General features: G+C 36.8%; 3 protein-coding genes across 3 annotated transcripts in view; all 3 read right to left on the reverse strand.

The window, feature by feature from the left end:
• Window positions 1-23539: 23539 nt before the first annotated feature.
• LOC140227037 (uncharacterized) lies at window positions 23540-35998 on the reverse strand. Its single transcript, XM_072307469.1, has 11 exons — window positions 35977-35998; window positions 32985-33203; window positions 32380-32466; window positions 31635-31910; window positions 30407-30628; window positions 29093-29155; window positions 28587-28646; window positions 27902-27955; window positions 27353-27412; window positions 25749-25863; window positions 23540-24506 (listed from the first exon to the last, which is right to left on the reverse strand). Exons 1-11 carry the CDS (start codon window positions 35996-35998, stop codon window positions 23540-23542), a joined length of 2145 nt encoding a protein of 714 aa, XP_072163570.1.
• A 6669-nt stretch (window positions 35999-42667) lies between these two features.
• Window positions 42668-56031, reverse strand: LOC140227752 (uncharacterized). The gene is made up of 12 exons (XM_072308154.1): window positions 55956-56031; window positions 54909-55004; window positions 52596-52814; window positions 51808-51894; window positions 50309-50584; window positions 49240-49461; window positions 46261-46323; window positions 45807-45863; window positions 44846-44905; window positions 44489-44603; window positions 42800-43688; window positions 42668-42748 (listed from the first exon to the last, which is right to left on the reverse strand). Exons 1-12 carry the CDS (start codon window positions 56029-56031, stop codon window positions 42668-42670), a joined length of 2241 nt encoding a protein of 746 aa, XP_072164255.1.
• A 6088-nt stretch (window positions 56032-62119) lies between these two features.
• LOC140227040 (uncharacterized) overlaps window positions 62120-72089 on the reverse strand; it is a 21025-nt gene continuing 11055 nt past the window's right edge. Inside the window, exons 7-11 of the mRNA XM_072307471.1 lie at window positions 71090-71152; window positions 69598-69651; window positions 66732-66785; window positions 64338-64452; window positions 62120-63191 (exon numbers count right to left, since the gene is read on the reverse strand). Coding sequence (XP_072163572.1) covers window positions 62120-63191; window positions 64338-64452; window positions 66732-66785; window positions 69598-69651; window positions 71090-71152 — 1358 coding nt within the window. The remainder of the gene's footprint in view (window positions 63192-64337; window positions 64453-66731; window positions 66786-69597; window positions 69652-71089; window positions 71153-72089) is intronic.

Below are 72089 nucleotides of genomic sequence, written 5' to 3' on the forward strand. Positions count from 1 at the left end.
TTCAATGCGAGCGAGCGAAGCGAGCGAGCTTGAAAATTGTGACATTTTACAGTCCAAAAACTGCCGTTTGGTTAATAGGTCTGAACCATTAATCTAAAGCAATGTTCATTAGATTAAAGGCGGTACTTGCATAAATTATGGCAAAATATGGGAATCGACACCCGTTCCTTTTGTTTTGGGTTTTTTCTGGAGGCAAACGAATTATACTAACTGAGCAAATATGAGCCAATATGGAGAGGGTAAAGGCGTTGCAATTCCTACGACTGAAACTCGTACAAGGCTGTTAACGAACTCGTTTGTTATCTAGATCTTTGGGTAACTCATGCGGAGCTCGACGTGAGTCGTATCGCGCTCGGCATGGTGCACTCGTTCACGCCTACGTCCATGGCCCTACAGACTGTGTTGCATCAAGGAGGTGGGAAGAGCACCTCCCTGGTTGAATGCAGCTGGTTGCCATCTGGTAGTGTGGCTACGATAGTAGTTCAACATCCGAAGCATGCATTACGGTCGATATTGCTTTACATGCATTCAGTGGCGTATCTAGGGAAAACGGCGCCCGGGGCAAGCGAGAAAATTGCGCCCTTAATTTCTGAAAAAGTGTTCAACCCCAACCCCATCCCGGTAGGGACTTTAAACAAAGTCCACATGATATGCTTTTTCAAGCACTTAAAAGGGGTCATTTTGAGGGTGATTTAAATGTAATGAATTTTGATAAATTTTGGCCAGCGAGCGCAGCGAGCGAGCCGAAAATTTTTGTATTTCAGCTTACAAAAATGGAATTCTTGTCATTTTTTGCGAATCTTACAATTCTAATCAAGATATAGTGACGGCCTTATAGATAACGATTTTTTCCGCATTATCATCACGTTTTGTTCTTATCTCTTTTTTCTTTTCTTTGATACATTTTGGCGAGCGAGCGCAGCGAGCGAGCCGAAAATTTTCGTATTTCAGCTTACAAAACATGGAATTCTTGTCATTTTTTGCTTATTACATCTTACAATTTTAATCAAAAAAAAAAATGCTCTAAATTAGTACGAGTGAGTGAGCCGAAATTTCTATATTTCCGCGTCATCATTACGTTTTGTTCTTATCTTGTTTGATTCGTTTTTTTTGCGCCCCCCCCCCCCCATGTTCGAAGCCGTTGGCGCCTTCTTTTAGACCAATTGGCGATCGCTTCAGAACGAAACAAATTGCAGCCGCTGCTCCGTGAAACATTTTGCCTGCTAAATATAAAATGACATGTGTGAACACAATAGACATTGTCATTTTGTCCGCGTCATCATCACGTTTTGTTCTTACCTTCTTTTTTTTATATAAATTTGGGCGAGCGAGCGCAGCGGTTTCAGTTTACAGAAGATGGAATTCTTGTGTGAAGGCAATGAAAATTGTCATTTTGTCCGCGTCATCATGTTTTGTTTTTATCTTCTTTGATTTGGTTTTCTGCCCCCCTCCCCCCCTCCCCCCACCATTCCCCCCCCCCCCTTCCGGGCGAGTTTCTTCTCCTTCTGTTATTTTTAAATTTTTTTCTTCTTCTTCGTTTTTTTTTTTTTTTTGGGCCCCCAAGGAGTGGCGCCCGGGGCACGTGCCCCACTTGCCCCCCTTGCCCCCCCCCCCTAGATACGCCACTGCATGCATTGGTGTGCGAGAGGAAGTACACGAGCGCTGCTAGCACTGTTCAGCAGTATATGCTCTCGTCACGAGGCGGGCGTGCGAACGTCATGGCTCATGCATTACAGTATGTAGCCTATAACCTAGGTGGGGATGCAGCTGGTCTGATGCGACGAGACTACGAACAGTGGATGTGCGCGAATACACCGCCTATGATCCAGTTGTTTGTCGTTGTTTTCTTATTTTTTTTTTATCGGTGGCAGTCTTCTTATACGAAAAAAAAAAACAAAAAAAAACTGCCACCGATCGTGGCGCCTAGCGGACGCGGTAGATGCGTCCACTGTTCGTAGTCTCGCCGCATCAGATGTATCGTTTGGCAAAGACAATTATCTCGCTGCATCATACGTTTAGCTTAACAGCAAATTACAAAAACAATAATTGCATTCTCCGCCTAGATTATAGGCTATGCAATAATCCATTATGCTGAAATCAATATCACCACATTTCTTTTTGTTTGTTTGTTTGTTTTTTTTTTTGTTCCTACATCTTTTTCTTGGGAGAATTTCAGGGGGGGATATTTGTACAGGCCATCCCCCCCCTCCTTCAAAAGTGGGGGGGGGGATATATCCCCCCCATCCCCCCGGGATTTACGCCCATGACCTATACGATTCAAACAAAGGAAAGAGCAATAAGGAATAATAAAAAAGGTATCGTTTATGTTTTTGTCGACAATAGCTATGCTGTTCTTTTAATTTGTTATCTATTTCTTACTGAATGCTTACAATTTATTCGTATATGGTATATTTATATATATATATATATATATATATATTTTTTTTTTTTTTTTTTTTTTTTTTTTTTTTTTTTTACTCACTGTTGAATAAATGGACATGCTGACCAGATTCATGATCTGCCTGTCTGGGACATATCCATGTTTGAGAATTCCTTCCTTCAGACTCTTTCTCGCCGTGCGGTTCTGATCGAAAACATTTTGTATAAATATACATTACACACAGCAGAAGCGTCAGATTCCCGGGTTGGCCACAACAAATAAATATCCAGTTCCATTAGAATGAACGTCAGATTCAAACAAAGACAAAGCCTGAAATGTCCGTTCATCGGCTTGTTAGCATACGGGAATAGATTTATAATACGGGAATAGTTTTATAATATAGGTTTCCTATGAATGCAAAGCAAAATGGTATAGCCTTGGAAGAAATACCAATTATACTCTGGTCATGATTATCAGGCCAAGCCTTGTTACATAAAATATAATCATGATATACCTAATTCTGATAACACTGCCCATCACATTTGATTTAATGCACTTTTTTGATACACTACCAATAACTCAGGGCAGATTCAAATTAATATTATTTTGTTCTTTTATACTTTAACATTATAGATTCCTTGTTTACAAAAGATTTACGCGCAAAAAAAAAAAAAAGTGTTGTCAGCATACGCCCCTCGTCAATGCGTATGATTATCAATGTATGTTTGTTAATTACCAGAGATATTGCCGTCAAAGATCATATAGTGGCATGTTGATAATAATAATGAAAAAAAAAAAACGTTTGTTAGAAAAAGAAAAACACAAAAACACATACAATTTGGGAACATTTAAAGTCTTCATTGCTTACACTGTGATTTTAGTACATTGATATAGCAAATATCAACGTGTAATTACATTAACAGGCTTACCTCGGCATTTGAGTCTAACAGCCTCATTCGAGGAACAGTCATCGGGTGTCAGTGAACAATCCTTCAAACGTTGAAACCTGCCTGGAACTATGCATCGATAAATTTAATACATGAAATAATGAAACTCATTTACAAACCTTTAAAGACATCAAGAAACTCATACAAAGCGAGGTTACAAAAAAGAATCTGAAAGCAATGTCTGAAAAGCACATATAATAATAGTAGATATAGAAACAAGCAAATCTTAACAGTATGAATATTTGTGACAGACATTCACTCACAAATTTAACTATGCTTGTAAATGCAGACTTTTCCGTCTGACAGTCTGTAATTGCATATCACTTAGTTGCTTTTTGAACTCTATTACGATTTCAAAAAAAAACAACATTGCTATCTTTTTTATTTAAAGATAAGCAAGTCTGTAATCACCGTCAAGACATGATAACCGTCTAGTCTTGCTCCGTGTTACTGTTCTTGGCAATGTTTCAGCCGAATACTCCTCAGCCGCTGGGAAGCCGAGCTCTCGACACACCAGTCCGGCAGCTTCGTCGTTAAATCCATCAAAGCAAACATATCTGTCTGTTTCGAAGACGACCAAGCCTTCAAGGGGAGAGGGTCCGTCAACCAGGGTCATATTAGGTGTTTCTTTTAAGAGCAAATGATAAATACATGAAAAATTTTGAAGTGATAACATCGTAGCTTCAATTCTACATCGAAGTCTATACATGGAAATATAGCAAGATTAAAACCGAGCATGACTTTGGGAGGGCTGTAGAGCCCACTAATGTCAAAATCGACCACTAACATCAAAACAACCACTAATGTCATAACACGTCGACGACAAATGTCAAAATCGGACTACCCACTAATGTCATAACACGTCGACAACAAATGTGAAAATTTCCAAATTTTACTGCAAACGTCATGTCATAACGCGTCACAGGGGCATATCCAGGAATTCCGTAAAGGGGCGGCGCCTTTACAAAATCAAAGGCTGGCGAGACTCTCCCCCCCCCCCATTTTCTTCCTTTTTTTTTTCTGTTGCGTTAACAAAATATAGAGAGGGGGCCTCAGAGGGGGATGCGCCCCCTCTCGATCCGCGATTGCGTCAACCGCAAATGTCAAAGTGGGATTAACCACAAATGTCATAACACGTCGACTACAAAATTTCAAAATTTCTAAACTTACTGCAAATGTCATAACGCGTCGAAGGGGCGGATCCAGGAGTTTCGTAAAGGGGAGGCGCCTTTGCAAAATTAGAACTGCCGCACCCCCACCCCATTTTTTTCCATTTTTGTCTATTGTTTTAACTGAAGAAAAAAAGAGAGGGGGCACCAGAGGGAGATGCGCCCGTCTCGATCCGCGATTGCGTCAACCATAAAATGTCAAAACTCATTGCTTGCATTATGGGGTGGATACAGGAATTCCGTAAAGGGGAGGCGCCTTTACAAAATTAAAGTTGCCGCTACCCTACCCCATTTTTTCTTATTATTTCTGTTGTTTTAACAACAACAACGACAACAACAATAGATAGGGGGCACTAGAGGGGTGTGCGCCCCCCCCCCCCGATCTGAGATTGCGTCAACCACAAGTTAATGTCAAAACCCATCGTTTGCATTAAGGGGCGGATCCAGGAATTCCGTAAAAGGGAGGCGCCTTTACAAAATTAAAGGCCTTCACACCCTCATTTTTTTTTCCTTTTTATTTCTGCTGTTTTAAAAAAAAAAAAAAAAGGGGGGGGGCACCAGAGAGGTATGAGTCCCCTCTCCATCCATGATTGCGTCAACCACAAATGTCAAAACTCAGTGCTTGCAGTACAGGGTCGAATCCGGGAATTCAGTAAAGGGGAGGCGTCTTTACAAATTGATTATTAGGGCTGCCGCACCCCCATTTTTTGTTGTTATTTATATTGTTTTAATCTAAAAAAAAAAGAGAGGGGGCACCAGAGGGGGATGCGCCCCTTTTTCGATCAGCGATTGCGTCAACCTCAAATGTCAAAACCCATTGCTTGCATTATAGGGGCGGGTCCAGGAATTCCGTAAAGGGGAGGCGCCTTTACAAAATTAAAGCTGCCGCAACCCTACCCCATTTTTTTCTTTTTATTTCTGTTGTTTTAACAACAACAACAAAATAGATAGGGGCACTAGAGGGGTGTGTGCCCCCCCCCCCCCGATCTGAGATTGCGTCAACCACAAGTTAATGTCAAAACCCATTGTTTGCATTACAGGGGCGGATCCAGGAATTCCGTAAAAGGGAGGCGCCTTTACAAAATTAAAGGCCTCCACACCCTCATTTTTTTTTCTTTTTATTTCTGTTGTTTTAACCAAAAAAAAAAAAAAAAGGAGGGGGGGCACCAGAGAGGTATTAGCCCCCTCTTCATCCATGATTGCGTCAACCACAAATGTCAAAACTCATTGCTTGCATTACAGGGCCGAATCCGGGAATTCCGTAAAGGGGAGGCGTCTTTACAAATTGATTATTAGGGCTGCCGCACCCCCATTTTTCGTTGTTATCTATACTGTTTTAATTCAAAAAAAGAGAGGGGCACCAGAGGGGGATGCGCCCCCTTCTCGATCAGCGATTGCGTCAACCTCAAATGTCAAAACTCATTGCTTCCATTATAGGGGCGGGTCCAGAAATTCCGTAAAGGCAAAACGCCTTTATAAAATCAAAGGCTTGCGCAAACCCCCTCCCCTTTTTCATTTAATTTCTTTTGTTTTAACAAAAATAGAGACGGGGAGAGGGTACCGCGCCCCCCTCTAGATCAACCACAAGTTAATGGCAAAACCCATTATTTGCATTACTGGGGGCGGAACCAGGAATTCCTTAAAGGGGAGGCCCCTTCACAAAATTAAAGACTGCCGCACCCCCCCCCCATTTTTTCTCTGTATTTTTTTTCGCTTAAACAAAAGAAATAAAAAGAAATGATTAAGGGGGAGGGGGATTGCGCCAGCCTTTCATTTTTAAAAGATGTCTCCCCTTTACGCTTTATGGAATTCCTGGACCCGCCCCTGTATTACAAGCAATGAGTTTAGTATTTTGTGGTTGACGCAATCGCGGATCGGGGGGGGGGGCACCCCCCTCCGGTGCCCCCTTTCTATTTTTGTTGTTGTTGTTGTTAAAACAACAGAAATGTTGTGAAAATAAAATAGGGGGTGCGGCAGGTTTTAATTTTGTAAAGGCGTCTCTCCTTTACGGAATTCCTGGATTCGCCCCTTTAATGCAAGCAATGAGTTTTGACATTATGGCCCGAATTCACGAAGGTGGTACAAAAGAAACCATGGTTTAAACCATGGACAAAAACCATGGAGCGCCAAGTGTAGCACGGAATATTTCGTTACGAAATTGGTCATTTCGTCAACAAAATGACCGTTTCGTTAACAAAATTATCATTTCGTGGACGAAATGTTCATTTAGTTACAAAATGGCGTCATTTCGTTACAATATAATAATTTCATCGACGAAATGACCAATTTCGTAACGAAATATTCCATGCGACACTTGGCGCTCCATGGTTTTTGTCCATGGTTTAAACCATGGTTTCATTTGTACCACCTTCGTGAATTCGGGCCATGTGGTTGAGGCAATCGCGGATCGAGACGGGCGCATCCCCCTCTGGTGCACCTTTTCTTTTTTTTTTTCTTCAAAACAGCATGAATGACAACAAAAAGATTGGGGTTGGGAGGATGCGCCAGGCTTTAATTATATAAAGGTGCCCCCCCCCCCCTTTACGTAATTCCTGGATCCGTCCCTGTATTGCAAGCAATGAGTTTTGACATTTGTGGTTGACGCAATCGCGGATCGAGAAGGGGGCGCATCCCCCTCTGGTGCCCCCCTCTCTCTCTCCCTCTCTCTCTCTCTCTCTCTCTCTCTCTTTAGTTCAAACAATAAAACTAAAAAGGGAAAAGGGGGGCAGCTTTAATTTTGTAAAGGGGCCTCTCCTTTACGGAATTCCTGGATCCGCCCCCGTAATGCAAGCAGTGAGTTTTGACATTTGCGGTTGAGGCAATTATGGATCGTGAGGGAGCGCATCCCTCTCCTGTGCCCCCCCCCCTTATTTTAAATAAATTAAAAGAAAAATATCCTTAAAACACATAAATAATAACATAAAGATGGGTGGATGCGCCAGGCTTTAATTATGTAAAGGTGCCCCCCCCCCCCTTTACGTAATTCCTGGATCTGCCCCTGTATTACATGCAATGAGTTTTGACATTTGTGGTTGACGCAATCGCGGATCCAGAAGGGGGCGCATCCCCCTCTCGTGCCCCCCCCCCTTTCTCTCTCTCTCTCTCTCTTTGGTTATAGACAATAAAACTAAAAAGGGAAAAATGGGGGTGGGGGTGCGGCAGCTTTAATTTTGTAATGGCGCCTCCCCTTTACGGAATTCCTGGATCCGCCCCCGTAATGCAAACAATGAGTTTTGACATTTGTGGTTGAGGCAGTCATGGATCGTGAGGGGGCGCATCCCCCTTTGGTGCCCCCTTTCTTTAGAAAAAAACAAAAAACAACAACATAAAAAGAAAAAAAATCGTCAAAACAACATAAATAATAACAAAAAGATGGGGGATTGGCCGGGCTTTAATCATGTAAAGGTGCCCCCCCCCCTTACGTAATTCCTGAATCCGCCCCTGTATTACGAGCAATGAGTTTTGACATTTGTGGTTGATGCAATCGCGGATCGAGAAGGGGGCGCATTCCCCTCTGGTGCCTCCCCTCTCTCTCTCTCTCTCTCTCTCTGTAGTAAAAACAATAAAATCAAAAAGGGAAAAAATGGGGGTTGGGGTGCGGCAGCTTTAATATTGTAAAGGCGCCTCTCCTTTACGGAATTCCTTGATCCACCCCTGTAATTCAAGCAATGAGTTTTGACATTTGTGGTTGACGCAATCGTGAATCGAGACGGGCGCATCCCCCTCTGGTGCCCCCTCTCTCTTTTTTTTTTTCTTCTTCAAAACAACATAGATAATAACAAAAAGATGGGGGTGCGCCAAGCTTCAATTATGTAAAGATCCCCCCCCCCTTTACGTAATTCCTGGATCCGCCCCTGTATTACAAGCAATGAAAATGGGGGGTGCGGCAGCTTTAATTTTGTAAAGGCGCCTCCCCATCACGGAATTCCTGTATCCGCCCCTGTAATGCAAGCAATGAGTTTTGACATTTGTGGTTAACGCAATCATGGATGGAGAGGGCATGCATCCCTCTATGGTGCTCCCTTCTATTTTCTTAACAACATAAATAAAAAGAAAAAATGGGGAGGGGTGTGGAAGCCCTTGACTTTTCCTCCATTGTCCGGAATTCCTGGATTCTCCTCTGTAATGCAAACAATGGGTTTTGACATTAACTTGTGGTTGGCGCAGTGGCGGATCTAGAGGGGGCGCGGCGGCCCCTCCCCGTCTCTGTTTTTGTTAAAACAAAAGAAAGAAAAAAAGAAAAAGAAAGGGGAGGATTTCGCTGGCCTTTGAGTTTGTAAAGGCGCCTCCCCTTTACGGAATTCCTGGATCCTCCCTTGTGACGCGTTAGGAGTTTGCAGTGAATTTGGAAATTTTGACATTTGTCGTCGACGTGTTATGACATATTTTGCAGTAAAAATGGAAATTTTGACATTTGTCGACGTGTTATGACATAAGTGGTTAATCCGATTTTGACATATTTTGTCGTTGACGTGTTATGACATTAGTGGTCATTATGACATTTGTCGTCGACGTGTTATGACATTTGTCGACGTGTTATGACATTAGTGGTTGTTTTGACATTAGTGGTCGATTTTGACATTAGTGGGCTCTACAAGGGCTGTAGTTTCGAAGTAGGAAGTGTTTTATTTTCTGCCCATAAGTACTCCTACGGTACATTAAATATTAAAGACACCTGTTTTCACGTTGGACATTAACATTTTTCACTTCTTAAAATCTTGATAACAGGCCATAAAGGCTACAATAAGATCATGAAAATAATTAATGATGTTAGTTTGTAATAATTTTGTAGAAGAGCCCGTTCTAATTAGTGTACCGTGTTTATATTCCCACATATTTCTTCCTCTATTTTGCGTTGCTTTCGCTCCATAATATTCTGAAAGGAAGGCATTTTCTAATTCTTATATTATGATTGAATTAATTGGGGAAATTATCAAATCCAGGCAGTAGCAAGTTATCACAGTCTATTGAGATAATCAGATTAAAGAAGTCAGCGATTTATTTTGTAGAGGCGTGATGAAGACATCTAATTTGCTTTGTAACCGCGCATTTTCCTTTTACTTTTACTTTTCGACCGATGTGTCCATGGTGCATTTTCTTTGGTATAGCTGTATTAGCTGATTATTATCACGTTGTTTGAGACTTGATGAAAGTCGCTGTATTAATCATGCGGTGTTTTTTTTTTTTTTTTTTTTTTTTTTGAGATGCGGAATTAAACGTATTTTTAGAATCGAACGCTACATCGTTTGCCCACTCACTCTTCCAAAGGTAAAAATGTGAATTGCAAAGGTGGACTTGTGGGCTTTGTATAACAATGGAGAACACTCCTGACGTAAGAGGGAATTATGGTAAAGGGGAAAAAAGTGTCGTTCCACTCTCGCTTGTACATAGATAGATTGCAATCAGTTCTTCAGTTTTCAGTTCTTCGGTTATCAGGAGGTCGTAGGTTCGAATCCTGCTCGAGTATGTACGCCCATGATTTTTTATCATGGCTACTACTAAAACACTGATCAATTCAGTGCTTATTTACGTCGATGTAGGGCAATTTGTCAATCAGTTGCAATGCAATCAGTTCGTTTTATTTTCCATTTTTAATCTGGAACATGTCGACCGTTTTCGTTTTCCTCTGTAGTCAACGTTTTTATGCAATTATTTCACAGGACAGAAATAAAACAATCTGAACAATGTGAAATACAAGTAGGCATATTTCGATATCTGCATTTGTATTCATAATCATACCGATATCTGTGATAACTTACCCTCGTTACACTTCCCCCTGATGCTGAATTTCACTGGCAAGGTATATAACGTATAGTAAGCTTCGTCTGATGAGCAAGTGATAACATGGGAGAAGACGGTAAGTCACGCGGAATTACAATAATAGATGACATGTTAGCTATTTCATCCTGCACATTTAACCCTAAACCTAGGTTATTGATTGACTTCACTTCAAGTGAAATTCTCGACCCGCAAGATGTTTGTACAATCCAGCTGTCCCCTCTGAGGACGCAATATCTGTCACACGACACATCGCGCTCTAGTGGTTCCCCCGAACAATTTAGAGATAGATCTGCAGTGGATAAAGAGGGGGAGATAAAGTGCATCGTAATTCAGTGATAAATCATGAATTGAAGAACAACATGCTAGAAGCTAACATTACTCCTGACACTTTTCACTTTTTCGTAGGTGGAATGTTCACAAAATCGTTTTATCTCTTTTAACTCGAGTTGATTATTTTCTTCTTCTTCTTCTTCTTTTTCTTGGTCAGGAAAAGTTTCCAGTTGGGTTCTGAAGGTGCATTGAAAGATTTAGCTTTCCATTCATAAAACTTTTTCATTGTGTGTGGCATTCACGACACTCATTATGGAAATGGGTTTAAAACATTCGAACTAAATGATACGAACGCACACTAAATAATTTATGAGCAGTATTTGAGTCTCGAGCTATCTGTTGTGGCTTATTACTCTTTGCAATCACAGATACATAATTACTTTATAAGAGGCATGATCTATGATATATTACACGGTATCACAGGCAAAATATTTACATTGACAATAACGATTAAATCTAATGACAACGAAATTGATAGCAACTATAGTTGCATTGGGTATGAAGCTACATAAAAAAAAAATAAATAATGGATCGTGTACTGCGGAAAGGATAGAACCCTGCACATATCATCTCTCCTCCACACACACACACACACACACACACGCAGACACACGCACACACACGTGCAAAATTTTATCTTAAGCAAACAAACACGACAAAAAATGAACATACCTATCAACACATGAAACAAGAACAAATAATTTCTACCCAAAAAAAATGCAACAATTGAAAACAGGAGTTTAACTCCCAGGGTCAGGGAGAGAAATATTTGTGCTCACCAACCCCCTCCTTCCATAAATCAATGCAACCCGACAAACTATATAGAAAGCAAAATATCATACATACATGTATTTCTTGACAAAGTGAGCGACGGATAACAGCACAAGAAAATGACAGAAAACCATGCTAGGTAGACCATCCTTCTGTCCTTTGCGATATTCAAAGTCATTATTTCGACTTATCAACTGCAAACTTTCCCTCGAATCTGATGATTGGTCCCGTCTATGTGTCGGTTACCCCTGCCCTTGACTCTTCTGAAATACCTTTGTTTAATAACGATTTACGCCAAGGTCTGCATGGGGGGAGTGATCGAACCTTCTTCTATTACAGCAAGCAATTACAACAATAATTATAATCGGCACGAATAAGGACCGAAGTGCGCATATTAAAATTGTGCAGGTACTCGTGTGTGCGTGACAAACTGCAGTTCGTCAAAACAATTTCGCTCCGACAGTCATGTAGCCTATTTCCAGACAATGGAGGAAGGCATACTGGCCACTTGAATGAATTTCATGCATTAGGTCATTATAGGTACGATTTGCACATGCCCCCCCCCCATCTCTCTCTCTCTCTCTCCCCCCTCAACAGAATGACGACTCCTTCATCCTTACATTCACATCCGTGTTTGTTGTAGGCTTGAGAAAAAGGACTTCGAGGCATAATTAACATGGAAAAACAAAGAGTCTCATTGTTATGGGCTCTATTAGTCAGCTCATTATCTCCTTCCATAACTTTCAGTTTCGAAGTATTGAGAATCAAGCCACTTCAGCCCACTGCATGGTGGAATTTGTGTGATATAATGATGTTAAGTGATGTTAATGAAATTGATGTAATCACAGAAATGTAGCAAAGGGAAAAATATGTCACCCTTTGTACATTCGATATTACTAAACTGAAAAACAGTTTGTGAATGATTTGAATGTAAAATTGCATGCAGATATTAAATCTTAAATTGTTTTTTATCTCCAAATAAATAATGATTATATACATATTTCATGAATTTGAATATATACATATGTATTACATACATATATTATATATATATATATATATATATTATATTATATTATATTATATTATATTATATTATATATATTACGTAATATACTATATATTTAAAGTTGCCAGAAGTAACCAGAAACAAAATTTTGAAGAGTAAGTGCCAGTTAATGAAGCTAATACATTGCTAATGCCGAGCTCTGTACATCACACACACTCATACACACACACACACACACACGCACACAAGAAGAAAACCCCACACACTTAGTCATTATAAATAATACATTTAGGATACGTATACTAGTATAATATATATACATAAATATATATAAATATATTTATATATATATATAAATATATATATATATATATATATATATATATATGTGACCGTGCACCTCAAAACGAACATAAAGTCGCACACACTGATTTTGCGTGAGGACTGAAAATAAGTGAAATGGGTCAACCTAGCCGAACTTGAATTGTTCATATTTTCTGAAAGAGCGGGTCTTCTTTTACATTATGCTAAAACTTTGTATCATAAAACGGGCAGAAAAGTGTGTTTTTTAGCAGTTTATCTCGAACATTTTTGGTAGAACAGTGTGATTAGGTGTGTCTTTTGAATCCCTTTTTCATTTCTGAAAAACCTTGTCCACACTCTTCACTTTCAACTCTAATAACTTTTGAAAGGATAGTGCTACTACTTTGAAAGTTGGCATTGATTTTGCACAGAATGTGTTTATGAGGCATTTTTAATTTCATTGTAATCTGATAATCCCTTCATTGTTTTTACTCCGGTGGTTTACTTCCTGTTTTTTGTCCCATTCATCGCACAGCCAGCACGGTTTGGCAAAGATTAAGCGCTTGAATAGACACTGTACTTCAGAGCCTCTTTTCTCAGTTCACACTTTTCCTGAGTTTGTGTTTTCTTTCCAATATTTAGATAGGTTAGGAGAGTCCATTTGATTTGAGTTATACATCATTTTAAAGCTTAAAGTCTGCTCTTTCAGAATATGGTCTTAACTAAAAATTCATGTCTGGCGACATTTTGTTTGTTTTGAGGTGCCGGGTCACATACACACACACACACACACATATATATATATATATATACATATATATATATATATATATATATATATATATATATAATATATATCAAGGACGTTTTATACATGGGGTTCCAACTGGCTGTAATTATTCAAACACTTGTCAGATTTCTATTGATGTACAAAAGAATTCAACAGGTGCACTTGTGCCTTTGATGATCGATGTTCCAAGCCGCCGTCTTGCTGAGCAATTTGAAGATTCATTTCAAACGTTATCAAAATGTTGGCCATATTTTGCTTATTTATTTATTAACTGAAATGAAATTTCACTTGATAATAAAGCATGTAAAACAAAAGTCAATTCCGTTCAGAAATTTGCGCAAAAGTGTAAATCAGAGCTTTATTATGTGAAAATGTTTAAAACTGTACCATCCTGGAAAGCTGGTTTTATCACTTTTCCACTTAATTTCCCCAAAGGAAACTAATATGTACTAATCTTCAAGTTTAATTCTTTATTGATAGATAAATATATCAGATTAGTGCCCGCATATGCCCAGTCGAGTAATTTTCATCTTCATTTCAGCATTTTTTCCGCAATTTCTGTTCGCGCATCCTCGTGTCTGTACCACCTACCTTTTATAAGAAGGGATTGCGAAAAGTAATTACCATCACAAAGACGTGTCTTCTTTTGAAAGTGGCTGCTGATTATGCAATGAGACACGAGTCAATTACCTTCGTGTATATGTGACCCTGCACCTCAAAACAAACAAAAAGTCGCCAGACATGAATTTTTAGTTAAGACCATATCCTGAAAGAGCAGACTTTAAGCTTTAAAATGATGTATAACTCAAATCAAATGGACTCTCCTAACCTATCTAAATATTGGAAAGAAAGTACAAACTCAGGAAAAGTGTGAACTGAGAAAAGAGGCTCTGAAGTACAGAGTCTATTCAAGCGCTTAATCTTTACCACACCGTGCTGGCTGTGCGATGAATGGGACGAAAAACAGGAAGTAAACCACCAGAGTAACAACAATGAAGGGATTATTAGATTAAACCGAAATTAAGCATGCCTCATTAACACATTCTGTCCATAATTAATGCCAACTTTCAAAGCAGTAGCACTATCCTTTCAAAAGTTATTAGAGTTGAAAGTGAAGAGTGTGGACAAGGTTTTTCAGAAATGAAAAAGGGATTCTGAAGACACACCTAATCACACTATTCTACCAAAAATGTTCGAGATAAACTGCTAAAAAAACACACTTTCCTGCCCGTTTTATGATACCAAATTTTAGCATAATGTAAAAGAGGACCCGCTCTTTCAGAAATATGAAAAAGTCAAGTTCGGCTAGGTTGACCAATTTCACTTATTTTCAGTCCTCATGCAAAATCAGTGTGTGCGACTTTATGTTCCTTTTGAGGTGCACGGTCACATATTATATATACATATCGTACATGGTATTATGTTTACTTCACCATCGTTGAAGACATAAATACCAATCTAGAAATTAATGTATTTAAGAGTGAGGGAGAGGTTACCAACGTTTTTGATGATTTTGTGAGATCATGAGAAACCTCTTAGAAAATATGAAAAAGCAAATAGTTCTTAGAAGAATTTAAAGTTTATTCTTTGTAAATCTTGATGAGAATCGGTTTTGAAAATTGCTGGGAAATCCAAAACGAAACTGCCCTTATAGTAGCATCGCTTTGATTCGATTTGATTAGGTGATCCGAGTATCCCTCTCGGATGACCTTCTGTATTTGTACGGATTCTTTGTTCTTCTTTTTTTTTTTCTTTATTAGGTGATCCGAGTATCCTCTCGGATCACCTTCTGTATATGTACATAAACGCGCGCGTAAGCGCGTGTTGAAATATTTGTATGCTCCAATCGAGCTCAATTTTTTTTTTTTTTTTTTGCACACGTTTCAGACCATTTGGAGCATTTTTTGAAAAATTGAAAAAATTGGACGGACGCGTACGCGCGCGCGCATATACGCACGCACAGCTCATATGCAATAGAAATTTTCCGTTTCTTCATTTTGATCGGATGTCTGAAACGTCAAGGAATTTTCTACCAAGTTTCAAGTCAATCCGACTCAATATGACGTCATACGGGCCCGTCAAATTTGAAATTCCACGCGCGCGTCAATGGCGATATACAGTGGAAGTATGCCAAAAAACCGCCAATTTTAAATCCGATTTTACTCGTCAGGATGGACGGTGACCCCCCATTTTCTTTACATATTCTAAAAGCTGATGAGTTGTACATGTCATTTCATGGGTTGGCGATGCTGAAAAAATAATTAAAAGATATCAAATTTCTTAATAAAGTAAAAAAGGTAAATTTTCAAAATGACGTCATCAAAATTCAAGTTCACTCGAGCGTATTTCACTTATCCTTTGCCGATTTTCACACAAATTTCAGTATGTTGTAGCTTAACAATGTTCTTTCATTAGGATAATAGCAGCATTTTGATTGGATGACGGCATAACCTCGTAAAAATGGATTGAATGTAATCTTGTCAAATTTGACCAGTTTACGTGTTATCTCTATGGGAGTGCAGTTTTTCTGGAAATGAAAATTGACCTGACTATCTTTCTCGAGCACTAGCTCACTTATGCTTCAGTGAATTTCTCCCAAATTTAAATATGTTGTAGCTGAGACTTTGGGCTATTGTAATATGCCCTTCATTTTTTAATACGACGTCGGCATTACTTAAAAAAATTTGGTTGAAATTATAGTTTATCTTCGATGTATTGAGATATTTTCTTTTTTTCTGCAACTTTCCTTGCAATAACTCAAGAAAGACAGCCCCTATCACCCCCCATATTTTGCACATGTTTAGTTCAATTTACGTACATTTTTTTTTTTTTTTATAAAATAACAACTACTTGATCGGACACCATCTTGGGTATGTAAATTAGGGTCAAAGGTCATAAATATTTCATCCTGTATCTTAGTAAATACATGTCCTATCTTTCCCATATTTTGCACACGTAAAGACCATGTTACAAGAATCATTTCACAAAATAAACACTTTTTGCTCAGATGCCATCTTGTCTGTGCAAAGTGGGGTCAAAGGTCATATGTACGTTTTTCTGTACCTTCGTTATGACGCGTTATCTCTATGGGAGGGAATTTTTCTAGATGTGAAAGTTGACATGATTGTCTTTATCGAGCACTAGCTCACTTACCCTTCGGTGAATTTCTCCCAGATTTTAATGTTGTAGCTGAGACTTTGCGCTATCGTCAATGTGCCTTTTGTTTTTTCATACGATGTCGGGATCATGCTAAAAAAAACTTGGTTGAAATTAAAGCTTATCTTCGATGTATTGAGATATTTCTTTCTTTTTGCAACTTTCTTTACAATAACTCAAGAAAAATAGCCTCTATCACCCCCATATTTTGCACATGTTTAGTTCATGTCACGCACATTATTTCATAATATAACTACTATTTGATCGGACACCATCTTGGGTATGTAGATTAGGGTCAAAGGTCATAAATGTATCATCCTGTATCTTGGTGAATGCTTGTCCTATCTTTCCCATATTTTGCACACGCAAAGACCATGTTACAAGAATCATTTCACAAAATAACCACTTTTTGCTCAGATGCCATCTTGTCTGTGCAAATTGGGGTCAAAAGTTATATCCACTTCTTTCTATATCTTGGTTATGACGTGTTGTTTCTATGGGAGGGAATTGTTTTAAATGTGGAAAAAAAAATTATATGACTGTCTTCTTCGAGCACTAGCTCACTTTCCCTTTGGCGAATTTCTCCCAGATTTTAATATGTTGTAGCTAAGACTTTGCGCTATCGCTAGTGTGTCCTTCGTTTTTTTCATACGATGTCGGGATCATCTTAAAAAACTTGGTTGAAATTAAAGCTTATTTTCTATGTATTGAGATATTTCTTTCTTTCTGCAACTTTCTTTGCAATAACTCAAGAAAAACACACCCTATCACCTCCATATTTTGCACATGTTTAGTTCATGTCACGTACATTATTTCATAATAACTGCTTGATCGGACAACACCTTGGGTATGTAGATTAGGGTCAAAGGTCATAAATGTTTCATCTTGTATCTTGGTGAATACCTGTCCTATCTTTCCCATATTTTTCACACGTTTAGACGATGTCGCAAGAATCATTTCACAAAATAACCACTATTTCATCAGATGCGATCTTTGGAGTGCAAAGGTGGGTCAAACGTCATATGTACTTGTTGCTGTATCTTCGTTATAGTGTATACAGAATTTGGTACCAAACATGGCAGATATGACTCCCTTTGCTAAATGAGAATGCAAACATCACACGGCCAATGTCTCTAAACACTAGATGAAACTTGTATGGTCATGCTTATTGCGATCAGGACTCGAATCATTGATAAAAAAAAAAAATCGGATCACCTTAATTTGTCAGTGATGACAAATTACATTCTCTAGTTTCTCCTCAAAAGTTGTGTATCGATTAGTTTAGAAAGTGCTCCTCCTATCAATTTCAAAATTATACCATATATGTATCGTGTCCCAAAGACGACAAATTTTATAAAATCACAGTGATAAGTCAACCGTGAGGTCACTATGACGTCATTATATGAAAACACATTCTCATTCATATCACATTAATGGAATGGAATTTTTCAATGAAATTTACGTCACATATATTTCAAGTCAATCTGATTCTACACATATTTTCATATACAAATTTCATATCTACCCTTAAATCGCGAGGATCAAAATTTTTTTGCACACGTTTCAGACCATTTGGAGCATTTTTTGAAAAATTGAAAAAGTTGGACGGACGCGTACGAGCGCGCGCATATACGCACGCACAGCTCATATGCAATAGAAATTTCCCGTTTTTTTACATGGATCGGATGTCTGAAATGTCAAGGAATATTTATACCAAGTTTAGTTCATGTCACGAACATTATTTCACAAAATAACAACTACTTGATCAGACGCCATCTTGGGCATGTAAATTAGGGTCAAAGGTCATAAATGTTTCATCCTGTATCTTGGTAAATATATGTCCTTTCTTTCTCATATTTTGCACACGTAAAGACCATGTTAAAAGAATCATTTCACAAAATAACCTCTAATTGCTCAGATGCCATCTTGGGTGTGCAAAGTGGGGTCAAATGTCATAGGTACTTCTTTCTCAATCTTCGCTATTACGTGTTATCTCTATGGGAGGGAGTTTTTCTAGATGTGAAAATTGACATGACTATCTTTATCAAGCACTATCTCACTTATGCTTCCGTGAATTTCTCCTAGATTTTAATATGTTGTAGCTGAAATTTTGTGCTATCATATAAATGCCCTTGTTTTTTCACACGATGTCGGTATCACGTCAAGATACTTGGTTGAAATTAAAGCTCATCAACGATGTATTGAAATATTTCTTTCTTTGCGCAGCTTTCTTTGCAAAAACTCAAGAAAAACATGCTCTCTCACCACCATATTTTGCACATGTTTAGTTCATGTCACCTACATTATTTCATAAATTAACGACTTCTTGATCAGACGCCATCTTGGGTATGTAAATAAGGGTCAAAGGTCATGACTGTTTCATCTTGTATCTTGGTGAATACCTGTCCTGTCTTTCCCATATTTTGCACACTTATAGACGATGTCGCAAGAATCATTTCACAAATTAACCACTTTTTCCTCAGGTGCCATCTTGGGAGTGTAAAGGTGGGTCAAAGGTCATATGTATTTGTTGCTGTATCTTCGTTATCTAGTGTATACAGAATTTAGTACCGAGGATGGCAGATATGACTCCCTTTTCTAAATGAGAATCCAAACATCACACGGCCAATGTCTCTAAACACAGATGAAACCTGTATGGTCATGCGTATTGCGATCAGGACTCGAATCATTGATTAAAAAAAAAAAATCGGATCACCTATGAATTTGTCACTAATGACAAATTATAATCTCTAGTTTGATTTGGATTTGATTTGATTTGATTTGATTTTTTTTCTTTTTTTCACAAAATATATACAACGTAACAAACAATTTTGGAATACTAATCACATTATACCCAACACAAAATAAATATGAATATGATAACATGTAATGTATCAATAATGAAATATTGTATAGGTGAATTATGATCAAACAAAAATAATTCGAGCCGGAATCATTACTTATTCAATCGAATTGATACATACAAAATGCAGGAGACCGTCATCTTAAGCGAAAGCTTGAGTTTGATGTCGGCCTCTAGAAAAGGCCTTTTTTTTGAATACCAATCCTTTTCAAAACCGATTTTCATCAAAATAAACTTTGAATCCCTTTTGGAATGTATGTGTCTTAACATTTCATAAAGCAGTTTCTAAGTATCTCGCAAAAAGTTAACAAACTACTATCGATAGGCAAGCAGACCTGCATATTGTCAAGAATGGTGCCAATGTAGCAAGTTGTAAAGCAGATTGTGAATTAGTTTCTGAGGTAGATAAGGCTTCCATCTTGTTATTAACAGCAAAATTCGTAGTAGAGCCTAAAATATAAGCGGATATCACATTTTTTTTTTCATTAAACCATGTAAAGCTGAAGACGGTTTGGTCTAGAATTATTTTTATTCTAAATTTCGTTCACATTTTGTATATCCAAAAATACGTAACATTGATTTTACTTATTTTTGTATAGGTTGTTTCCATCCTTAACTCACCTTAAAGATTTATTTTAACGCACTAAAACTGGGGTTTTGTTTCATCTGCAACTGGTAAATAATGCCTTTAAGAGCATTAAGTGCCAGAGCATAGTTTGCTTATGTGAAGATAGATTAAAACAGTTGAGATTTTGGTTTTTATTTGGTTTTGCCGATATTGATAACATCCCTACCAATTTCAATTATGCCACATATGTCAAACCACACAAGGAGTCACACACAGAATGTCAGACTCACACACACACACACACACACACACACGCCCATACATGATGAATACACACATACATCATCATCATCAAAACACATTAAGATGCAAACTAAGCTCTGATGTAAATGCACAAAATTGTCATCACGGCATTATGATTGAATTTGAATTCCATTCCGTAATAAAATGGAAATTTGCGATTTTACACACATGTTCATGACTTTATGATGACTAATGGTTTCAAATGGTTAACCACAGAAATTATGTAGTTTTGCACTGTCTCAAAATGAGAGAACAATAAAGAGGAATAATCAATGGTTCCTTACTCTTCCATTCCAAAAGATTGTAGGTTTCAATAGGCTTTGATTTTTTTTTTTCAGCATGATTTCCAAACCCATGCCTAACTTTTAATATTACTCATCACATAAGTATAAGTGGGGGAAAATACTCACAAAGAATGGCTGCTTTCAATAAGCTTTTGTCCTTATGCGGGAACTTGTGCTTAATGGATTGCCTGACTTTGGAGGCATCACATCAGTACTGAAGCGGGCAAATATGTTGAGTCTTTGGGCTACCCTGCAACGGAACTTTCTTGGGGACAGAGAGTACACGGGGCGTAAAGGTAATGTGACAAGAGGTCTTAAAGGGGCTGCACAGTACTGGTTGAGGTGGGGATTCATGTTATTTACATTCCTAAGTGAGATAATGAGAAACCTCTTATGAAATATGAAAGAGCATGTAATTTTAAGAATGATTCAACGTTTATTTAATGAAAATTGGTTTTCAAATGGCTAAGATATCCAAAGAGTGATAATAATAAAGGACTACAGACCACAACTTTATTAGGATCTCTTTGTTTCATCTTGTTTTTGGATATCTCCTCCACTTCAAAACCGATTTTTATCAACAAAAAAAAAAAATTGATACCCTTTAGAATTGCATGCTCTTTGACATCTCATAGAGTGGTTTCTGAATATCTCGCAAAATGTTCAAAGCTAAATCCTCACCTCGACCAGAACTGTACACACCCTTTAAGGTGCTTTCGATAACGGCGTTAAACAAACGTCAGATGTCCTTGTAGGCGTGTGCTTGTGTGTGTGTGTGTGTGTGTGTGTGTGTGACTGCGACTTTGCCTCTGAAAAAAAAATATTGTATGCAATATTTGTCGATTTTGCACTCTCGAAAACAATGTCCCGTGGTCACCCAAGCATTAAAATATACAACACAAAATCAAACATACGTGCCTAGACATGTGTTCATTTCCTGTTTATTATCATTATTATTATTATCATTTTATATGTAAAAAATTTATCTAAGCTAACATGAACGTAATTCTATGATCGACGGCAATCTATCTGCAATGTTGATCTTTCTTTTTTAAAGTGCAGGCATGGGTGGTTGCCATTTCATTGGGTGACGCTGTTTTGTACATCGCATGACCCATTTCACACTTCCGGTAGTGATACTAACGTAAATATCTAATCAAAAGTTTATCATTGCCAAAAGTTCTCATTTCAGATTTTTTAAGCACTTCAAACGCACAGATTACAAACATTCGAAGACACCACTGGACCATTTCTTATCTTCATTTTGGTGTGAGCATGTACATGAAACTATACAATATTTAAAAAAGAAAATGACACACATAAAAACCTTCATGTCGAAGTTCTAACAACTACCATTCATATCTCTGCTTACCGTAACACACTATTGAAAAATAATATTGGCGAATCAGACGCCATACCCCTGTGATTATGTACATATTATACAATGTGAGAAATTGGCCCCGACCAAGGAGACTGTATAATTTACAGAGTACGCGGGAGCGTACTTTCAACATTTCGTGACGTCAAGCATGGCCGACATATTATTTTCAACATTATTTTTTTATTTGTCTAGGATAATAAAATTGCTCTTGACTTTCCTCTTTCAGAAAATGCATGACTTTGTAGTGTCAGGGTCTTCCATCCTATTGAAGGTCAATAAATCGAATATTGTTAACTCTTTATGTGCCACGTTCGCAAGTCCGACTCAGTCGACGGCGTGCCAACTTCGCATATTCTGGTCAACAAACAAAGCCGCCAAAACCGATCGATAAATCACTAATCACTGCTAATCCCGCGACACAATGAAAGCGTCTCTCGTGCTTTTGTTCCTCTAATATACGGCTTGCATTCTATGTGGCGATTGACTATCAAGCGGCGTTCCCAACTAGAGTTGCTCGTACATTCTAAGTTTTTGTCACGGTTTTATGTGCAAAAGTCATGCCTTTACAGTAATGTAGCAACTGGTCATTCCAAAGAAAAATTGAAAATAGATTCGTCATACAAATTATATCAAAACAGAGCTTGGCATTCCTCTTTAACTTTACCTACTAGTATGCCCGTCTTAACAGAAATTTGTAGGAGTTATACAAATTGGGAAAACAGAATTCTTTCTCAGAGCATGTCTCAGAATAACGTGGCACACAGGGGGTTTCCACCATGGCACATAAAGAGTTAACTAACAAAATGTGCAATACAAATCGTCCTTGTATATGGTTGCATGGTTAAGACTGTGATATCGACAGTTGATAATTTCGATGTCATGTTATAACAATGTATTTTCCATCTCCATTCTTCCACAACAGCAAGTACATTGTGTACACTGGAGTCATTAACCATTAGTTTTTTCCTATGTAGAAATTGTACTTGTCGGTCGTTTCACATTTACATTAAATTTTACATTTCTACTATTTTAAAATAGAAAACAGACTCGTAGCTATTTACTCATAAAACCAGGATGCTATAGTTGCACGCATGATATTTGGTAGTTCATCATTCTCTCTCACTGAAACTGCCCATACTCTTGAGTGTAAAACAAAACAGTAAATTCTACCATGGGGACCTGAACACAATTGATGCCACTTTATTGAAACATGGAATCATGAATCAAAGTTCAAAGGTCTAATGAAATAGTTTGTTAGCTCAGTTTTGAAGTGATTTGCGTGACATAGCATAACGTCATAACTGCAATACGCTAGTCCCAGCTGTTGAGATCAAAATAATAGACTCTAACATTTCACAAAATATTAGTGGTTTTTCAAACGAAAGAACATCCATACCTTGAGAAGACAAGCAAACCTGGTACTTAACATCTACACAATAAAACTGCAATGAAATATTGATATCAGTGAAGTACTGTAAAACGCAAGTGCTGTTCTTGCGTCGGTCTACATGATATTTGTAACATTCATGTACAATTTCTTCTGCGATGCCTGTTTTACGTCCGTGTGGTCTCCTCTTGTTTTGTCCACCTTTGCATACAACTCTTCGCATGTTGGGGTTGCTGACGAAGATGTTTTTGCTGATTTGTTCACAGTTGCATACAGTTCCTCACAAGGTTTAGGCTCTTGGGTGAAACAAACTAGGTTTTCAGTATCGTTGTTGCCATCTTCTCTGACACAAGTATATTCGCCAGAGTCGAAATCATGAGAGTTTTCACCATACACTTTATTGTCCAGAAGATCGTCAGAAGGCACGGATTTTGCTGGAATGAAACAAGTCGTATCAGTGTCGTCTTTGCCAGAAGTGGAACAAGAGGCAGAGGAATCCGGATGATGAATCGGTGCCAAGTCGTCCTGAGAGACATGATCGATGGAATCATATTCACTGTCCAAACACGTTTTGCCAGAATGGGCAAAGACGAGGTCAGGCCGTTCGCCAAAGTTCAGGGAATTATAACAGCTATCATCAAACAAACACGCTCTACCAGTGGACTTAAAGTCATCTTTCGTCATGTGGTCAGTTTTATTATCAAGGTCTACATCCTGGTAGACACAGTCTTCATAGCTGTTTGCTGCCAGTTGCAGCGATGTTTCTTGCAAGCTGTGGTATTCATGGCAACCCAAATTATTTTCTGCAGTCATCGAAGTCATGCCGGCATGTTGAGGAACTTCCTGGTCTACCTCCGCAGTGTCTTGGTAGATGTGGTACGGGGCCTCTTGTTCAGGTGAAGTGTCTCCGAATCTGTTTTCCTCATGACTAGGTAATGGAAGACCCACTGCGATGGTACCCACAGAGACAACCATATTCGTCGTCCTTTGATTCCGGATTGAAGTGTTTACAGCATGCATCTGCAGTTGACCGTCATCTGAGTAGTCATTTGCTCGATTTGAAAGTTGAGACGTTCCACGTCTTCTGGTAATAGGAGAGGGAAATAGATAAATGGCGAATATCTTATTGTCACGTCCAGAGTATTCACGTACATCAACCTAATGACGCAAGTATTTATTGGTAATATTGCAATCCATAGAATTGACTTCTGCAGCATATTGGTATGCAAGAAATACTTCAATGAATTTGTAACACCCTCTTCAGTACACAATTCTGGTTTTGTCATGTGTTTTTCATATTTCGTTAATCGGTAATTGAAATACACATTATACATGTATGTATACCTATGTATAATACTGTGCATTAATGTACTGAGCAATTGACGTGACATTGAGAACCGTTACACCGCACGTCATTCGGTATTTGTTTGTCACAGACTTCTATGAATTTATTGGCATCTGGATATCATGTTTACCCAATGTAAGAATTTGAATTATTGCGTGTGAATTTGGAGTGTGCATGTCAATTCAGTTTATTTTATGAATAAACACATGTTTACGGTTTCGCATATATATATATATATATATATATATGAAGAGTTTGTTTGCAAAAACCGATAAGTCCATATTTGTCAAATGGAGATATTTGCGATTAAAGGTCAAGAAAAATAAAGAGAATAATAAGAGTTTTTTGCTTCTTTTGAACATAATTTCAAAAATGTACCTTTATGTGTAGTGATAAATATATCATTTAAAAGGTATTATTTTGTACTTTATGACAGATACCGTACTTCAAAATCTTAAAAAAACTGGACTTATCGGTTTTTGCAAACAAACTCTTCATATATATATATATATATATATATATATACATATATTCATGTGAAACATGAATTTTTGATTTTAACATACATACATTATTTTGTTTATCCAATAGCATCGGTGTTTTTGCCAATAACATAAAAATCAGTCCAACTTTGTGATTCCCACCGAGATTCACACTGAGAAGCATATCAATACTACGTGAGCACTCTGTGAAGACCACTCCACATTGTGAAACAGTCTTCACTCTGTTAAATTCGAGCGTTTTCACACAGTCGACAATGTGAACACCCTGTGAACACACTGTGGAACAATGCCTTCTTTCAAGCAGGATTATGTATCATAATGTTTACACACAATGTGTACATCATTTTTTTTTCATTGATTCAAACCATATCACATCAGTGAAGAAACGATGTTAACGGGTGTCTTCCTCTAAAGAAAAAAAAAAAAACCCCGATGATAATGATAATATCTTACTTAAAAACAAATAAACAAGACACACCTCTTCTGCTGGTAGCGACACCATGCCATGGAAACTGTGACAAGAACTAGGAGAGCGACACCCAGTAGGGCTCCAAGGATGTATGTAATAGATTCAATTCCAGGAACTGGAGAATCTGTATAATGATTCATTAGGTAAAAAGATCTCAATAAGTTTAATGTTTTTCATATCTTTTTATGACACCAAAGAATCGATATTATTATCATTACGTGATGGGATTGACATACTTCAGTTTTATCGCTAGTGTAAGTGATAGTTTACTGCATTAGCAACTGATTCTTTTCACTTCGCTTTACTATTTATTGTATGGTATCATTCAATGCTCGCATGCTGTTGTTCCTCTTTTCTTCTTTTTTTTTTTTTTTTTGGGGGGGGGGGGGGCACCTCAAAACAAACAAAAAGTCGCCAGACATGAATTTTCACTTAAGACCATATTCTGAAAGAGCAGACTTTAAGCTTTAAAATGATGTATAACTCAAATCACATGGACTCTCCTAACCTATCTAAATATTGGAAAGAAAGCACAAAGTCAGGAAAAGTGTGAACTGAGAAAAGAGGCTCTGAAGTACAGTGTCTATTCAAGCGCTTAATCTTTACCAAATCGTGCTGGCTGTGCGATGAATGGGACAAAAAACAGGAAGTAAACCATCAGAGTAACAACAATGAAGGGATTATTAGATTAAACTGAAATTAAGCATGTCTCATTAACACATTCTGTCCATAATTGATACCAACTTTCAAAGCAGTAGCACTATCCTTTCAAAAGTTATTAGAGCTGAAAGTGAAGAGTGTGGACAAGGTTTTTCAGAAATGAAAAAGGGATTTTAAAGACACACCTAATCACACTATTCTACCAAAAATGTTCGAGATAAACTGCTAAAAAACACACTTTCCTGCTGTTTTATGATACCAAATTTTAGCATAATGTAAAAGAAGACCCGCTCTTTCAGAAAATATGAAAAAGTCAAGTTCGGCTAGGTTGACCCATTTCACTTATTTTCAGTCCTCACGCAAAATCAATGTGTTCGACTTTATGTTCGTTTTGAGGTGCACGGTCACATATAGTTTGAAGTCTGCAGTTGATTGAATAAAAAAAGAATACCTTGCAAATTTACACAGGCTCTTAATTATCAATTTTTGAAAATATACAAACGTTAGATAAAGTTGGATGAAGTGGGATAAAGGTACCAAACTTTAACCAAATCTGCAACTAACGCGGCTCGGCAGTTTGAATATTCACAATCTTAATGGAAGCAGTTAAAACTTCATTATATTGAAATGTATATATTATACATGTTATGTAACTCTAGATCCACTGCTTTATTGCTACAGTAATTCCAAGTTTCAGACAACCCATATTAGGTGCGAAGGAACATAGTTCAACCGAATGCAACCACAACGCCTATTTTAACGTATATTGCGAAATCTACCATTGCACTTGTTGTAGGCTCTGCGATGCTTATGACGTATCATAGCATTAATTTTGTTAATTATGTGCTCACATTAAACATTGACAAAGCATTGCCTCATGCAACAGCAAAACAGAAGCAAGTAAAGGTACTTTTCATGGAACGTGCTAAAATTTATAACGGAAAGCAACTTACCTGAAGAAGAGATTATGGCTTCATGAAATGTCAGTAGCTCTTGGGTAGACTGCCCGTTGCCTATTTTTAAAGTGATGTAAAACAGCAAAATGAGTTGTTCTTCCGTTAGCATTGGTTAGTAAGGCATAATATGCATGTGTGGAAGTGTGTGGTTGTGTATGTGTGTGTGTGTGTGTCTGTGTGTGTGTGTCTGTGTTAGTTATGTCATACTGGAAATGCTAAAAACAAAGATGTGTATATTCATTAGCTCCAGTCCAACGTCAAAATCTTTAAATACTTGAGATATCGGTATATTTCATTTTGCTTTAAGCGGCTTGTTAGTATTCTATAATACTTTTTGAATGATTATCGTTTGAAGTCTTCCATATGGCAACCTAGCTGCTTATAAACTAATTCAGAGATAATTCTATTAAACAAATATAACTTCAGTGAGGAGAGTGCAGAAAATTATCCATATATATTTACCATTTTTGTATTATATAATAAGAATTTTATCAGCAAGTAGTGTACATTATTATGTAGAGAAGTCATTTGGATAAACAAACTCACTTAAAAAAGACGTCGTCTCTCGTGCGGTTGTGTCTTGAACATACCGACCTTTTTCTGCGTACATAAACATTGTAAATTAGCGTCAACAACATGATCTTACTCCATGTATGAATTGCCTTTTAAAAACAACGTGCATTCATGCTATTTTATAGATAAAGAATATACCCATGTACTTTACATAGCTATTGTGTGTCAGGCTCATAGTTCATGCTTCAATATTGAAATGAGAAATTATACCAGGTGTTACCTGTAAACGACGGGGACGGTATGTTTTCTGTAAATCGGTTCATTATGAAAGCACTTATAAAGAACAAAAAATGGTAACAATGATATCGTATATCATAACTCATATTCGGAATTATCTTCTTTGAAAACGAAAAATATCATATTGGTTTCTATATTTTGTATCAGTAAAGTATATGAAAATATGCATCAAGAAACGTAAGAAAAAGTAAATAGTACCTTGCCCTCTCTTTCCAAAAGTGACACTCCACATTTCAAATTTCAGAAACCTAAGAACATTCTTAAATGACATTTACCACGATTTTTGAGAAAAGTTAATCTAGGAAAGCATTTTGACGATTTTGTTCACAGAAGCCATTGACGAAGGGTGCAAAAGAATGGCAGCGGCAAATAAAGATAATACTTATTGAACGTATTTTATCAATACAGACGTAAAACTCACGTGAAGAAGACATGGAGGTCCCATGTACTGTTGTTAGCTCTTGGGTAGCCTCTCCGCTGTCTTGATGTTAAGTAAGGAAGAACAACGACATAGGTAGTTCTGTCATCGAGAACATAACTAATAGTCCCCCTTTGCAAGCATGTAAATATCTCAGTAATTTAAATCAGTTAAGAAAAAACCAGAAATACACACTAAAAAGGGGCATCACTATAAAGACACCTGTGGACAACAAAGTTTATGATTATGTCGTTGTTCTGGTTGAAAGATGATAAAAAACAAACAAACAAACAAATGCGTGAGCCAAGCAACATGTCGGGCTCGCATTTGTCAATTTTCTGCATAGATACTACTGTGTAGGTTACTGAAATAAAACAACGAAAACAATAATACCATCTAGATAACAAGAAAAGACATATTAACACGCACAAACACACTCACAAGCATGCGAAAACAAGGGATGTTGTTGTTTTTAACCAAACAACAAGCTGTAATATATTAATACTTACTGGAAGTGTTGATTGCAGTTTGTGTTGTTGAGGTGGGAAAAATGGTACTATACCATTCAGTGTCTACAAACAAAGTGCGCACAAACACGAAGCGTAAAACTGGATTAGCGTACCAAGGTAAACGAGGAAGAGGTAAAACAAAAATAATTGTAAAATCGGAACAGTCATCACAGAGTCCAGCTGGAAACGGGTAGAAAAAAAAAAGAAAGAATGAATCATGGGCACACTTCTTTTACAAAAGCCACGAGGACATATCCGAATAACAGAAATCTGCAAATTATCAAATCATTTGAAATAAAGGCTTAAAGTTGTATGCTGTGCAACTGCCTTTAATTCCTAAGCTGCAGGATGGTCAAGAGAAAAAAAAAACAAAACAAAAACAAAACAAGACGCAAAAGTCTATTCTATTTTACATGTACATACACACTCACTTTTCTTTGCTACAGTTCTCCAATCCCTCCGCTGGCTCCCCAATACGTCATCGTATCACCTTTAAAATCCTTCTCATTGTTTATAAGATATGTAATAATGTACATGTATACTGTCCCATCTCTTCTCAAAGACCTAATTTCTTCCGCTCCTTCACTTCAACCTGTTTCGTCCGTTCTCCATCCACTCTACAAATATCACATGGTCCCGGCACCCGTATACCCGTTATGGTGATAGGGCTTTTCTGTCATTTCGCCATCTCTTTGGAACAAACTCCCTCTTTATATTCGAAATGCTGAAAGTGCAGGTAAGTTTAGATCATTTCTTAAAACTGATCAATTTATTCAATTTGCGGTGTTGTTGTTATAAATTATATTGCTGTATTTTTATTTAATATTTTCCGTTTGTTATGTAATGATAATTTATGGAAGAGGAAATTCTTAGAATTTATATCCTACCTCGTTTGAAGATGACATCACTAACCCATTACAACCAAAACCCAAATGCACAATTGAAAAAAAAAAAATACGTGTGAAAATTTAATTTTGATGGTAAGAGTCTCGTCCATTGTTGTGGGAATGTCCATACCAGGATAGATTCGAGTAGGAACAAAAGTTTCAGAACGAAAGTTATGAGGATCATTAAGGCACTCTGATAGTTCCTGTTAATTTACATGCTTATAGAACACAACCGATTCACAGTACCTCATTTTTATTTTTTTTATTTTTTTTTTGGTAAGCTTTCTTGGGATTGCACAAGTAAAATATATAAATACAAATGTACCTCGTTTTTGGAATCAATAGACTTACATATAATGCACTTCTAAATTTTGTCCATCTCCTTTTCGAATAAAGAGGGGTTACTTTTAGCTTTAATAGTACAGACCATTTGTTTCACTTTCGACGGGTTGGCAAGACGGGACTGACGTGTTCCAAACCGGGTAGTAAGTCGACCATCCGGGTAGCTCCACACACTGGAACGTAGCGCTGCCATTGATGGCGTATCCTTTGTCACACGTGAAAGTTATGTTGGAGCCATATGTCGTGATATCTGAGTTCCAGTGACCATTCATCATATGTCCGGGATGATTACAAAACCCTACCGAAACTGTAACAGATACAAAAAAGAAGAAGTAGGACTGCCTGTTAAAGTATGCGCACATTAAAGTCAAACGAAGGCATGAAGGAACACAACGATTATTTTGATCTGTACACCGCTTGGTATCAATGAGAGAGGATGATTAATGTATTTTTTTAAAACAGAATTTTACACCAAAGGGCCAATACAACTCATAACCCATTTGAATCATACTGAGCCGTTGTATACGTTGCTTGATTACAGCATCACAATAACTGGTATAGACAATGAATTGTTATATGCGCGAAGTAGTCAATGAATAAATTACAGATTTTTTTCCTTGTACCAGTCATTATCATTTATGCTGTTAGTGTCAATATCATAAGCATATGTGAACAAAATATAATAGCACCCCCACCAGCACCACCACCACTTCCACCACACACACAACATAATTCACCCGGTTGTGCTCTGGAAGACCGGAAGAAGCTAGATTTCGAATAAAAACTTATCCCATTTCTGCATAAATTCAAAATTTGAAAACATAATTGAATGGTACAAAGGTTTTTATCAATAGTACTATTAGCTTACCCTATTTATATCAAGTAGATTATGTATTTCCTACCTACAGTGCAGGAGAACCCTATAATACAGAAATTTGAAAACCGTACATTTGTAGCTGCCAATTGATATTGTTTAATATACAGAGTTCATAGTGTTCAGGATAGTTGTTATTTCATTGTCATTTATTGGGTTTTTGTGTTAAATACAATAAAGGGTAAATTAGTGCAATTGAACAAAACCATAATCAAAAGAAATTGCCTTAAGAAGACTTATTAGTGCATGTTTGTAGTTCCAGCGTTAATTTCGTGTTGGTTGGTAATCCGAGCTGAATAGAATTAGAATCTCAAAATGAGAATTAATTGATAGAAAAATAATGCTCGTGATTATCTCTGAGTTAATGATATAGGTCATTTAAATTTGATTTTAATTCATATCGACGACGATATTTTTTTGGCTTAATTTTGGAACTTACTATTATGTGAATAGTAGACAAAATGACCGGATCCAACCTCCCCCTGGATGGGACATGTCCAGTTGTGTGAGTAACTTCTGTCAGAAAGTACGTCCGCATACGCTTTGGACTGCGAACATACACAAGTCCCTTGGTGTATGAGAGCAATCACATTGTGTTCGGATTCACTTCTGCAGGAAGATATACACTCCTCATCGGAATGCACGTCGAATCCAAGTTCAGTCAGAAGGGGGAATGCCTGTTGGTTGCCTTCGTAACATCCAAGAAATCCAGGCTCTGCGGGAAACAAGCCATGATGGTTATGACCTGCTTAATTAACATTATTGGTTTCTTTCTCGTCAACTCCTGTCAATACATAAATTGAACAGTTTCCTGCGCCACGAAATGGTCGATCCATAACCATGTTTGTTTGTTTGTTTGTTTGTTTTTGTTTTTTGCCATTCCAATTAGAGTTGATAGTTAACAGAGCAGAGAGTATAGGGAAACAAGAAACTCAAATACTGCAGACTGCTAACTAGACCAATACAATATCATTATTTTGCAACTCTGCGATAAATCTGTGAAGAAATGAAAACCACACCCTAGATGTCTGTTTGTTTCATAGACATGAAAATTAACATGAAATATACTTGAATAAAGTAATAAAGAATAAAGAATATTGCATAGCTTTCTGTGTTATTTGGTATTTTAAATGAAGAATACTGAAAAGCATAACGACAATCACATTCTGCTGTGTTAACCTTACCTCGGCACTTAAGTGTGACTCCCTTGTTAGAGGAACATTCGGTAGTTGTCATTGGGCAATCGCTTAAACGTTGGAACCCGTTGGAATCTGTGCATTAATGGCAGTTAAAGATCTTAAATGTGTTTATCAAACCCTTCGCATGCAACAACAACTTAATTGCCACGTTATATGGGCGAAGAACGCCATACAAAAGCAGCAGCAATTTCCTTTTGGAATCGGACATTGGTGATATAAAAGTAATTACCAGAAGCTATATAGGAAACAAATAAATGCCTCGTTCTATCAAAGGGGCTTTGAAATTTGCAAACGTGATTGATATAACGAATCAAAGCTAGGTCATTATTTTGTCTTCTCTTATCTACTCCTATTATAAATAGAATGGTTATTTCACGTGTTTGTTTTATTCTACATTTCCGATAACAATGTCGATCACTATCTGGACAAATGGTAACCGAAAATGCATCGCAATCTGGCAAACTTTTTTGGTGTTTTAATCAAACTGTATTCATTTTTTACCTCGTTTGTTGCATGTATGCGTGTATTGCATGTATGCGTTTTTGTTTTTATTTTTCATTAAATCGACGTGCTTGATAATAAAGCTATACCTTTAGGTGGACACGATACGCGCTGAGTCGTTCTCCGTGTTGCTGTACTGGGCAAAGTCTGAGCCGAATACTTCTCTACCGCTGGGAAACCGAGCTCCCCGCAGACCAAGTCAGCAGCTCTAGCGTTAAATCCATCGTGGCAGACATATCCGTGTGATCCGATGACAACTAAACCTTCCAGCGGAGAGGGCCCGTCAACCAGCCTCACAGAGGGTATTTCTTGAAAGTGAATAATGGTGAAAGTGTAGACATCAACTATGAAGGATATCTATATTCACAGATTTGTGGCCAAAATACTCTAAAACAGAGATTCTAAACTTTCTGAACAATGGTTTTTTAAGAGTTTCTTGCAAAAACACACTTTCCTGCCCGTTTTATGATACCGAATTTTAGCATATTGTAAAAGAAGACCCGCTTTTCAGAAAATATGAAAAAGTCAAGTTCGGCTAGGTTGACCCATTTCACTTATATTCAGTCCTCACGCACAATCAGTGTGTGCGACTTTATGTTCGTTTTGAGGTGCACGGTCACATTTAAGCAATATTTCTACAACCTTTTCTTGTAGAGTAGTGAGATCAGGTATGTCTTAGAGGCCCGTTTTCATTTCTTGATAACCACTTGCACTTTCTTCACTTTCAAGTCTGATAACTTTTGAAGGGATAAAGCTACTGCTTTGAAAGTTATTATTGTTCATGGACAGAATGTGTTAATAGAGCATGCTCAATTTCAATTTAATCTGATAATCCGTTCATTGTTGTTGCCCCAGTGGTTTACATCCTGTTTTTGTCCCATTCATCTCACAGCTAGCACGGCTTGGTAAAGAATAAATGCTTGAATAGACAGCTAGACCCTGTACTTCAGAGCCTCTTTTCTCGGTTCACACTTTTCCAGAGTGTGTACTTTCTTTCCAATATTTAGATAGGTTAGGAGAGTCCATTTTAATCGAACTATACACCATATTAAAGCTTAGAGTCTGTTCTTTCAGAATCTGCCCTCAACTAAAAATTTCTTTAGTTTTTTTTTTCTGTGTTTTTTGTGATGCAGGGTCACATTTACAAAACAAAATCTACTCCCAAATTCTTGCACATTCATGGAAGTTATTAGATTAAGACTATATTTGTGTAGACATTCAATTCAAAGCGCTCCATTAGAAAGCAGCTATTATAAATTTATTGATCCATTGATTCTATATCAGGGATTTTGAATTGTGAAAATTTGCTGAACAATGAAATTTGAAGAGTGCTTGCATTGTTGTAACATTCAGAAAAGCCACTGAAGTGGTAAACGTCGGCGGTAGGGTCGCAATAGGACAATGTACCATTTTTGACGTTTGATCTTCTACTACCAATTAATCCAACACTCGTTTATTGAAGAAACTGTCTGTAGGTAACGAGTTCATAATAAACGCAAACACCCACGCACACACACACACACACACACACACATGCACATACAATACGAAATCTACCCTTCTGACATACTACACCTTACATGATTAAGGGGGGGGGGGGTGGGATAAACCTGTCACCACGCGTTGATTCTTAGTGAACCGTGTCCAGCATTTTCCTTACCACTAAACAGAGAAAAGATAATGTTGTTTATTTTTATTACTGTTAATTCGTCTCTCATTCAACGAAGATAACACATAAGCATGCTGAGGCAGTAATGTTACCATAACCACTTGAAGACTAGGCCCAAATATACTCGAGCAGATGTCTCTGGAAAATACGTGTTTTAACAAAATCAGCTTGTTCTCTAACCCGTTGAGAACAAGCTGATGGATAAATTTTCAGCCTCCTGGTGGCTGGTAATGGTTACAGTAACCGGTGTTACCACTTTTGACAGAAATGTTGCAAGATCCGACTCGGAATGGTCCACTTTTATTTTAATAGTCAATATTGTAAGTGAAATACTCAATGTCGGGATATGCAATATTCGATAATCAAGTTCCATTTTTACGGAAGGATGCGCATACTCTTATCTTATTATCACCATTGTCTTCTTGCCATTCCCACATACAACTCAAACTAGTACAATGTTGTGTAGAAAACCTTTTTTTTTTCTTCTCTGTTGAAGTTGCATGTTCTATGATTACGACTCTGCGATTTCGGCATTTAGTGAGCACTGTATAGTAGTTATTTATTAGTTACATGTAGCAGTTTTTCACAGAACAAAGATAACCAAAAACAACATTCCAATAACCACAGAGCAACTCTTATTATATTAAAAATGTGACACTAAACACTCAGAAGCAGTGAGATATGATTTATGTATTAATTTTCACCGTATAAACCGGCCTTGCTTTTTACTCCGCGGTGCAAGTTATCATTTTGATGAATGGATTGACTGATTGATTTATTGCTTGATTGATTGATTAATCGCTCAATTATTGATTGATTGATCGACCGTTGATTTTTCTTTGATTTTTTTCTGCATTCTTATGCGTACAAATAACACAAGTCAATTAAACAAACTTATCGAGTATTGCTTAGATCTAATAGTTAACACAGGAAAGTGATTTAAATGAATGGTATCTTTCCATGATAATGCGAGCATAATATTATGTTCAGCTGCGTGTTATTTCATGATTATTTAATCTTTAGAAGTACATGTGCCTACTGGTCAAGAGACAAATTAAGCATCTCTCAGTATATCAAACAGAGGTGCAGGAGACCACTATCAGAAGCCATTGCTTGAAGAGGAAGAGGGCCTAATTTATAACGTTTTTCATTTTATGAACATGTAATGTAGATATCTCATGCCGTTCATTCTACGGCAAATATTGAACTTAGGCGTATGTAGCGTAATTAACAAGGCTTCACCAATGCGTATTTATCAAATAGAAGCGACGGTCAGGAACAAAAAAAAAAAACAACAACAACAACAAAAAACGATCAGAACAAAATGAAACCAGCAATTTTGTATTAAAGCGTACTAATACATCTGTATTCTATCTATCTATATTCACATCGACCCAAGAATTTATACTTACCATCATAACACTTCACGGTCATGTTGAACTTTGCAGGGTATCTAGATATATAGTCCTATATATCGTATAGTCAGCTTCGTCTGATGGCCAAGTGATAATAAGGGCGAAGACGGCAAGTGACTTACGATACGGATGTTAGACGTTTTGTGTGCTATTTCATCTGATACCTGTAATCCAACCCATCTGTTATTGAGAGACTCAATTTTAGTGAGAATTCGCCGTCCAATAGGTGCCTGTATAACCCAACCATAACTGCTGGAGAAACAGTTTGTATTACACGAGATCATACGCTCCACAGACCCCTCCATACAGTTCAGAGTTATATCTGCAGGATATAAAAAGGACAAATCAGGCAGTGTTGTCAGGGACAAGTGCGGTTATATGGCATAAATGATTTTAATTAGCTAGCTAAGATTGTTACGGTATGATTTTCTTTTTTCATTTGTAGACCTGTTTCGACATATCAAACTGTTCTATTATATTCAATAGTTCACAATGTCATTGATTGTTTAAGAGTGCAAGTAAGTAAGTGAGTAAATCCTGGTTGCATTTATTACTTAATCTCTGTGCTATGCACAAAATTAAGGATGACTGTTATTAAGTACGCTCGAAAGACCCTGAACTTTTAAGTCCTCTTCTTAAAACGAAGTTTGTTTGTTTGTTTGTTTGTTTTTTTTTTTACTTGTTTATTTTCTATCATCTGTTCCTTTCCGGTGATTTTGGAACAGACCATCTAAAGATAAAACATGATATCATATTTTAGAATATATTATTACCTCAAGTCGATACACTTGACCCTACGATTTTCAGTTGGTACTTTGGTGCATAGCCAAATGTGACACACTTTGAACTAGTTGCGATTATCAAGCTTGATTACAATCTATTCTCATCATTCTTCTTAAATCATTCAATTGTAACTTCAGTATTCAGATGCATTGTAATACGCATGATAATCTCCAGTTCCAGTTGAAATAATCATCCCAGCTCGTTACAATAATGAACCAATGACAGTGTGTAAAGGAAAATTGAAATATGAGTTTCATGCACTCTGGTCTGTATTGCTCTTCTAGACATATCCATGCTACGAATTATGAAATATAGAACCTGATAGCAACTGAAATCCTCTTTAGTAGCAATAATACTCGTTAAACATTAACATTTTTTATAACTATCATAGTAGTAATTATGATGTTAATGCTACTTACAGACTGCATCCGTTGAGAAAGTGGGGGAGATACAAGAGATGACACCAGCAAACAGTAATGCCATGGCAGCCATTCTTCCCAAGGTATTCAAACGGAACAAATTTCTCTATATATGTTCAGAAACCGTTTTGGCGGTATACAATTTGCATCCAGTAAAGGCATTCGCTGCAGAGGCTTACGGATAAGTGCGGAGTTATCGACGCTCCAACTTCTTCAAAAACTTCTAGCGTTGTTGAAGAAGGAGCAGCAATCACATTATAGTGATGGATGGGGGTGGGGGACTCATTATTTAATCGGAACTTAGTCAAGCTGAGAGCTCATTTGAATCAATGTTGGATGAGATATTTTGCTGATTTTGCCAGGCTTCAAACAAGCTACAATAAACTCTTCAGGGTGTCACTCATGTCTCCAATTCGTATGAAAACAATCGCAAAATCTCCGCATGATATAAAAGCCATGTTGTAACATAGTTTCAAATCCGTATTAGTCAAGTTAGTATTAGAACAATGGTATGATGTCTCCTTCAGACGGGATAAGAATAATAACTGATTGTAACACTAATCCACCTTCTTTTATTACAGGAAACTGATATCAGTCTCCAAAATTTTCAGTTTCGATCACAAGTTGAATGAAAAAGTACACACGCATACACACACACACACAAACTTTTCATCGTCAAAATCTTATATCAGCAAAGCTGGAGCCATGACTTAACAAATTTAAATTTGTAACAAATGTTTACCCGCCATAGTGTTACTTGCTCATTGTATGCTTCCTTCTGCAATTTTGCATCTTGTATTTTGTTTCATTCTCTCTCTTTTTTTCTCCATCAGCAGATTTTCATCTTGCGCGTATTGATATAGATAATTATGTGTATTGTGTCGCATGTCTTATACACAATGATAAAGTGCATTCCGAACTACTTACTTTCCCGTTATGGAATCACTTTGCCGGAGACAGCTTCTGCTATTACTCTAATAACTGTTAAAAAGTTTGCACTAGCAGATTGTAATGTAGGCGACGACTGCAAACTATTATGTCATATCAAAATAATCAATTGAATAGATTTGATAATAAAAATATGCATACATTTTTAATGGGGAATAAACCCCGAATATCTATGCGAAATGTGTGAATTAGTGCAGCAATATTAGTTTAAAACTGTGAAAATTGAGGAAAATCGGAACATTGATTCAAAATTTATCATTCTTTTTTTTTTTTAAGTTTACCATCGCTGGATGAGAAGGCCGCAACGGTTTGTAACGTCACTGCACGACAACAATATATGCATTTCATTGGTTTATTGAAAAGTATAAGTTTCCTCGACATGTTAGTGACATAAATTATGACAAAGGTGATATCCTTCCCATGCTTTCTGAAAGCGGTAAGCCAAGTGTTCTCACATTATGGTAGAAAAATGAAAACATGCTAAACTATCTTTATGTTTTCGTTATATTGTCGTGATATACTGTCGCTTCACGAACTCTTCTAGAAAAACAAAAGAAACGCTAGACTCTGTGTAAAATTATACTATAGCACAAATAAAAAAGGAATTTAGTCAGCAAAGAAATAGGTTTACATTGAAAGGGAGAATTGTTATGACATAAACAAACGCGTATATATACGTTATACATTATCATTATCATGTTTACGTTCTACAAATCAAATGGAGGTTGTAAAGCTATGAGTTTCCTTTTTTATTTACCCAAAATTATGTGATAATTAGGTCTCTCTTTTTACTTTTGGAATTGTATGGGATCATAGAATCATTGTTTCAGTCTTTAAGCATCTAAGAATGAAAATGCCGGTATCTGGATGAGTATATGAAATTATTTGTAACCCCCACCCCCCCCCCACCTTCGCGAGAATGATAAATCCAAAACAAACAAGACTGAAAGGAAACCTGAATTAACATTGGCCGTGGCCTCTTACGTAATCACAATATATAGACCTCGTTAAGATACCGCAAATATTCCCCTTCCCTTTTCTCCCTTTCTCTTTATCTCTGTCTGTCTTTCTTTCTCCCTTTCTTAATGTAAGTATATATATGTATATATATATATATATATATATATATATATAATTTGCTATGAAGAGCTTCCTTCCAAAAGGCGCTAAATCCATAATTTTTCAATGGATTTAGCGTTTTTTGGTCGTTCTTGTTGAGATAGTTAGAGATATTAATGCTGCTAAAAAAAAACTCAAGAAATACAACGAAATGCCATAATTTATTATCTTAATATTTAAAAAAAATGTTTATTTTATTATATATATATGTATATATATATATATAATATACATATAATATATGTGTGTGCATATATATATATATATATATATATATATATATACAAATATATAATAAAATAAACAGTTTTTTTTATTAAGATAATAAATTATGGTATTTCCCTGTATTTCTTTGAATTTCTTGCGATGCATTTCTTGTCCCGCCCAACTAAAGTCAAGGGCCATGATAATTAGCTATTATCGATAATCAGCCTCTGTATATGGACGTACCTATACAGTATGATAAAAACATAGTTGGATAAAGGAAGAAGAGAGCAAGAGAAGAGCAAGAGAAAGAATGAAGTGTGTGAGGAAGATACTTTTGGTATATAATATATACGTATCTCTCTTCGTCCGTTATCCAACTATGTTTTTATCATACTGTATAGGTACGTCCATATACAGAGGCTGATTATCGATAATAGCTAATTATCATGGCCCTTGACTATAATTGGGCGGAACTTTGAGGTATCCATAGCTACCTTAAATCAAGATTTTACAGTGGTACACATATGTTGATCTAAAGCTGTAGAGAAATGTGGCCAATTGAGTGAAAATTACGAAATCCTAGATATCAAAAAAGAAAAAAAAATGTATAAAGATGAAACTACCTATTATCAAAAGTTTTAGGTGCTTATACAGCTTTTAATTATTAAGAATGAAGCTTCCATATGAACCGATTTCAGGTGGATTTGCATAAGAAATGTAGCCCTACATTTGTAGGTCACACAGGGTTCATGGACCATAATCGAATGACTGACCCTGTAAACAAATAAATTAAAAAAAAAAAAGGACCACTACGGGTGGCATTGCCGAAAAGAATGAGTTTGAGATTCACCGTCATCGATGCTGCTCCACACGAGCTTCGAAGAAAATCGACCTACAAAATAATGTTATAGTGTGCATAATAACTCAACGTACATGGTTAAGTCCCTGATTGTGATAAAGCTCTTAACGAAAGCATACAAACCATAGAACAAGCGAGGGCGCTAGCACCACAAGCCTAAGGCGGCTAGATGTTTAATATACATTGTACATGTATAATTCTGAGTAGATACGACTGCTTTGGATTACCCCCCTCCCCCTTTGCTTGCATTGCAACATTGGTATTTTACTCTTTGTTTTCCCACTTAATGTGTCAGCATCAATTTCTTTACATGGGCATTAACAACTGCTGATATACGATTTACTATAACCGAAGAAATAAATGGGACAATAAAACTACGTTATCTGAAATCGATCAACACACGTAGGTGCACAATGACGTCCAACAAACGATCACCTCAAAAACCTTTAAAATATCACCTCACTCACTGTGCTGCTAGGCAAAACAAACTCGTATGTGATAGTTTACAGGGCTTTACACTTTATTTTATTTTTCTCTTTTCGTCTTTCCAATTCAACTGAGCTCTTGAGTTACAATAAGTAAAATACGTGATATCGATTTCATGTCGTATCGCGCACGCATAGCAACTACATTACCTTGCAAGTGTCTGACAGTGGAATCTGAGATTGAATTGACAGTGTTGTCAACTACAGATTTTATGTTTTGTTGTTTGTTTGTTTTTTATTAATTTTAAACTGTATATCGACGTTAAAAACAATTCTTTTGGTCTTAAAACCAAAGAACAAAACAATGTATATCCTTCAGTCAGAGACAACAAGCATTTCTTTACAATTTGTAATTCCCTTTGAGGAAGAACAGTACAATATTTCATTCTTCTCACTACAGGAATGAAAGAATCGTTGTGTGATGTGGTGTGATCATTGTGTATTTCACAACATTTTACTTAGATTGTCGAACCTATTAATCTTGGTGTCTGAAGTTAACCTGACTTACTTACAATAACAGTTTCATAATTCGTAGAAAACATAAAGGAGCGATTGAAAAAGAAACGCAAGTTCAACTACGACCTGTGTTCTGATTCTATGCGGCAAGAATATCGTGTTACACTGGCTATTAAAACATTAAATTGAAATCAATTCCATTTGAATAGTGATATCAAATCTCACACTACCACACAAACCATCTTTGAAGACCCTTTCAGAAGTAATGCAAATACAGATATTCATTCAAATGACCATTTTATATTCAGTTTATATTCAAAACATTTCCATAACTGGATAATTAAAAATGTTGTTATATACAAGTTGTTATAGTGCTACTAGGTAACGAAGACAGTATACCGCTGAAAATGATTGACACATTCATATTTTTTCCGTGCCTGTTCGTTTGCCTTTTTCCTTTTTTTTTTCTTATTCATGTTCGCGTTGCGTGATTCTACAATATCACAAGAATATATATCCATCATATATATATATATAAATATATATGTAATATATATGAATTACTTAAGTAATGAGAAACCACCTTACACATTTCTTACGTGTTCATATACATAGTTACATATTTGATTATTAGAATGACTAACACGACTTTTTTTTTCCCCACAGACAACATAGTATACTGGAATCATGAATCATGCACATTGTAATATTAAAATCGTTTAATTTTGTCGTCACCAATTCAAGTCTATGATATACCATTTATGAGTGGACTCATTACTATTCCTCGTCAAGTTTAAATTCAAGAATAACTTTCAGCACGCATGATACTTTGAAGCTTCTCATTCTTTCTATAAAAAAAAGCCAAAAATTCTTGATTATACTAACCTAACGTCTGTATATGCTTTGACGCAATTTGAGTTGCATCATTGAAACATCACATCATGATTCAATAATCCAAGGGTTAGGTGACACGTGTTGTCAACTCAGTTCTATATTTAGTCCCATATACATGTCCCATTGCGATATTAATTGCAACATGACATCCAAAGTTATGATATGCAAAGAAAAAAAGATAATGTATAACGTATGTATACAATATATATATATGTATATGTATATGTATATATATATTATATATAATTGAGACAATGAAGACAGTAGATGGCCGGTGGTAGAAACCGGCATCGTGCGACATATACTGTCTTCATCATTCTTCCCACGATGACAGTAGCGTTCGGTAAAAATATCAGCATCATCCCAATATGAATATAATATTGCAGACCGACATTCCAGAAATTTTCAGAGGCATGTTATCTTCGGGAACTATATACATGTACGTGCACTAAACATTCGCATCATTACATTATAATGAAATGAAAATGTCAGTAAAACATTTACAAACAAATGTGTCTCTACATGTTTGTAACATTTATGTACAGTTCCTCTTGTGATGCCCGCGTGACTTCAGTGTGGTCTCCTCTTCTTTTGTCCACCTTTGCGTACAAGTCTTCGATTGATGAGGGTGTCTTTACTGTTTTGTCCACCTTTGCGTACAACTCCTCGCATGGCGGGGGTGCTGTTGATGATGTTTTTGCTGCTTTGTTCACAGTTGCATACAGTTCCTCACAAGGTGGAGATCCTGGTGTGATAGAAACCGGGTTGTCGATGTCATGGCTGTTATCTCTTCTGATAAGACTGTATTCGCTTTGGTCGAGACCGTGAGATTTGTCACAATCTATATTGTTGTAAAGGAGGTATTCAGAATTAAGGTTTCTTGCTGAAATTAAACCGGAACAAAACATGGTATCATCTCTACCAGAAATCGACTCAGAAGCCGAAGGAACCGGGCCATGGATCTGTTCCAAGTCGTCATGAGAGGTTTGATTGATGCAGTCGTATTCACTGTCCAAGCACGAATTGCCAGAATGAGCAAAGACGAGGTCACGTCGTTCGCCAAAGTTCAGGGAATTATAACAGCTATCATCAAACAAGCACGCTTTACCACTGATAGACTGAAAGTCATCTTTTGTCATACTGTCAGTTTTATTATCAAGGTCTACATCCTGGTATTCACAGTCTTCATAGCTGTTTGCTGCCTGTTGCAGCGATGTTTCTTGCACGCTGTGGTATTCATTGCAACCCATTCTTTTTTCTGCAGCCAGCGAAATTGTAACGGCAGGTTGAGGAACTTCCCTGTCTACATGTACCTCCGCAGTGTTCTGGTAGATGTGGTACGGGTCCCCTTGATGAGGTGAAGCGTCTCCTAATCTGTTTCCCGCATGGCTGGGTAATGGACGACCATCTGCCCCGGCGATAATACCCGAAGAGTCAACAATATTCGTCTCCCTATGATTCTGAACTGAAGTGTTTACAGTATGCATCTGCAAGTGACCGTCATCAGAGTTGCCAGTTACCCGAGTTGTCCTGCGTCTTCTAGTAAATAGAAACGGAGGTGAATTACAATTGACACGTCCTAAGTATTTGTGTACATTACCGTAAGGATAAATTCAAGCAATTCTTGCTAATATCGCAATCCATGAATTTGACTTCTGCAGCAAAAGCATGCTAGATTAATTCCATGATCCTCCAATGTCCTCTCTAGGGCAAAATAATGTTTCTTGCCATTTTCTTTAAATGGGATAAGAAATACGCACTACATAACATATATATAAGAGCTTGTTTCCAAATGGCGCTAAGTCCATTGAAAAATGATAGATTTAGCGCTTTTTGGAAGCAAGCTTTTCGTATTTACACGTATGACATTATACATTATACATAACATTACATTAACTGGACACATAGTAGCGGTCTGACACGCATCTTTCCACGGATTAACAATCATCTTCATATCATATTTACCCAATGTTAGCATTTAAGATTTGCGTATGAACTTTGACATGACTTCGATAAGCGGATGATGTTCGTGTCAGTTTAGTTTTTTTTGATATCAATAATGTATCTGGAATATTTTGAAATAATATGTACTATAAATGTACATATACATATAAATCTATTTATCCAATAGCACCGACATTGTTAATACCCCAAAACACACGAAAATCAGTCGCACTTTGTGATTCATGGTTATACATGAACCATAATATTTACACACAATGTTCACACCATTTCATACTATGTAACTTTATCAATAACGTAAAGCTGTAAACACGTATCTTCTCTTAAAAAAAGAATGTACTAATACTTAGCTTATAAACAAATAGAACGGGACACACCTCTTCTGACGGTAGCGACACCATGACATGAAAACTATGACAAGGACTAGAAGACCGACACCCAATAGCGCTCCGATGATGTACGCAATAAATTCCCTTTCAGGAACTCGAGGATCTGTAAGATGATTCAATAGGTTGTTCAATCGTTTCCTGGACAAGTGATGTTTCCATATCTCTTTATATCACACACACACACACACACACACATCTATACTACCAAGACATTTGGCAAAAATATTGTACTATTATTAACTTTTGACAAAGCAATAAGGAGTACAGGACAAAAAAAAAAAAAACGCAGAGGCAAATAAAGATATTTTACTGAATGTGTTACATTTACACGGAGACGCAACTCACTAGAAGAAGACATAGTGGTCTCATGAAATGCCGTTGGCTCTCTGGTAGACTGTCCGTTGTCTGTAAAGTGAAAAAAAAAATACAGCGACATGATTATTTCTTTCAATGTGTGTGCGTGTGTGTATGTGTGTGTGTTGTCAAAATTGAACTGTAAATATCAAATATACAATTTCATGAAAACATTTATATCTTTGCTAGTAACAGCTCTGAAAGTCGAAGCGTCAAATTCTTTGAATATTTGAAATATTTGTTCATGTTTTATATTTTCTTATTGTTTTAATTTTTGTCTTATCCAGCTTGTTAATGATGAACCCTTGCTATTCTTTCCCAAAACAGCCTGTCTTTAAACTAATTCGGAGACAATTGTTACAAAACATTCTTTAGTAAATGACGTATTGGTCTTATAGTATTTTGGATAAGCAAACTCACTTGATGAAGGCGCTGCTTCTCTTGTTGTTGAATATGTAGTATACGGTATTTTGCCTGTGAACATTAAAAGTGTGAGTCAGCATCATCACAGAATATAAATTATAAGATAATCTAAGTCCATGTGACGATAACCTTAATCAGAAACTTGCATTCGTGAAAATGTACTGATAGAGTAGTCATGCACTTCAATTTTTCAATTACTATAATGGTGCTAGGCTTATAATTTCTGCTCACTGAAGGAAAAATATAGCGAACGTAGTTGCTGCCTTGATGAATTAAGAAAGTGTACCCGTTTTATCTTTTTTTTTTCTTTTCAAGAGACAATTCCAAAGTAGCACTTCTGCATTCTGAGTTTTAGGTGCAGGAGAATATAGAATTTTAATTACATTTACTTCATGTTTAAGAGATATTAACCTAGTAACACCATTGGGAATTGTGCTCGAAGGAAACACTTACATAATTTATGAAAGCATAGGCAAAAAGAAAGATGAAATTTCTGAACGAGTAAAGTCTATAAGGACACACAACTCACTTGAAGAAGACATGGTGGTCTTTAATGTCGTCAGCTCTTGGGTAGCCTGTCCCTTACCTATTAGAAGTGAGAAAGAACAACAACATAAGTAACTTTCAAATCGATGATATTACAAAAAACATTTGCCCTGTTGGAGGCAAGTCAACATCTCAACAACTTAAATTAGTGAAGAAAGAAACAAGAAAGACAATAAAACCAAAATACATCTTTGGACAACAAAAAGTCTTCTGGATGTTTTCATCGAAAGAAAGCAAAAAAAAAAAAAAAAGAAAAATGCTTGCGCTCAACAAGCATTTTTAGTATAGTTATTGACATTGGTTAGTACAATAAAATGATTTTTTTTTAAACAAATAAGGCCAGCAATATCACATGAAAGACATGTTTGAACACAGACACATGCAAGGGAAACTATTGATTTCACTCAAACAACAGATTTTATTCGTGCAATACTCACTAGTTGTGTTGATTGTCGTTTGTGTTGTCGATGTGCTAATATTGACACTATGCCATTCAGTATCTACAAAAAAAAAGTACACACAAAAATGGGTAAAACTGTAGTTAATGTAACATTGGTAAACACAGAAGAATGAAAAACAAAATTCACTGAAAAAGACGGTACTGCTATTATGAACCTAGACTGGAATACACAAAGGTTTAATATTAAGAAAAAATCATCATGAGCACTCTTCACGTACACTCTGTATTGCTACAATTAAATATCAAAATTAGCAGCTATTAATGATATTTGGTAAATAAAAACATTACGATATTAACAGCATACAGGGCGTACGATTTTCAACTCTCATCGACTGTTAACTTGTAATCATTGTTATGTCTACTTGACGGACATAAGAAACAACAAACTAAACTAAAAAAAAATAGACTTGTTTGCTTTTAGTATGTCCTGCTTTCCTTTCGTTTCTAGTCTATCATAATAATCATTCCTGAAAGAAGAGACACTAATATATCATTTATTATGCTAATCCGTTTAAAGATGATATCACTAACCCATTAAATCCAAAACTCAAATGCCCATTTTTGTTTAGACTATTGTCCCCTCCATTTTTGTGAGCCTGATAATACCAATATTTCTTGCATGAAAATAGAAAATCCAGAATGTAATTTGGATCATTGACATATCCTGATAGTTTTACCCACTCATTGAGCACATCCAATCAATAATATTATACTAAATTTTCAATGCTGCTACATATTGCTCTGTTATGTTTTTCTTTACCTAATTTTCATGTTCCATTTTTACTACTTTCAGCACATGTGGAAACTAATGAAAAGTTGCAACTGATTGACAAATTGCCCTACATCGACGTAAATAAGCACTGAATTGATCAGTGTTTTAGTAGTAGCCATGATAAAAAATCATGGGCGTACATACTCGAGCAGGATTCGAACCTACGACCTCCTGATCACCGGACAGGCGTCATCTCCACTAGACCACCGAGCTTTCGCCCGACAGCAAGTGTTGGTTCTAATCCTTATAGCATGCAGCGGGTACTGCTTTGTTATTCAAATTCATGAAATTCTTCCGTCGAGATGTTTTCATTGCAACTGATTGACAAATTGCCCTACATCGACGTAAATAAGCACTGAATTGATCAGTGTTTTAGTAGTAGCCATGATAAAAAATCATGGGCGTACATACTCGAGCAGGATTCGAACCTACGACCTCCTGATCACCGGACAGGCGTCATCTCCACTAGACCACCGAGCTTTCGCCCGACAGCAAGTGTTGGTTCTAATCCTTATAGCATGCAGCGGGTACTGCTTTGTTATTCAAATTCATGATCAGGAGGTCGTAGGTTCGAATCCTGCTCGAGTATGTACGCCCATGATTTTTTATCATGGCTACTACTAAAACACTGATCAATTCAGTGCTTATTTACGTCGATGTAGGGCAATTTGTCAATCAGTTGCAATGAAAACATCTCGACGGAAGAATTTCATGAATTTGAATAACAAAGCAGTACCCGCTGCATGCTATAAGGATTAGAACCAACACTTGCTGTCGGGCGAAAGCTCGGTGGTCTAGTGGAGATGACGCCTGTCCGGTGATCAGGAGGTCGTAGGTTCGAATCCTGCTCGAGTATGTACGCCCATGATTTTTTTATCATGGCTACTACTAAAACACTGATCAATTCAGTGCTTATTTACGTCGATGTAGGGCAATTTGTCAATCAGTTGCAATGAAAACATCTCGACGGAAGAATTTCATGAATTTGAATAACAAAGCAGTACCCGCTGCATGCTATAAGGATTAGAACCAACACTTGCTGTCGGGCGAAAGCTCGGTGGTCTAGTGGAGATGACGCCTGTCCGGTGATCAGGAGGTCGTAGGTTCGAATCCTGCTCGAGTATGTACGCCCATGATTTTTTATCATGGCTACTACTAAAACACTGATCAATTCAGTGCTTATTTACGTCGATGTAGGGCAATTTGTCAATCAGTTGCAATGAAAACATCTCGACGGAAGAATTTCATGAATTTGAATAACAAAGCAGTACCCGCTGCATGCTATAAGGATTAGAACCAACACTTGCTGTCGGGCGAAAGCTCGGTGGTCTAGTGGAGATGACGCCTGTCCGGTGATCAGGAGGTCGTAGGTTCGAATCCTGCTCGAGTATGTACGCCCATGATTTTTTATCATGGCTACTACTAAAACACTGATCAATTCAGTGCTTATTTACGTCGATGTAGGGCAATTTGTCAATCAGTTGCAATGAAAACATCTCGACGGAAGAATTTCATGAATTTGAATAACAAAGCAGTACCCGCTGCATGCTATAAGGATTAGAACCAACACTTGCTGTCGGGCGAAAGCTCGGTGGTCTAGTGGAGATGACGCCTGTCCGGTGATCAGGAGGTCGTAGGTTCGAATCCTGCTCGAGTATGTACGCCCATGATTTTTTATCATGGCTACTACTAAAACACTGATCAATTCAGTGCTTATTTACGTCGATGTAGGGCAATTTGTCAATCAGTTGCAATGAAAACATCTCGACGGAAGAATTTCATGAATTTGAATAACAAAGCAGTACCCGCTGCATGCTATAAGGATTAGAACCAACACTTGCTGTCGGGCGAAAGCTCGGTGGTCTAGTGGAGATGACGCCTGTCCGGTGATCAGGAGGTCGTAGGTTCGAATCCTGCTCGAGTATGTACGCCCATGATTTTTTATCATGGCTACTACTAAAACACTGATCAATTCAGTGCTTATTTACGTCGATGTAGGGCAATTTGTCAATCAGTTGCAATGAAAACATCTCGACGGAAGAATTTCATGAATTTGAATAATGAAAAGTTTATGTACAAAAACATTACATACACTTCATTATGTGCAAACATCATACATGCCGCTTGAATTCTTACTTTCGTCCTTTATCTTTTAAAATATAACAGGGTTATGTTGTAACAGACCGTTTGTTTCACTTTCGACGGGTCGGCAAGAAGGGACTGACGTGTTCCAAACCGGGAAGTAAGTTGACCATCCGGGTAGCTCCACACACTGCAACGTAGCGCTGCCATTGATGACGTAGCCTTTGTCACAGGTGAGAGTTATCTTGGACCCATATCTCGTGATATTTGAGTTCCAGTGACCATTTATCACATGTCCGGGGAGATTACAAAACCCTACCGAAACTATAAAAGAAGACGGAAAGAGGAATACCATGAAAGTATTTTTGTATGAATAAAGATACCAAAGGAAAGTCCGAAGGAACACAGTGATTTGGACTTTACACTCCTTGTGTCGATGAATAATGATGTTGAGTTTACATTTCTAATGAGAAATTTACACCGAAGGTCCAGATTGCATCATATTGAGCTGTTTAAATATTGCTTTATACTACTGGACAATAACTGGCATGAAAGTGGAAGAAATTGTATCGGTGAAGGGTAAAAATTATTGATTAAAAAAGTACTGAATATATTCGAGGTACCAGACATGTGGCAAGAATTGTAAGCAAAGTATGTAAAATGATTTTTGATTTTTGATAAAATTCGAAATATGAAAGTACATGAATTGATACATTGTACTGCTATCAGATGTGTTTTTCTTTGTAGCAAGTGCATTTATGTATATCACTCCGATATTTAAAGTAAGAGTGCGCGAATCCTAGAGAAATGTGAAAACCTTAGTACTGTTCACACTGGTCTCGGTGGTTGTCATTGAGTTTCCAAAGTCCTTTTTTTTTTCAACTCAAGAAAGGATAAATTACAGTAAGTGTGATTAAAACCATTATTCAAAATCAAATGTCTTATCATAAAAACGTCTCAATCCTGATTGGTTGTTTTTTTTTTTTCGTTTATTTCTTGTTTTGCAAATATGTCCGAGGTTAATGGGTTAAATTATTTTTGAATTAAGACTTAAATCACATTTCCAATAAACATTTGATTGAAAAGTAATACTCCTATTTGAGAGTTTAAGTGTCCATTTCAACATTTTTTGCATCGTAAATATTTTTTTTTTCTTAATTTTGGAACTCACTGTCATATAGAAAGTAGACGAAATGACCGGATCCAAGGTTTCCTTGGATGGGACATGTCCAGTTGTGTGAATAACTTTTGTCGAAAAGTACGTCGATATACGCTTTGGATTGCAAACATACACAAATTCCTCGGTGTATGACAGCAATTTCATTGTGTCTGGATTCCCTTTTGCAGGTAGATATACACTTCTCATCGGAATGAACGTCGAATTCATGTGCAGAATGAAAGGGGACTGTTTGTTGGTTGCCTTTGTAGCATCCGAGAAATCCAGGCTCTGCTTGAAAACAGATTCATGGTTACTATGACTTGCATAACTCCCACATGATTTATTAGGGGTGGCCTGCTATTACAGAAAGTGGGGACTGTAGCGTTACCCCCTGTTCCACCCCCCCCCCCATATATACTTTTGCGCCCTTCCTACTAGGTCATATTTAAAGTTTACACAGCCACGTTAGAAAAGAAACTCCAGTACAAGTAACTATCCTATTTTTGACTTCTGCTAGCACTTTATTATATCAATATTGCGTATCAAATGGGAGTTCACTTCAATAAAACTAAACACCACATACAACAGCAACATATCTCTTTTTTTCATATGGACATGGAGATGACATGAAATAGCTTTGAATTAACTTATATGTGACAGTGCACCTCAAAACGAACATAAAGTCGCACACACTGATTTTGCATGAGGACTTAAAATAAGTGAAATGAGTCAACCTAGCCGATCTTGACTTTTTTATATTTTCTGAAAGAGCAGGTCTTCTTTTGCATTATGCCAAAATCTAGTATCATAAAAATCGGGAAAGTTTAGTGTGCTTTTTAGCAGTTTATCTCGAACATTTTTGGTAGAATAGTGTGATTAGGTGTGTCTTTAGAGTCCCTTTTTTCATTTCTGAAAAACCTCGTACACACTTTTCACTTCCAACTCTAATAACTTTTGAAAAGATAATGCTACTGCTTTGAATGTTGGCATTAATTATGGACAGAATATGTAAATGAGGTATGCTTAATTTCAGTTTAATCTGATAATCCCTTCATTGTCGTTACTCTGGTGGTTTACTTCCTGTTTTGTTTTGTTTTGCTTTTTTGTCCAATTCATCGCAAAGCCAGCACGGTTTGGTAAACATTGAGCACTTAAACAGACACTGTACTTCAGAGCCTCTTTTCTAAGTTCACACTTTTCCTGAGTTTGTGCTTTCTTTCCAATATTTAGATATGTTAGGAGAGTCCATATGGTTTCAGTTATACATCATTTTAAAGCTTAAAGTCTGTTCTTTCAGAATATGGTCTTAACTAAAAATTCATGTCTGGCGACTTTCTGTTTGTTTTGTGGTGCAGGGTCACATATTATGTTGTTTCTTTGTGTTTTTTTTTATATTTTAGAAGAACTGTTGACATGTGCCTGCATATATATAAATATACCTGATATAAACTATATGAACGTTTATATTTTGTGCGGCGTTGAATATGACACTGTAGTGTTAATAGTCTTACCTCGGCATTTGAGTCGCACACCGTTGTGCCGGGAACAGTGAATGAATGTCAGGGGGCAATCTTTTAAACGTTGGAACCTGTAGGAATCTGTGCAGTAATTTCATATACTATAGAGTTAGAAACATTTGACTATTTTATCAAACCCTGGTTAACAAAACGTAACAATAGTTTTATTCTTTTTTATCCACAACGTTATAATATTATAGATACATCATGGAAGAAAAGATGTCTAGAAATACATGGAATAGTAGAAATTCCCTTTTCGGAGTATGTGACAAGATAGCCACTCTTGGGAATGTACATTATTCTATCATAAACTTGAGAAATGTGAAATAGTAATTGATTCCGCATACAAACCCAGCTTCTAGAAACAACATTTTGCTTTACCACCTCCCCCTCAAGCCCACCCCGCTTATTTTCAGAGTATAACATTTATTGATATAATGCTAATTTCGCAATTCTGTTTAAACTACGTTCATGAAGTCATAGTCACCGCTTTGATATAACAATTGAAATTTCCTTCCCAGCATTCTTTTACTTGGTCACATCTGGCAAACTTGTTCATTGTTTGTTTGTTTCCAGGATTTTGTAAACATAAAATTAGAATAAATAAAAATCTCAACTTTATTCATCTTCAGTGATCGTTTGTTTCTATGAATATTGCATACATTGCAATTAATGCAAATTATTCAATATGTTTTGCAATTTGACGTATTGGTTTCATCTCCTTATCTCTCTCTCTCTCTCTCTCTCTCTCTTAATCGACGTGCTTGATAATAAAGCTATACCTTGAGGTGGACATGATACGCGCTGGGTCTTTCTCCTTGTTGCTGTACTGGGCAAAGTCTGAGCCGAATACTTCTCTGCCGCTGGGAAGCCGAGCTCCCAGCAGACCAAGTCAGCAGCTCTAGTGTTAAAGTCATCGTAGCAGACATATCCCTCTGATCCGAGGGCAACTAAACCTTCCAGCGGAGAGAGCCCATCAACCAGCCTCACAGAGGATGTTCCTTGAAAAAATTGGAATGGTATATGTAACACGGTATAGGAATGAACTTTGAAGCGCTTCATTTCTTGTGACCGTGCATCACAAAACAAATAAAAACTCGCACCCCTTGATTTTACTTGAGGACTTAAGAAAGGTGAAACGGGACAACCTAGTCAATTTCAAGTTTTCCATATTTTCTGAAAGAGCTATTCTTCTTCTACAGTATTCCTGAGTTTGGGATCATAAATTGAATGGGTAAGGGGGTTTTCAGCAGTTTTTGTATAACCCTTTTTTTTTCTGGTAGAGTAGTGTGACAATTTTTTTTTTCGTAGAGGCCCCTATTCATTTCTTGAAAATCCTTTGCACACTCTTCACTTTCAACTCTAATAACATTTGTAAGGATAATGTTACTGCCTTAAAAGTTGACATTTATCATGGACAGAATGTGTTAATTAATAGAGCCGGCTCAGTTTCAGCTTAATCTGATAATCCCTTCATTGTTGTTGCTTCAGTGGTTAACGTCATGTTTTTGTCACATTCATGGCACAGGTAGCACGGCTTCGTAAAAATTAAGCACTTGAATAGACCCTGTCAGAGCCTCTTTTCTCTGTTCAAACTTTTTTTTTTTTAGAGTGTAGGGTTTATTTCTGATGTATATACATATATATATATATATATGTATATATATATATATATATACATATTTATATAGGTAAGGAGAATCAATTTTAGATTATTCATACATTATTTTAAAGCTTAGAGTCTGCTGTTTTAGAATCCGCCCTTAACTAAAAATCCCTCCTGGTGATTTTTTGTTGGTTTTGTGGTGCAGGGTCATATATGTATGTATTCATAAATTTGTGGCCCAATAGAGTAAATTTTGGTGTGTGTGTGTGTGTGTGTGTGTGTGTGCCTTCTTGAACAATGGAATTTGAAGAATTTCCAGTATTGTTACATTCAAAACTGCAAGGTACTGAGCTAAAAAAAAAAAGTAAGGTGTAAAGTCACATTTCTCAAGTAAGACAATAAACCACTTATAACAGTAGATTTTTAGTACCCTTCATCAATCCAACATTAGTCCAGTAGTGATGACCTAATGTCAAAACAAGAAGAACCGAACACGTACATAAACACAAAAATTGCGGCAAAAAAACAAACAAACAAACAAACGTTATTCTGACATTCGTCTCCTTTTCTCACTTCAACTTGTAGTGTGTTTGAAAAAGGGGTGGTATAGTTTTGGTTGAGGTCAGGATTTATCTTTAAACTTTTTACAATGTACTTAGAAACCGCTTTATGAAATGTGGTATAGTAATATGCAATTCTTAGAGGAGTTCAAAGTTTATTTCATGAAAATCAGTTTTGAAATGACAGAGATATAAAAAACAGAGTAAAACAAAGTGTACCTAATAAAAGATGGGTCCCATTCTTTTATTAGGATTATTTTGTTTTGGATATTCCTCTGGGAATTTTATGCCATTTTATACTTCACAAGAGGTTTCTATTTAATAGCTTAAAAGAATCGTCACAAGACGCTGGAAACCTGAAGCTCCGTCTCAATTGAAACTGTACTATTCCTTTTATGTTTGCAACCCATGACATTTGGCATTATTCACGCATTGTATAACATTTTTTTTTACTTTCTTTCAATAGGGCAATAAAAGAAACATCATGCATATACTGCAACCCTAATTAAAATTTATATGAATTTAATACACTGAAGCAGAAATGAATTAGACCAAATGTTTTAACCTTCACAGTAATCTTTTTTTTACTCAGAGTTCACGTTATCATTCATACCGGTAATTACTTCAAATGAATGCATGGTGATAATCTTTGCCGTTTGGCTAACAGTTCAAGTTGTCATTCTCACAGGTAATCACTAAGAATTTTGTGATGATGGTCTATCCCGTTTGGCAAACTGGGGAAATAAGGCAGAGGTACGTAACTTATTGAGTTACTAATGCATATTTCCCCAATAAAAAGATGATGGAGAACAAGAGAGAACGTGACCAAGGAAGAAAATGAAAACAACAATTTTGTAACAAAGTGTACTAAAGCTATATAAACACAGACATCTTCAATCATAGCAAAGCAAAGGGGCGCGAATACTTACCATCGTAACATTTTACGCTCAATGTGAAATTTGCAGGGTATATATATAACGTGTAGTCAGCTTCGTCTGATGGGCCAGTGATAAAACGGGCGAAGACTGCGCATAATTTACAAGAAGGATGTTGGACGTTTTGTTGGCTTTTTCATCTAATACTTGGAATCCCATAACTTTGTTATTGAGAGACTCGATTTCAGTGAGAATTCTCCATCCTATGGGTGCCTGTACAACCCAACCATCATTGCTGGAGGCGCAGTTTTCATCACACGAGAGGAAGCGTTCTACAGTCCCTTCCGTGCAATTCAGAGTTAAATCTGTAGGATATAAATACGACCAAATAGGGACAGTTGCAGTTATGTGGTCTTCATGATTTCAAAATGTTACACACATTTTTTGACGCAGGGCGGCTTTTGTCATAATATACTATCTAATCCTCTTTGTGCTTTACACAAAGTAAAACATGGTTCTGTTCACGCTGGAGGACCCCTATCTTATAGGAGCTCCTTTTTTTCAAGGGCTGTTTTTTAATTGTTTATTTCCTCTCATTTGTTTATTTTCGGTGAAGTAGGGACAGTTGATTTTAGTAAAAATATATCATTGCATAGTGCAGAACATTTTCGGATGTTTTCTCGACATAATAATCTTCTAACCTGACGATATATTTAGTTGGTACTGTGGAACATAGTCAAATGTGACATTTTGAACTGACTAATGTACTCAAGTTAGATTAATAATCAAAGAATTTTCAGACGCTATGTAATACATAATAAATATGGTATATCATGTTATATCATATCATATCAAATCATATATCATATCATATCTTATCATATCATATCATAATATCCAGTTTACAGTTGACATAAACCTCTCAATAGCTACAACAGGAAATAGTTACAGTATAGGTAGGGAAATGAAATTTCTACTTCACTAATGATTCTCCAGTTCACAAATGTGTCTAGATGAATTATAAAGGGTATTTGTGGTCATCACAGCATAAACGATTTTGAAAAGAATTGCGATAATGATTATAATGTTAATGCTACTTACATACTGCATCCGTCGAGAAAATTTGGAAGATATAACAGAAGATCACACCACCAACTAATAATCCTTTGACAGTCATCCTGCCTACGATATTCAAAACTTTACCAGGATCTAAACTGTTTTGAAACCGATTTTGATGTTTTACAATTTATATACAGTGAAGGCATTCGCTGCAGAGGCCTGTGGACAAACGCGGAATGTTCGAGATTTCAAATTAAGACTTCTAGGGCTGTAGAAGAATTAGCAAACATCACATTATGCAGTGAGGGAGAGGGAGGCTCACTGTGTGAGCCTTACTCTGTCAATCTGAGAGCTCGTTGAATCAATGCCATACAGGAGACACTATATTGATTATCCCAGGGTTCAAATAAGTCACAATAACCACTTCAGAGTGTCACTCATGTGTCCGATTCGTATTAAAAACATCGCAAATTCTTTTGCAATGTTGTATCTTCAGTTTCATATCCGTGTTTGATAATTGGATTAAAACAATGATATGATATCTTCTTCAGATACGATAAGAATAATAACTAAATGTAACACTTATCCTCCCTCTTTTCATTACAGGAAGATGATGTCATTCTCAGACTTGTCGGTTTCGTACACTATATTTGAATGAAGAAAAAAAAAAGACGGCCGCCAGCAAACACTTCGTCGTAATGATTTTTATGTCAGCAAACATTAACCATGAGTGATTATTTATCAATTTAAAATTTGTAACAAATATCTACCCGCCACGGTGCTACTTGATAATTCTATGCCTTTTTTCCGTTATCTATCTTTCATTTGGTTTACTTTCTCCTTTTTTACTTCCATCAGCAAATTCTTTCTAAAACCCCTTGATCTCGGTATATTGTGCGGCGTGCCTGATATACTTACCTTATGATGAGGTTTATGTTAAACCATCCAATTTGTTGCTTAATTTTCCGTCGTGAAATCGGTTGGCTAGAAACAATTTCTATCGTTATTCTTATAACCTTTTAAGAAGGTTTGCACCGGCAGATTAGCACGTAGGCGACAGCTGCAAACTGCCATGTCATATCAAAATCACATACTTACATTTTTAAGGGGAATATGACCAATTACTCATGCGGAATGTGTGAATTATTACATCAATATCAGTAGACACTCTGAAGTTTGAGGGAAATTGGACCATCCGTTCAAAAAAAGTGATTTTTTTTTTAAACAGTTTCGGTGCCACCACGGTTGGATGACAAGACCGCAGCAGTTCGTGACGTCGCCACGGGACAACAATACATTATGAAAATTATGAAGAATTAGGTTCAACGTATTTTTATTGTTTCAAAAATTACGTTTCCTCGTCTTGTCAGTGATATAACTATATTAAGGGTGAACATTTTACCATGCTTTATTAAAAGCGGTGAGTCTGGTTCTCTTTTATTATGTTAAAAAAAGAAAAGAAAGATGATTTTTCTTCACATTTTGTATACAATCGTTATACTGTGACTTCAATAACTGTTCTAGAAAAAAAAAATATGAACTCCACTCTAAAACCATGATTGATGCAGCTCCATACGGGTTTCGAGAAAAATCGATCTACAAAAGTGCAGATATATGATAAAGTCCCTGCCTTTATAATAAACCTCTGAATTACGAAATTTGAGCAAAATCCGCTGGCTGATATAGACAGCACAGAACACGGAACAGGCAAAGGCGCTACCACCAAAAGCGTTACACGGCTATAATGTTTTATATTCATGAAGAATATACATACTTCTCCGCATTCATACACGCTCACTAACATCTACTGACAAATGATGTACCAAAAGCGAAGAAACGCGTGGGAAAAAAAATGAAATGAACAAGATCTACACACATTTTATAAATGATTTGATATCCCACAGACTGTCAACTCACACATAGTATAAAGTATCTCCGCTTACGAAAAAATAGGAATCTTTAGACATGGTCTCTTAAACCCTGCAGCCATGTACCAAGTCGTTTATGCATTTTTCTCAAATTTCTCGCTGCGTTTTCTTCAATTTATTTGCCTTTTATCCTGGTTGTATAAGATCGCCTTCAGGTTTCGAAACTATAAACTAAATTCTCTGTAAAAATCTACAAAGAAGGTATTTAACGATTGGACGCAACTCGCATAAATTCTGCAGTATTGTTCTTTTCATGGAAAGGGGGGGGGGGACATATATCTTTCATTATTATTTATGAATCTACATTAATAGTGGATATCGCACATTGGTCAGTTGGTACGAATTCCTGGACGTTGAATATGCACTGACTGGTCAATAATGATACACACATTTTACAGCATATTACGCTATTATTCTGATATTATGCCCTAAGTTCACAGAATGAACAAACACACAAGTGAATTTATATTTCATATTAAGATGACTTTTCCTTTGACAAATATGTGTTTTTGTAATCTTTGTGAAATGTAGTTAATGTTATGTTTGATATTATACCGTTTTGCACCTTCATTTTTTTGTTTCACTTTGCAAAAAAATAAACAAATGGTACTATTCATGAGAGCGGGCCTGTACAACGTCAACACTTGGCATGTCTTATGAACTGTGTAGCCGGTAATACTTCATAAGGTGTAGCCTCTCTGAGGCACTTTGTTTTACAATGAACGTTTCTATACTCTATCCCAAATATTTTTAATCTATTTAGTCCTTATGATAAATTCGCTCTCTTGACTGAGCTTGCTGGAGATAGCCAGGCTGGAGACTACTTGCTTTCAATAGGAAGATTTCATTTTAACGTACCCCTCAATCACTTTGCTCATAGCCTAAACAGTTTATATTCGCGTGTGATACTCTACCGTGATCTGCACTTTTTCATTTCTCACTAAGCTTCCATCAGTCTCTTTATTCACAAAATAAAACAAGTGAAATCAAATTCACGTACCCCAAAGAAATTCAAAACTTGCAAATGTTGTTTTTCTTATTGTTGTTTTTAATTTCTGTCTTTAGATAAGAATGTGCACAAGTTGCATATACATTGCATATACATATATAGTATTAAGAAAAGAGTGGTGCCCGTTCAGCCATATCTGCAAAATATGGCTGTTCTTTTGAAGGTCCATGGAATGCACGAATGTATAATTATACATCTACGGCGTTGTTTATTATTTTTTATGCCTCCGCCACGAAGTGGTGCCGCCCAAGGAGGCATTATGTTTTCGGGTTGTCCGTCCGTCCGTCCGTCCGTCCTTCCGTCCGTCCGTAATGAATTTTGTGGACAAGGTAACTATCGAAACCTGTTGAGGTATCCTAATGAAACTTGGCATGTATGTGTATTAGGGGGTGAAGTTGTGCCTATCAACTTTTGGGTGTACATGCTCAAGGTCAAAGGTCAAAAGGTCAAGGTCAAATACATAAAATTTCACTATTTCCACCGTATCTATTGAATGCCTGAAGATATTTTCTTGAAACTTAGTGTATACATGTATTACCCAATTAAAATTCTCTGGTGAAAGTTTGGGTCATGAGGTCAAAGGTCAAAGGTCAAAAGGTCAGGGTCAAATACATAAAATTTCACTATTTCCACCATATCTATTGAATGCCTGAAGATATTTTCTTGAAACTTAGTGTATACATGTATTACCCAATTAAGATTCTCTGGTGAGAGTTTGGGTCATGAGGTCAAAGGTCAAAGGTCAAAAGGTCAAGTAAAAATATTAAAACTTCTTTTTATTTCTCCGTACCTTGGAAAATTGTTCAAGGTATCTTCATGGAACATAGTATATACATGTACTGACTGGAAGTGGTTATCTAGAGAATGTAGGGTTCATGGGGTCAAAGGTCAGGGGTCAAAGGTCAAGTGCAAGACTTCAAAATTTTACTATTACCCTCATATTTATGCAATGCCAGCAGGGTTATTTTTTTTACACTTGGTGTATGCGTGTGTAACCTAATAGAAATTCTCTGGAAAGTTTTTTTTTTTTTCTCTTTTTGCCTCAAAGGTCAAAAGGTCAAAGATCAAGTGAAATTGCTGAACTAACTTTTTCCTCCATATCTCGGAAGTGGCTCAAGTTACCTTGAAACTTAGTACATATTATGCATGTTCTACCTGAAAGTAATTATCTTATGAATTTTAGGGTCAAGGGCCAGATGAAAATGGTAACAATTTACTATTCAATTCAGAAATTGCACTTTTTCTCCACACCTGTACCTTGAAAATTACTCAATGCCTAAATGTATGAATGGGTCAAAGTCAAGTTAAAGTCCTTAAATCCCTAGATACATGCTCTCCTATTCATCCAATTAAACCTACGTCAAGGAAGGTGAACATTCAACACATTTGTGACAAACTTGTCATTCCAATATTTTGCCAATTTTGTGAAAATGTAATCACACAGTGTCCACATGTACTATCTAGACCTATTGGGAAAATCGTGCATTATGGCGGAGACATACCAGTCGCCAAAGCGACATTTCTAGTTTTTTCTGACATTAAACTTTACAAACTTCGACAAATTGCCCTACATCGACGTAAATAAGCACTAAACAGTTTTTAGTAGTAACCATGATAAAGAAAATCATACATAACAGGCACAGGACTCTAACCTACGACCTCCTAATCTCCAGACAGGCGTCATCTCCACTAAACAATCGAGCTTCCAAAAGCACTTCGTGTTGGTTTTATTCCTTATAGCATGCAGCGGGTACTGCATAATTATTCGACTTCATGTTTTCATTGCAAGAGATTGACAAATCACCCTACATCGACTTGGAATATTAATTCTTCCCAAAACTAGGAATACCAAGCAATAATCATTACGAATTTCGTTGTATTTCATGTCAACCAAGACCAGCAGTCAATTCGTCACTTCAAGACTAAAAACACCGTTGTGTGATGTAAAAGTAGGATTTCTCAGACAAAGGTTTTGTGGTGCCATTACAGCATATTTTGTAATATTTAACTTAGGTTGTTGTGTCCATTTCTGTAAATGCCTGAAGTTCAAAGATTTATTATACAATAACGATTTTATAACTCCTACTAACATAAAGAAGAGAAAAAGAAGTGCAATTTAAAGTACATGCATAGAATATCTTCTATGACTTTATGCATTGAGAATAGCGTATTACCCAGTGTACACATTTGTTACCAGCTCCATTTTTTTAGTTATATCAAATCTCACACAACTACAACTCATTTTGATGACTGAATACCTGAATATAAGAACGGTCAAGTCCAAAATTTGGCCATCATCTTTGGAAACTCTTTTGGAAGCAATGCCAGTAATAGGGATAAAGTGACCGGTTTGCATTTAGTTAGTATACATAACATTCCGGTACCTGGAAAATTGAATATATCTATATTTGTTTGTACATATGTTTCCATTTTTTTTTTTTTCTGCTGGACTTTGGCATTTCTTATATTCAGGTTGTTATAGTCCTACTATTCTACATTACCGCTAAATCATTTCAAGCAAATTTTATTCGGACTTTTTTGTTTCATTCTTTTCTTATTCATGGGTGCGTTGCGTCATTCTGAAATATCAAAAGGATATAATTTCCTGTCTCAACACTTATAAAAGGTGAATAACTCAATTACTGACTAACTACCTCATACATTTCCTACGTGTTCATATACATATATAAATGTTTAATACTTTCCCAAATAATCCCGTTTTCACTTACTGACAATATTTTTGAGTCTTCATTGCTTCCACACTGGATGTTTTGTATATACTACTTAAATCATAAATCATATTTTGTAATATCAATATCGATCAAATAGAATCGTAGCTACATAGTCCTCCATCAAGCTTGGAATAAAGAATAGCTTTCAGCACGATACTTGGTAGCTTCTCCTTCTTTCTCAAAAAGGGCCATACTCTTGACTAAATCTGAAATGCAAGTATTATAAACTTTAACCCAATTTGTGTTGCATAATTGAAGCATCGCATCAATAACCCAAGGGCCACGTGTTTTCTGTTTGCTCGGATTTATATTGGATGATTTGACATTATGACAATGACTGCAACATGTCATTCCAAGGTATCATATCCCACCCACCCCCCGAAAAAAAAATGAATAAATAAAGGCAAACATTTCAGAAAATTGCAGTGGTACAATATAATACGCAATAAATTCTACGGTGGAAAGAACTGTAACTGTGACTGTGACGAATTGATATAATGTCAGAAACATTGGCAAACAAAAGTGTTGTTCTGCCTACTACATGTTATTAACATTCATGTACAGTTCCTCTTGCGATGGCTGCGTGACTTCAGCGTGGTCTCCTCTTGTTTTATCCACCTTTGCATACAACTCCTCTATTGATGAAGGTGTTTTTGGTGCTTTGTTCACAGTTGCATACAACTCCTCAGTTGATGAAGGTGTCTTTGCTGCTTTGTTCACAGCTGCATACAGTTCTTCACAAGGCTTAGGCTCTGGCTTCAAGAAAACAAGGTTTTCTTCATCATGGTTTTCATCTTTTCTGATAAGACTATATTCGCTCGAATCGACATCGTGAGATATCTCACACTCTGCTTTGTTGAGAAGGTCTTCAGAAGGCACGATTTTTGCTGAACTCGAGCCAGAACAAGACATACTATTAGTTCTTCCAGAAGAAGACCCAGTCGCAGAAGGTAACCGGTCATGAATCTGTTCGTCGTCGTCATGAGTGGCATGCTTGATGCAATCGTATTTACTGTCCATGCATACATTGCTCGCTTGAGCGAAAACGTGGTCAGACCGTTCGCCAAAGTTCAGGGAATTATAATAGCTATCATCAAACAAGCACGCTCTAGGAGTGGACTTGAAGTCATCTTTCGTCATAATGTCCTTTCTATTATCAAGGTCTACATCCTTGTAATCACAATCTTCATACACGCTCGCCAGTTGATCTAGTGATGTTTCCTGCAAGCACTGGTATCCATGGTAATCCGATGAATTCACTGCGGTCATCGAAGCCGTGGTGGCACTGCCCATGTTACTGCCTACACTTGTAGAGGAGGAGGTGGGATCCACTCCGGCGATTCTAGAAGGACCGTTGCGTACCTCTTCAGTGTCCTGGTAGATATGATACGGGTCTTCTTGATGATCTGTGACGTCACCAAAGCTGTTTCCCGAACGACTGGGAATAGGTTGGCGCATCATGTCAGCGTCAATGCTGGAATAGTCCAATAAATCAACATCATTCGTCGTGGATGCATTCTGGGTCGCCGTGCTTACAGGATATATCTGCAACTGACCGTCTTCCGAGTAGTTATTTGCCTGATTAGGCTGCCGCGATGTCCTGCGTTGTCTGCGGAAATGAGATGAAAGACAACAGACACAAATTTGCAAGTTTTTGAAGAGTTCTTATCGTCGTAGTTTATAGTGAATGACAGACGTACATCTTGTCAAGCCAAATGCAAAAACAACAACAACAAACAAAAACAAAAAGAAATGCGCCTGCAATGCCGTTGTTTGGGATAATCAAGTCTGTTTTTTTATGTTCATATTTCTAAAACCATTTTCGAATTGAGAGAGACCTTCTTTTTCCTGAAGTACACAAACATTCAAGGTTTATCTACTTAGAAACACACATTATGCCTTAGATATTCATGATAATGTAGAGATCAATTATCATGACGTGATATATCATGTAGACATTGACTTAACTTTAAAGGGACTGTACAGTACTATTGAGGTGGGGATTCATGTTTTGAGCATTCCTACGTGAGATAATGAGAAACATCATATGAATTATATGAAAGAGCATGTCATTTTACGAAGGATTCAAAGTTTATTTGATGAAAATTGGTTTTCAAATGGTTAGTTATCCAAAAAAGTGATGATAATAATAAAAGGCGACAGGCCACGCTTTTATTAGGATCTCTTTGTTTCACCTTGTTTTTGGATATCTCAGCCATTTCAAAACCTATTTTCATCAAATAAACTTTTGATACCCCTTGAATTGCATGCTCTTTGACATGTCATAGAGTGGTTTCTGAGTATCTCGCAAAGGCTAAATTTTCACCTCGACTAGAACTGTACACACCCTTTAATGGACAGGGACTAAAGTATCATTGCAACGTAACTCTGCTCCCCCAACAGGCCGGTAAAGGAAATGGCCTTGTCGTTCACCAACAATCACCAACTACATCACTGCCACTGCAGCCCCTTAACCAAATGTAGCTATACCTGTTTGCTAAAAGGACAAAGACTCCAATCATGAAACTACACCTCCCTTAGATCATTGAAAAAAAATGAAACTTCTATATTAGGATGAATGGGACATTTTTGGTATATTTCTTTATGTCAATATCATCCAAGTCATATTCGAGAAGCATTTCAATATAACCATTTCAAAAGTGTATACTTTTCTCCTATAAATCAATGACGATAACAAACAATTGCAATACTGAATGATAAATTAGAAAAAAAAAAACACTTCAAGAAGGCACACCTCTTCTGCCGGCGGTTACGGCAAAGCAAGGACAGTACGACGAGGACTATGAGAACGACACTCACAAAGACTCCAAGAGCGAATGCTAACAATTTCATTCCAGGCCCTCGAGAATCTGCAACATGATTGGATGGACCAATGTTTTGTTGACAATTCTGAAAGTGATGCAGCCACATCTAAGTTGTTTCTTTTTTCTTGTTTAGAATCATGAGAAAAGTTATTCAGCTTCATTCTGTACAAATCATTTTACTGTAATCTAGCAATTATTTTCAGTTGCCTTAACTCTAACACTTCCCAAAAAATGCAATTTTCAGTAGGCAAATTGGAATGGATGCCAAGACAGGAGATATTGAGTGTACTTAAATCTGCCATTCAATGTAGAAAACGAAAAGAAAGAGAGAGAGAGAGAGAGAGGGAGAGACATCATGAACACAATGTAAACTTCAAAATGATGGTGATCGTTTACTGACTGATAATTAACAAGAAATTTATATAGGTTATGGTATTCATTTATTATGAACTCTTTCTTGGACATATGACTATCAGTCTATTATTGAATATTGTATAATTTTGTAATAATTACTATTTTTTAAATCTCATTTGTAGAGACATTGATTATGAGCTCCTTGTGGAGACATTTATTATCACAACAATTAATATCTTATAATAATGTTTGATTTGTTTAAGATTTATTGTGCTCTGATTTGATACATACATGGTACACGTGTATTTTGTTAAATAAAAGGTCCCATTGTTCTTTTTTTTCCCTTCCAAAACAAATACAGAAAGGTTATACATGAATAATTCAGATTTTGTAGAAAATGATAACCTCATTTAGCAATGAACTCATACTACTAAGTCAGCTTAGCAGTTTGCATGTGTCTGAGATTAAACCGAAGCGCCTTGTTTGAAAATACTTTTTTAATATGGTCCCATTTTTCTTTTTTTTTCCTTTCAAAAAGAATAGAAAAGTTATTCAAAAATAATTACATACATTTTGTGGAGAATGATAACCTCATTAAGTAATAAACTCACATTACTAACCCAGCTTAGCAGTTTGCCTGTGTCAGAGATTAATTCGAAGTGCCTCGTTTGAAAACACTAATTATAATTAATACTTTGGCTAAAATCTAATTCGATTTTAATGACAGTGAATGAAGTCCAAATGGCATCATGTATTTGTGTATATGAATAGATTTCTTTATTCATTTATGTTCTGCGCTCACAATCACCAATACTCTGAGTAAGACACCGACTTACGTTAAAACCCAATATCTCACAATGACGAGTGTTTATCAGACACTGTCTGAAATCTGAACTTTGATCCCTAGAATAATCCCTGGCGAAATTTCAAAGAATATTTTGAAAATCGAAAAAACAAGGTTTTGTTAAGCACATTATCGTATTTTTGAATACATGTACTATGATAATTGTTTGCTGATCTTTCGCATGTTTTTCACATTTCAACCTTTAATTTTTGTCAGTAGAGAGCAAGCGAATAGAAATATGCACGCAGGTGCTCCAAATGTAGTGCATGTTCTACACACAAATGTAAAAAATCTTGCACACAGATTATGTGTATTTTTCTTTCCAAAAGGTGTTAACTCTACTATTGACGGTAAAAAAAAAAGCACACTAGAATTTAATTTCACATGCTTTAAAGCCATTCATGCAATAAATGTACGTCCCATAATAGTACCCTACAATAGGATAAAGAAAACGGGCCTTGGAAAAAAAAAAAAAACAACTTTGCGTCTAAACTGATTTAAACAAAACATTTAGCGCTGCAATGTAAAACATATAAATGTTTCTCATCTTTTAAGAGGTCACTGCTAGTGTTGGACAGCTAAAACGAGTAAATTTCTATTGAAATGATCAGAGTGATGAAAAATTGATTCAGCACTTTTTTTGATTGGGGGGGGGGGGGTGGAGGAATTCTTATCCCATTAGTAACTCAACCGCCTGAAACCGCTCGTCAGATTACTCCTTAAAACGCCCGAAACCGTCCGTCCGCTATTTTATAGATGTTGTTGTTGTTATAGTTGTTGTTGTTTGCTACACTATTTTGATTGTTTTTATATAGAATATATAATTACGTATCTTGAAAGATGTCAAAGGTAAACAAAACTATGTCAGAATTATTTCTGTGACACACAAATCTCTTGGATGCGTCTTAAAATAGGCTTTGAAATAAACATAACTTATAATAGACAAAAATAAATATGCAGTAATCTACTTTTAATACCTAATGTAGAAATATTGCGGTACCTTCTAGCGAACAATCAGCGATTATGTACGGAATCTTCAGGTGCTAAACGGTTATATATATGTGCTTCTATGTGCATTGTTCCTTTCTACAATACGTATTTTATTCATAAGGAGGATGAAACTCACTCAAAGGAGACGTTGATTCCCTTGTCGTCAAATCTTGTGTGGACCCTCTCATGTCTGAGTACAGAGAAATTGTAAATCAGCATCAACTAAGACAGGTAATTACGTTACAGTCAGCTGGCAAAGTTAATCTTATTCCATAACCAATTTAATCCTCAACCAACAAAGTGTGTCCATACCATTATCGAGAAAAAAACAACACACAAACTACTCATGTATCTTTTTTTATATATATATGTCCTGTGTCAGGTTAATATTCATTGGTATCAACATAATACGATTCGCATGGTGTGTCAAGCAAATGGCGGAGACGTTGAGTCTTCAAGTTTAAATCATTTCATCGTTAACGACCTAATAAAATGCGTGCAAAATGTTTTCATATGCAAAAGAAATGTAAAATATATGTCATGATTATCAATTTTATATGTTTTCAGTGTCGTTCCGATTTTTATCGCTTCTAGAAACTCCCCCAAATATCACATTTTCGGAGGACCTCGTTGCAGTTTTTGCGAAAAAATACGTCATGTGACCAACACCCCTGAACCGATTGATGACGTATAAGCACGGAGTTGTGCTCAGTTAGCAGACGCCGCTCAGCACTAGCACTTAGATTACTAGCTTGGTACACGCGCGTACACGTTAGCTAGCCCGGCCAGGCCCGGGCCCGGGATGTGCGCTCCCATTCGACCCACTGAGTGTCGACATGTACGCATTGCACGTACATTATCACTAAGTTATAGTAGCTTGCACAAAATTATACCTGGTAGGCCTACCTCGAGCATAATGTCTTTCCCTATATGGGTAAACTTCGACATTGATGATGATGATGATGATGATGAAGACTGCAGCTCCGACGATAGCGGAGAAGAAGAGGAGGCCCATGAAGTTGAAGGGGAAGATGGGGAGGGAGAGGCAGCCCATGAACCAGAACGTTATCGTGGGGCTGCACCTTACCGATATGAGCCAGCTGCATCTCCCGCTGCCAGTGCAAGAGCGAATGAACATGGCACCAAGTCCGAGAATAGACCCCACGGAAACGATCGCCTGGGAAATACAGTGGTATGTGTGGTATGCCCCCATAGTTTAACGTTAGAAAGGACTGTATTCTACATGATTGACACTGTAAGTTGTAACTGTTTTCCTAGTAAGTAGCAGAAGAACAGACCCAGCTCGCTCACAAAGTGAGCGGCTACTCCGGCCGCCGCAAGCGGGAGCGTCCCGGCCGTGGCCTGGCCTGTCGGCCGGCGCTAACAAGTTAAACTAGTACTAGTAGTAGTAGTCTACTAGTCCTACTACTAGTAGTAGTACTAGTACCACTTGGTCTAGTAGACTAGTAAGTAGTAACAGTGGCAGAATCTTTGGTAGTAGTACAGAGGCTACACTCTAAACAATGTACATTTAGGGGGATTAGAGTATGTTACAGGGTGGGTCGTGGCAAAAAAAAAAAAAAAGAAAAAAAAAAGGCCTAACCAGTTTCCCATGGTAAGTTTCTGCAACAATTGTTATCAGTAATTTAGATGCGCTTAGAAAAACCATACCAAGAATGATCGTCAATTTTGGTCGAGTAGTTTTTGTTTTATGATACATATCATACTGTGGAAGGAAGACCCACCGCCGTGCTTACTACCGATAAACGCCACGGTGGGGCTGAATTCACGAGAAGGCCTAGGCGAGTCGCCGTAAATAGTAGTACAGAAACGCAGTGGTGGGTAAGTAAAATAGGCCCCATCGCAGTGCGCGTGCACCCTTGCATTTATAGCAAGCAAGGGTTGGTCCTAGGATTAGGGTTTAGGGTTAGATAGGGTTGTATTTATGGTTAAATTGGCCGTTAAATTAGTCGAGGGACATAGGAAGTCCTATTCGCCGCATTCACGAGTATTATACTGCGGAAGGATTAAGCCCCACCGCCGTGCTTCTACCCATGAACGCCACACGGTGGGGCTGGATTCACGAGTATAAACAGGCGAGTCGCCGTAGTATTAGTACAGTGTACAAACACGCAGTGGTGGGGCCTATTTCACGAGTTTGCCTACAAATCTATGTAAGCTTAGCGTTGTCCAAGTGCGAAATATCCTTTTCTCGCCACAGTCTTCATGGTCTTACAGTGAAAATAATGGATATTCAAGCATACCACAGTTGTAATCAGGGGCCTGTCTTATAAAGACTTGTGATAGAAATCAATCACAAGTTTTTTTTGTGTGCTGCAATGCAAGTTGCGATTGATTTGGGGACTTGTGATTGATTTGAAGGATTTATAAGACGGGGCCCTGTATTATTGGAAGTATTAGATCCGATACAATTCAATAAATATTCTTTTGTCCGAAGGCTTAGCCAATGACAATAGTGCAGCGCGGCGCTAGCTATGCGCTCGCTAGCTCGCTCCCCCGCCAGCGCTAGCCGCCGGCCGGTGCTATCGCTGCGCTGCGCTAGTCTTGCTAGCTCGCTGGCTATGGCTAGGCTGGTCGGACAATCGATATCGACGACTCCGATCTTTGACGTCATCACGATTTAGAAGTGATAGTGCGCCGCATGCGGCGAAAGTATAGAAAGTTTTCCCGAACCGAGGAAATTGCATCCATTGTGTTAACAAATATAGAACAAAATTCATACCAGTGAAAAACCCCGCACGACCACAGAATTACTTAGAATTTATTATATATATTACATATATATATATATATATTATTACATCATTAAGAAAAAAAAAATCTAAACCATTTTATTAGGTCTTTAAGATCCCAAAAAACTCACTGGCACACGTAATATATGCAACATATTTACATCCACGTGCAAGTATCTGCGTGAATAAATTATCGCATTGCTATTTGCTGTACGCACATATATGCATTTAAATAATTTTCAAACTCACTTAAAGAAGACGTTGGCTCTCCTGTCGTCAAATCTTGTGTGGACTGCCTTCTGCCTGTTAACATAAAGATTGTAAATCAACACCATAGAGTTAGATATGTTGAAGTCACATGATAAAAATTTGATTCAACATTTAGAATCCCTTCGACCAACAAAATGTATTTTTACCCTTTCCCAAATTAAAAGTTACTGATACAGTTTTTTATTTTCTTAAAGGCATAATTTACCAGTTGCAGATGAAACAAAAACCCAACATTAGTGCTTTAAAATAGTTCTAAAATGTGAGGTAGGGATAGAAACAACCACTGTAAAAATTTGAATCCGTATAATCGATGTTAAGTATTGTTGAATACACAAAATGTGAACAATAGTTATAATAAGAATGCTTCCAGACTAAACCGTATACAGTTATGGTTTATTGAGAAAAATGCCGATATCTCCTCATATTTTAGGCTTTATTGCAAAAATCTTACATGGTAAGATGTTTTGTGATACAACAGACCTACACATATGCATCAAATGTGATATCTTGAACATTTTTGAAATCACTGCTCCCAAAGGTAAACTGGACCTTTAATATTTGTTAGGTGTCAAAATTTGTTTTTTTTTTTTCAAGCTTACAGAAATTATGCATTTCATATTATGCTGTGTCAGGCAATGAAAGATTGACAGTTCACTTTGGCAAAAAATAGGCACACATAAATACAAAGATACAAAAGAAAGAAATCATATTATGGAACATCATTTCGCACATTGGACACCATTCATCAAATCGTCACATGTACACAAAATTCAAGACTTTAATATCCATCTGAACTTTAACGTAGAATCTGCTTATTGATTGCACACTAAAAAGTAATCACTTACTCTTAAATTATATTTGAATTTTTTAAAGTACAAACATGTGTTTCATTGAGGACACCAGTACGTTTGTAGTATGCTAAGTCGGTTTCAGTTCACGGAGAGTATCAATATCCATGTATATGTTGTTAAATGTTGTGTCCACCCATGAATTTCTATGTCTTTGTATGTGAAATGCTGTAATTTTGTAGTTTTTGTACAGACTTCTTGTCTTCACTCTGTTTTCGGTATATCTACTTTCATACCATGATGCGACATGTGGAACTGTTACATGAAATGGGAAAATGAACTCCTATGAGAACATTCAACATGGAAATAAAAGGCTAAGATTTTTGTACGTGTACAGTGCCGAAAAAAAACCCCAACTAAATAGTAACTAATGTGTTGTTACCAAGGCAATATGCTTTCCGCTACACTTGAAAAATATGTCTTGCACAATTTGACATTCTGTGTACCAGATGTCTTTTGAATCGCTAACAACCTGGAGAAACAGTTTGATCCGCAACATCTTCAACAGACTAACCGACATGTTGATAGTTCCCCTTTGTTTAGTGAGGATATAACAATGGAAATACTCTCGCCAAATCAAAATTGACAAAAAAGAAACAGTATTTGAAGTACATGTAACTCACTTGAAGCAAGCATGGTGCTTGTCTCATGGAATGTTGATACCTCTTGCGTAGACTGTCTCTCACCTGTTTAGGAGTGATAATAAAGATTAGTGACATTGGCAATGAACATAAGTACTAATGACCAGAACAATTTCTTTCCTATTGTGTAGTCATGCAAAATCTCAGTAGTGAAAAAATGAAAAATAACATTTAACTTTTGGGGACATTTTCCAATAGTTTGACATTTCTCAATAGCCTGGTTTTTTTTTTTTTTTAATTCTGCAAAGTCTGAATAAAAAATGATAATGATCAGTACGTTTCTATGTACAGTACAGGTTAATGGATGCATTTTTACATGAATGTATGTGTACGTGCGTGTGTGTGCCTGTGTGTCTGTGTGTGTCTGGTAACATTTGGGTTCACATTATTTGTGACCGTGCATCACATGACAAACAAAAAGTCGCACCCCTTAATTTTACACGAGGACTCAAAACAGGTGAAATGGGTCAAATAAGTCAATCTTAATTGAGTTTTTCATTTTTTCTGAAAGAGCTATCTTTCTTCTACATTATGCTTGAGTTTGGGATCACAACACGAATGGTAAAGTGTGTTTTCCGCATTTTTTCTACAACCCCTTTTTGGGCGAGAGTATCAGGTATGTATTAGAGGCCCCTTTTAATTTCTTGAAATCCTTTGTACACTCTTCACTTTCTAGTCTGATAAAGTGCACTCCCGTTACAACGAACACAGTTATAACGAAATTTCGTTATAAGCAAGTAAAACTTGTGGTCCCAAAATTATCGCCATTAAAGTCTATGGTAGAAAATTTGGTTATTACGAACACGGTTTATAGCGAAATTTTCGTTATAACGAAGTCTTTTCCGAGCGCCACTGACAAAGAAAAACAAAAGAAATGTGCTCCGTTATAACGAAATGCAGATCGCCTCCGAAAATACGTAGCGGAACAAGCATTTGTAGCGTCTCTGCATGGGCGAACGTTTCACATCACTGTGTGTTTGCT

This window comes from Diadema setosum, chromosome 4 (assembly GCF_964275005.1).
Source record: "Diadema setosum chromosome 4, eeDiaSeto1, whole genome shotgun sequence".
In the NCBI taxonomy this organism is placed as follows: Eukaryota; Metazoa; Echinodermata; class Echinoidea; order Diadematoida; family Diadematidae; genus Diadema; species Diadema setosum.

Bases quoted from the DNA above. Each gene is read 5' to 3' on its own strand.
- LOC140227037 (XM_072307469.1), bottom strand. From the start codon at position 35,998: ATGACCGTGAAGTGTTATGATG. The intron at 31,911-32,379 runs GTAAGGTTAACA...TGTTTCCCGCAG, and splicing joins AGTCACACTTAAGTGCCGAG to AGCCTGGATTTCTTGGATGT. The intron at 24,507-25,748 runs GTGTGTCTTGTT...TCCTATTACCAG, and splicing joins TGTCGCTACCAGCAGAAGAG to AAGACGTGGAACGTCTCAAC.
- LOC140227752 (XM_072308154.1), bottom strand. From the start codon at position 56,031: ATGACTGTCAAAGGATTATTAGTTGGTGGTGTGATCTTCTGTTATATC. The intron at 45,864-46,260 runs GTGAGTATTGCA...CACTTCTAATAG, and splicing joins AACGACAATCAACACAACTA to GTAAGGGACAGGCTACCCAA. The intron at 42,749-42,799 runs GTGGACAAAACA...TTGTACGCAAAG, and splicing joins GCGAGGAGTTGTACGCAAAG to GTGGACAAAAGAAGAGGAGA.